General features: G+C 34.8%; 2 protein-coding genes and 1 long non-coding RNA gene across 3 annotated transcripts; 2 read left to right on the top strand and 1 right to left on the bottom strand.

Moving 5' to 3' along the window:
* Positions 1–20,658: 20,658 nt before the first annotated feature.
* On the bottom strand, positions 20,659–31,689 carry LOC120079386 (uncharacterized). The gene is made up of 3 exons (XR_005482230.2): positions 31,549–31,689; positions 21,677–22,453; positions 20,659–21,160 (listed from the first exon to the last, which is right to left on the bottom strand). It is a non-coding gene; the product is annotated as an uncharacterized LOC120079386 (long non-coding RNA).
* LOC120079385 (uncharacterized) lies at positions 29,237–32,226 on the top strand. The gene is made up of 2 exons (XM_039033549.2): positions 29,237–29,709; positions 29,903–32,226. Exon 2 carries the CDS (start codon positions 30,007–30,009, stop codon positions 32,032–32,034), a length of 2,028 nt encoding a protein of 675 aa, XP_038889477.1. The 5' UTR covers positions 29,237–29,709; positions 29,903–30,006; the 3' UTR covers positions 32,035–32,226.
* Positions 32,227–45,599: 13,373 nt separating this feature from the next.
* LOC120079019 (putative GDP-L-fucose synthase 2) lies at positions 45,600–46,944 on the top strand. The gene is made up of 2 exons (XM_039033196.2): positions 45,600–45,759; positions 45,858–46,944. Exons 1-2 carry the CDS (start codon positions 45,738–45,740, stop codon positions 46,811–46,813), a joined length of 978 nt encoding a protein of 325 aa, XP_038889124.1. The 5' UTR covers positions 45,600–45,737; the 3' UTR covers positions 46,814–46,944.
* Positions 46,945–56,018: the final 9,074 nt, after the last annotated feature.

The raw sequence follows: 56,018 nt of genomic DNA, 5'->3' as shown, positions 1-56,018 counted from the left end.
GCTCCTCCGTTAAGAGTGAAGACGGACCCTGATGTGGACTTGCGAGAGTCCTTATCAGTTTGAAAGTTAGAATCCATGTATCCTGTAAGGATTAAATCCCTAGAACCATACACGAGCATGTAGTTCCTCATTCTTCGAAGATACTTGAGGATGTTCTTCACTACGGTCTAGTGACCCCGGCCTAGGTTAGACTGATACCTACTGACTATGGCCACAACGTAGCAGATGTCTGGACGAGTACAGAGCATTGCATACATCAAACTGTCAACGACAGACACTTATGGGACTCATAACTATAATAAGTTGTAATGGACAGGAGGATGCGAATCGATTTTAACATGGCAACAGGTGAGAAAGTCTCCTCATAGTCGACTCCCTCTACTTGGGTATAACCCTTTGCCACAAGTCGAGCCTTGAAGGTCTGTACCTTCCCATCAATACCCTGTTTATGCTTGTAGATTCATTTACAACCTATAGGGTGAACCCCATCAGGCTAATCTACAGGATCCCATACTGAATTGAAGTACATCGACTCCATCTTGAGATCCATGGCCTTGACCCATTCATCCCAATTAACATCCTCCATTGCCTTCTTATAGGACAACGGATCCTCAACATCGCCACCATAGCAAGGATTTTCGTGAAACCCAGATAGTGAACGGGTGGGTTCGGAACTCTCCCACTATGTTGAGGTTCCTTCAACTCTTGAGGTGGAACTGACCTACTGGATGAACTCCCATCAACAACTCTTATTGATGTAGCAGGCTCTTCAGTAACTCTTGTTGAAATTTCAGTAGTTTCATTGGAAAGCTCATGTAACACGACTTTGCTTCGTGGATTGTGCTCCTTTATATGATCCTCCTCCAGGAAAGTAGCATTTATTGAAACAAACACCCTGTTTTTCGTTGGATCATAAAAATAACCCCCTCGTGTACTGTTGGGTAGGAAAATTATTATTAGGGACAAATGAGGTTGTACATGCAATCATGCATTAGACGTGGCTTATGCGTTTGCACACATGCATCTGAGGTCATGCATCGGAATGAAGATACGTTAATCTAGTATGCAATGACCACACATTCCTATCACAAGTTTTCTTACGCTCGCGCCAAGTGTAACACGAACGCAAGTTTCTCGGGTAATTCGAGGTCGAACATAGGGACTTGTCACTCAATAATGCTTGTGAAGCAATGCGTTTGAGGTGATGAATAAAATAAAATGAAGAAAGTTTATTGGATTTACGCACTACTCCTACTCCTAACTATACAGATTGAGCAATAGAAGACTTGTGATGAGAATAGATAGATACACAAAAACCATTAACGCATAGTAATGTTTATTATCTTAAATCACCAAAGTAATCCCTACTCATTGCACTAATGCATCGCACACCTCTCGGTGGTCAGTCGCATGACTTATCTCTATAGTGTATGGTTGCATCGAGCATAAGATTGTGCCTATCTCTAGGAACAATGCGAACTTTCTTTAATGCGTTCCATCTCTTACCTTCTCAGGTAGTTAGACGCGACTATTTAACTTATAGACAAGTAATGCAACATCCTATAGACAAGCGTTGCTACAGCTTTTCACCAAACAAAGATGATTAACTCACTATACTCTCACAACGCACACCTCTCGGTGGGTTGCTACATGCGTCCTATCTTTAGGCTACACGATTAAGCATATGATCACCTTTGATAAATAAACACTGAAGATAAACAATGATAAAGATAAAGATGATGAAAAAGAGGACAATGAAGGAATCAAGAATTGCATTGATCACAAAATGTCTTAATATCTTAAGCTAAAATGTAATACAATACAGAGATTAGAAGGGAAATGAAGGACTCTGCATCAAGGCTGCCGGTGGTGCCATGGATAAATGGTGGAGATGTCTCTCGAGCTCTATCTCCGGTGAAAGCTCCGGTCGTCACTCGGTCTGGTTTGTGGAGATGTAAAATTCTCAATGAAAATCTTGTTCAAGCTCTCATCTGTGATCACAAACCTCTGCCTTGAGGCAGAAGTTCGGATGTCTTGAAATGAAGGTCCAAAGGCTATTTATAGAGTTTAAATGCTGACAGCTATCATGATTGAATTTTGGCTCACTGATGCTTTTGTCGCGGTATGGGCAATGTCACATCGCCATATCTTATTGATACTCTTAAGGTATGCGTCTGAGCTTGATTCAGCTGAAGCATCAACGCGTTCTACCCATCTTGCGATCGTCCTTCTGTTATGGTTGTCACTCCGTACCTGCAATTTCCAATTAATCACCGCAATTTCCATGCGATGGACGCATTTGATCACTGCAACTTCCATGCGATGGGTGCATTCGATCACCGCAACTTCCATGCGATGGACGCATGCGATCCAACTTTCAGCGTATGCGTTTGTCCTTGCGATCGCTTAGTTTCAGTGCATGCGATTGTCTGCGATTGCTTATTTCAAACGCATGCGTTTGATTCATGTGATAGTTACAAAAATAGACACTTTGGCTTGGAGTAATGCATAATATTGGGGTCAGTGAGGATTTAGGTGCTAATCGACGCAAAACAAAAATATTCACAAATTCTATGTATTATCACTGCGTTTTCTACTTGTTAACCCTCATAATTCTAAATAAAAGACTTATAATAACTGACATTTCTGCCAGTTACCATGTACCTTTGGGGTAGTCTACAATGAGGCATAATCTCGATCGTTGTTTCAACTTCTAGGGATTAGCCTCAAGCACATGTGCAGGGTAACCCCAAATGTGGAAATGACGTAAATTAGCTTTACGCCCATTCCACAACTCTAAAGGTGTTCTTGCAACGCTCTTGAAAGGAACACAGTTGAGTATGTACACCGCAGTCTCTACTGCGAAACCCCAAAATGAGTTCGGTAAGGAAGCGTAACTCATTGTCGAACGAACCATGTCTAACAAGGTCCTATTTTTCCTCTCCGCTACACCATTCTACTGAGGTGTACTTGACACTGAGAGTTAGGAAACGATTCCATGTTCTATCAAATAGTCCTGGAATGTGGAGTCCAAAAACTCTCCACCTCGATCTGATCGAAGTTTTTTAATCCGTCTATCTAATGCATTTTCAACTTCAGCCTTGAACTCTTTGAACTTTTCAAAATATTCAGACTTCCGTTGCAAAAGATAAACATACCCGTACCTGGAGTAATCATCAGTAAAACTAATAAAATACTCATAGCCACCCAAGGCTTGTACATTCATAACTCAAGAGGCGCTTTGACTCTAAAACCTTTTCCAGTAAAAAATCGTTTAGTTATCTTACCTTCAAGGCAAGATTCACACATAGATAAAGAATTTTCTTCTAACTTACTTAGAAGTCCATTCTTCACCAATCTCTCAATCCTATTGAGATTGATGTGCCTTAAACGTATATGCTAAAGTTGGGCATTTTCTTTTGGACAAATTTGTTGACGTTTTGATTGAGTTACGACAGTTCTAACATTTCAGTATTATAAAGGGAATTCATGGCTAACGGTCTTAGCACATATAAATTTGATTCCAGATTAGCAGTGCAAATAAAGACACCATCTTTATGAATAAACGCTTTACTCAATTCGAAAGAAATAGTGTATTTACATTCTAGTAAGCACTTTACAGAAATAAGGCTTCTTTTTAATTCAGGAATAATATATGCATCAATCAAATTTAGAAACCTATTCTGTAAATCAATTGGATCCCTCCCACTGCCACAGTTGAGACGACGTGTTCGGTGCCTACTCGCATCGTCATGTCACCAGCCTCCAACTATCGCCAGGATCTAATCCCCTGAAAAGAAGAACAAACATGGTTAGTGGTGTCTGAATCAATTATCCAGGCAGAATCGTCATTCTCCACTAAGCAAGTTTCAAGTACAAGTAAATCATATTTACCTTTATCTGCCTTGGCCTTAGCCTTGGCTGCTTTCTCATCCTTCAGATACCGAGGACAGTTCCTCTTCCAATATCCATCTTGGTTGCAATGGAAAAACTTTCCTTTAGTAACTGATGGACGCCTCCTCGGGGCGACAGGCAGTGGGTTAGCAGGTTCCTTTCATTTTCCCTTACCACCCTTCTTCTTCTTCCCCTTTGCAGAGTTAGAAAAGGAAGGTGTAGACTTTGTTTCTGAGGTCGAACCTCTATGGAACTTCCTGGAGGATGAAGCAACATTTGCCTCACCCTTCTACCTCTCCTTAATTTTCAGTAAAGATTGGTATGTCTACAACTCGTTGAAGAGAGTTGTAAGGTTATATTTCACTTTGTTAAGAATCACATTGCTAACAAAGTGCAAGAAGCTCTCCGGCAAAGAATGAAGGATTATGCTAACTGACTGCCCTCATCGATGGTAGACCCATTCAACTCCGCCACATTGAAGTGGATCATCATGTTTAGCACATGTTCACGAACAGAGATGTCTTCTTGCATTTTAGAGCTTCATCCATAAGCTATTCAGACGATTGTCCAAACATTCACCGTAGGGACTCCATGATCTCACGAGCTGAGACCATGGGCTCATGCTTCTTGGCCAAGATGTCAAAAAGACTTGGCAAGATATAGGCTCAGGCCTTCTCATTCGCCCTTATCCATCGCTCGTATGTCTTCCGAACATTTCGAGCGGCATTTGAAGATGGAATAGGAGGACAAGCTTCCGTGAGAGCGAACATGAGATCCTCGATGATTAGGATCGTCGTGATCATATGTTTCCATGTTGAAAAATTATCGCCAGTCAATTTTTCAGGCTTAACAATGATAATGTGGTTGTACCCATTTGAAAAAGTTGCTGAAAATACGAGCAAAACTTGATTAGTTTTGCTAAACCACTTTTAAACCAATTTGTTTTTGCAAAATAGTTTCAAGTACCTTAAGCTATAGACTTCTATTTTGCAATGATGCTCCAGTGAGTCAGAACAAACACCACTGGTGGGGTGATCAATTGTCCCTTCACTGGGATGAGATATTCTCATCCATTAGGCAGAATCAACTCTTGGAACTGAACCTAACAACCACCATTTTTCGGTCCAGAATCGTTAACATTTAACTATGCACAGTAACTTTATTCAACCTAACGAAGGAGATCGAGGGCTATGCTGTCGCACTTCCCACTCCCACTTACTATGAACATTCTCTCCATCTACCTTGATATTGACCTACCCAAACACCATCCGTTGGGGGGACACGCCAAAGGTGCCGCGGGGCCGAGGATAGATCTCACGGTGTAGACTTAAGGAGAATAGTGAAAGGTTTAAGTGAAGCATCTCATGCCCCAAGTACCTTCCATTGAATGTTCTACCTAGGGATGACAATTCGGCTACTAATTTTAGTCTAAGTGGTCTTTTTAAAGTTCGCTCATAAACAACGTTTGTTTATGAAATATAAACAAGTTCAAGTAGTCACATTTAAACACTTTAATGGACTGGCCTTAACTTGCATGCATGCATCAAATCTATCTAATTCACCTTTTCAGGTAAGTTCCCAGGTAGGAGTGTTACGTTTCCGTCAACTTAAATACCCTAGCCTAGTCAGAATTGCCTTAGACAAAAGGTCTCTTATAGATAGATTTGCTACACTTTAACCTTTTATTAGCCAATTTAATCCTATTAAACTGATTAAAAGATTAAAGTCTTAGGGTTGGTAATCATATTAGAACCGTGATCTTAGGTCTATGTGATCTAAGTTTTAAACATTTTAAAACATGAATTAAACCTAAGTTATCATGCATGTCTATCTTATTTGTTTTAGTTCTAATTTCTCTTTAATGTTTTTTTAAAAATAAACAACTAGCGCACAACTAGGCGTTTATAACATTTATAAAATAACCTATGTGTCATGCTTCATGCAATTTTCGGTCATTACTATATAACTTTTATATAACTCGTAATAACCTAGGAAACATGCTATCATTCACTCTTATACTATAACAATTATAATATAAAGATGATGCACGTCTATGCTTTTTATGCATGCATAAATATAACTCTTATATTATACGATGCATGAGCATGCTCTAACATAATTAAATCATGTTTCTCAAATTATAATAATTACAATAAAGAGATGATGCATGATCAATGCATAATCTAAGGTGGGATTTACTATATGTGTATACCATATGATATATAAGACATACATCGCATGTATTAAACAAATAGATTAATGGACCAGGATGAGCCTTTAAATCGAAATGAACCAGAATGAATAAACCTATCTATTACATTTATCATTGAGCAAACCGGTTCACAGGCAAACCGGGTCTTGAACCGCCAGGAGGTCTTCATCGTGTTGCAATCTTTATTAGGTAGATGATTGTTCAATGCATACTAGACCATAGGAACTTTAGCAAATCATCACGTAGACGAAGAAGTGGCTGCGAAGCCTGATCATCCATGCGATCGTATAGCGCAATGATAGGTAAACGATTTACCTTGAGTTACTAAGCGATCGTTTAGTCAGTTACTAAGCGATGAAGCTTGCTAACCTAAATGATCGTCTAACGTGTTTAAATGATACGCAAGCGCATGATCATTTAACTTAGTGTGCAACTTGGTAAACGATTTACCTTGCGTTGCTAAGCGATCGCTTAGTCAGTTACTAAGCGATGAAGCTTGCTGACCTAAATGATCATCTAGCTTGTGCGCGCTTTAAACTATGCTCAGCGATCGCATACCCGATCGTCTACCTGATACGACCAACGCTTGATCGTATACGCCATCGTTCAACTAATGCATTCAACCATGATCGCTTACACCTTCATCTTCACGATGCGATGGACAACGATCGCGTATAACCGCTTTTGCACGATGGGATCAACCCTTGATCGTCTCCTTCCTCGAAGAGCCGAAACCTTTACCCAGAACTTCGACGAACGACTCAAGACTCAAACACTTTGAATACAACCTCGATGACGATTATATATGCCAAAAAACACAGGGGCCTTTACATACAACCACAAATGTAAAACAAATTTAAACAAAACAAGGCAATTCATCCCGAAAACATCCATTAATCCGGCACATCCACAGTAGAATTAACATTTAAAACACGTAGAAATGCACCCACCACGATTGTAAACGTTAATTCGTTGCAACACATGAAATCGGAGTATCAGCAAACCTGGCTCTGATACCAATTGTAGGAACTCAAAACCGAGAATTCCATGAGTGGGTTTAGAACGCTCTGATTTTCATAGTGACCGGAATATAAACGATATACATTCTAAATAACAGTTATGCATAATACAATCTAACAACAACATGCAGTATACAATAAAGCATAGAGTAGAGGTTCATTACCAGAGGAAGACAATCTTCGAATATATGAACCCACGGTAGCAGAAGAATTCCACCGATCTACCGGCACCCTGGTGAATCTCTCGTCTGAAACTGCACGATCCAAAAGTACACGATCAAAAGACGAGGACAACACCACCAATATGGAGACTCGGGTATCCTCGGCGTCAAAAACCCAGAGAGTGGGCTCTGGTGAGTTTGGAAGAAGACAGAGGAAAAGAAATCGTGTAGACGACAAGCGTACACGAGAAGAACTTCGCTATCGTATAGCGGGGACGCTTATCGTATAGCAAAACTACACGATCGTTTAGGAAAAACTGGACGATTGTTTAGGAAACTAATGTACGATCGTTTAAGGGATGCGTGAGTTAGACGATCGTTTAGACGACTGAGAAGCTATTGTATAGGCTCTCGACGATTAGTCTTTCTCATTTTCTTTTAGGTGCAGGATTCTTTTGCACGACTTAATTCTATCCACACAAATTGAAAATAATTTTCAACTTGTATCCCACCGGTTACGTAACCTTCGGTGCCCACGATCCCATTTCCTAAACGTGAGAATTGGTTAATTAAAATCAATTAATCAATTCATTTATTTAATAAATATAATCATATTATATTTATATCCTATAGTTTGATATCATATGTCTACTATAGTATTTTTTCTATATTTGATATAAATCATATTTATATCTAATTTCCTCTAAAATAATGTATCTCATACATTTAGCCAATTATATCATATATAATTAGCCATTCCAATTATATCACATATAATTGTACTTCCCCTTGTCATTTTGAACATTTCAAATTAACCTAAACACTGGTTCTCGACTTTATCCAAGCTATCTAGGTGACCTAATAGACCTGTGGCTCGAAGCTCCAACGGTACGTGAATAGTTGACTAAACTCTTTAGCCACGAGATTCACCATCCGTTAACTGTCAGTGATTCCACTAAAGACCAACAGTTGAACTATTCTTACCACAGATATATTTATGTGTCCATTGGATATAACCAATCATGAGTACAATGACCCTTCACAGATGCTCGTAAGTACAGTTAGGCCAATTTACCGTTTTTCCCCTGTAGTTACATCTCACTCCTTAAGTACTATGATTCCTCTAATGAACAATACAACATAGTCCAACTACGTGTGAACACCTCTCGGGCCAAGAGAAGGTGTGTGGTGCCACATTGTTCAAGCCCCGGAATCAGCCCTTAAGGGAGCTATCTATCTACTTACCCCTGCCTCGGGGAAGGAGTGAATTTCATCTTATGTAGCCGAGTTCCTAACTCCCAAATCCGACAAATCCCCAAAATGGTAGGTTTGAATCGGCGACTTGGCCACTTGAACCCATACAAATCAAAGGACCGCCCACATTGCAGGAGTTTCCAACTCACTCAGGATTGAGGTCATGTTACCTATGGTCATCCTAGTAAAGTGAAGTCTTTTTCATGAACGGTGTTATATAATGAAACATTAACACTTCGTGGTCAGGTCTTATACAAACTCTTTATATAGGACGCCCACGCTCATATATCCCCAACATGAATGATTAGGATCAGATCATCTGTGGCAAGCCACGACACTTGTGACCATTCCACAAAGCGGGCTGTATCCATAACGTTACCAGGATAAGGTTTCCCTCATATATCCATATACTAAAGACCATTTTGGTTATCACTCAAGAGATGATCCACTTGTATGTCATTACATACATGTTTGAGTCACATATAGATAACTAGAGATTTTACGTTTATTGGTTTGTGGTAAAGCAACTTAAATAACTAAATGAGCAAAACAACAAGATGTGAAGTAAATATCATATATTAACAATCACAGGTGTTCGTATGTACTATTTACAAACTACAGGACACGAGACTTTAGGGCATCAACCCCAACAGTTTGTTCTTCCTTTCAGGGAATTTGTTCCTGGCGGCAGCTTGAAATTGGGGCGATGATGATATGGGTTGGAATTGGGCATGCCGTCTCGACAAAGACAGTGGGAGGACTTCATTTAATTTTATAGAAAACATATTTATTGTTAGACAATGTGTATGTAGTTAATGTGTATGTAGTTCCTGATTTGAAAAGGAACTTGATTTCTATAAAATGTTTACTTGAAAAAAACTATTCTTTAACTTTTAATGTAAATAAAGTGTTTATTTATAAGAATGATGCATTTATTTTTTCAGAAAATCTCGAAGATAACTTTTATGTGCTAAGGCCATTAGTATATATGGTCCTTCTTAATACTAAAATATTCAGAATTATTGTAACTCAAAATAAAAAACAAAAAGTTTCTCCTAAAGAAAATGCCCGTCTTTGGCACCTATGATTGAGAGATTGGTTAAGAATAGACTTCTAAGTAAGTTAGAAGAAAATTCTTTGCCAGCATGTAAGTCATGCCTTGAAGGCAAAATGGTTAAGAGACCATTTATTGAAAAATGTCATAGAGCCAAAGAACCCTTAGAACTTATACATTCGAACCTCTATGGTCGTATGAATGTTAAGACAAGAGGAGGGTTTAAATATTTCAACACTTTTACAGATTATTATTCGAGGTACAGGTATGTTTACCTAATGCAATATAAGTCTGAAGCCCTTGAAAAGTTCAAGGAGTACAAGACTGAAGTTGAAAATCTTTGATCTGATTGAGGTGGAAAGTATATGGATTTGAAATTTTAGGACTATTTGATAGAATATGGTATTGTATCCCAACTCTCAGTACTTAGTACACCTCAACAGAATGGTGTATCTGTCAACCCTATACTCTATTTTTCCTACAAAAATGAGTAACAAGCATGTTAAGTAAAATTCTGAAAGGAGGCAAAGAAAGTAGGAAGATGGAGGAAGAAAATTCTAAGTATTAGAAATACTTAGTTGGGTGAGTTTTAGATAATATAACAAGTAAAAATTGGCTAAGTATGGAAGCAAAGTGTAGGCATGCGTTGATAGAGAAGTGTGGACGCATGAGGTTGTGTGTGTAGCAACCAAGGCTTGTAGAGGCTAAGTGTTGAAGGCAAGGATAAGCTATGCATTGATAAGGCATGCGGCAACCTATGTCTTGAGAGGTTAGAAAAGCATGCGGTATCCTCAAATTGTGCAGACATAGGCGCTAGGCGCTGACGATGCATGCGCGGGTTGATTGTGTAGTAAATAAGCAGTGCTACATGATAAGGTATACGATCGTGTAGCTAAGGTGCAGCGCTACATGATGGGGTATGCGATCGTATAGTAAGCGAGTGGCACTACACGATGAGGTAGGCGATCATGTAGGCGGGCGGACGATCGTATAGCAAATGGGGTAGGCAATTGTGTGGAACGTTGAAGCGCTAAACGATAGCGCTATGCGTTGGATGATAGTGCTATGCAATGATGAGCTAGGAGATAGCGATGGTACACTAGACGATAACTGAGTTTCGCTGGATGATGGGCGTCAGCGCTACACGATGAGCAAGAGCCGTGCGACAGAATGGTGCTATGTGGCAACACTATGCGATGGTGCTATGTGGCAACACTATACGATGGTGTTATACGGCAATGCTACGTGATGGTATGCGGCGATGCTATGCGGTGGTGTATGCAACAAAGCTAATCTAGGTGATAAGCTATGCGATGGTGCTATGTGGCGACTTTGCTAAACGATGAACTATGCGGCGATGAGACAAACTATGGTGGATGCATGGTGAAACATCTTGCGTTACTAAAACTTAACACATGGTTGATATGATAAGACAACTATGCATGGGCTAGGACATACGTTGGCTTAGAAGTATCTAACCAAAGGAGGGATGCAATAGCCTCTAAGTGAGCTATGCGTTAGCCAGATTGGGCGATGCATTGAAGAGGTATGCGGCCATGTAGTTGCAAGCGTTGGCTTAGGAGCTGACCCTTGCGTCGATAACCAAGAGGAAAGGATCATCTTAGTTATTGATCAGCTAAGCCAGCTGTCATACTCAGGTTTGATATTATCCCTTAAGGATGAGGTGGTAGCTTGATGTTAAAAGAGAACATGCAACTGCTAGTTTAAAAGGGGGAGCTCAACTTCAAAGAGAGGTTTGGAGAAATTTACTCGACCAAATGGAGTAATTTTAGAGCCATTCAAACCTTGAGTTTGTCTAGTTGTTGAGTTTGAAATGCTAGAAGGAGATTCTAGTAGAATCGAGTTGGAGAATAAAGAATCCGACTGAAGGTCGAATTCTCGGGTAAGTTTGGGCCAGCCTTGATGATCTGAGGATTCCGTCTCAACCACGAGGAATTCTAAGCTAAAATTTTAAGTTAAGCTTGGTAAGACATTTTAGGGAATGTTTGTAGAAGGAAATTTCTGGAGAAAAGGCCTGGAAAATTAGTTATTAAAATTGTAATTTAAATCTGGAATCTTGAGCAAGCAGGCAACTGCTTGGGTTGAACAAGCAAGCAACTTTAAGGGCTTGACGATGATGTTGAGCGCATGCGTTGGAGGTTGAATTGAAGCAAGGACATGTTGAGGAGCATTAGACTATGTAACGCATATTGAAGCTGTAAGCGCAAGGTTGCGTTGTAATTTATGGGCACAACCAGACAAACGCATGGGGCATGCGTTGATGTGCCACAAGATGAGCGCATGAGCTGAACAATGGGCGCAACCAGATGAACGCATGGAGCATGCGTTGATGTGCCACATGATGGGTGCATGAGAGGAACGATGGGTGCAACCAGACGAACGCATGAGGCATGCGTTGATGTGCCACAAGATGGGCGCATAAGCTAAACGATGGGCGCAAAGGTTTCTATGCAATGGGCAATAGGCGTGATCTGAAGGCTTGGTCGCATAGGAGGCTTGAACGCCTAACGCAAGGCATGGATGCATGGTAATGAAGTTGCTGCCTAGTCAAGTTAAAGCCTAAGAATTTGGCTAAGTGTTCAACACACAGTAAGCATATACATGAAGAGGATTGCCAAAGACTGTGAGTGACTCTAAATGCTTTAAATGCTTAAGTAAATTGCTAATGCTTATGAATGTTTAGCCATGCATGTTTATTGAAAGCTATTTATGACAACTATTCTCAAATAGTTACTAAGCAACACATCTCACATTAATGTTATACTTATGCTATGCTTTTCAATGACGATGAGGATGCGTTAGTATAGAATGTTTAGAAGGTACTGAAGCCTAGTCTTAGAATTTAAATAGCTCGATACTGAAGTACACAGAGAAGGTATCCAAGCAGCTCGATATTGAAGTACACGGAGAAGGATTTGAGCAGTAGTACCTAATGTATGATGGTACTTAAACTAGAATCACATGAATGTAAGTAAATTTGTTATTGGTAGTGTTGAGATCAGTCCACACTGGCTATAGATTGATGTTGAGGCATTGAGTAAAGGTTCTCTCTTAACTAAGGATGCAAATTATGTTTTTGGAAGTGAAAAAAAGGGTTCCTTCCCAGTTAAGTAGTAATACTATAAGGAATGATAAAGAGTGAGCAAAAGGGCCACTCTAGACTAATAGACTAAGACATAGTCTAGCAAAGTAAGAAAAGTGCTATGTGATGTTGATGATGACATAAATAATAGTTGCCAAATCTATGTTTTCAGTTTAAGCTTTCAGTTTTAATATCAAATTTATGTATGAAAGTTATGCTTTAAATATTAGTCATTCACTGGACTTCTAGCTCATGTTTTCAAATGTTTTTCTTTCAGGTAGTGGTCAGTTCCCAAAAGATTTATCTACTGCTACTCTGCCACTCAAAGAAATAGATTGAAGGAATCTTAATTGAAGACCTGTATTAGTTAGTACACATGTTTGTCAGATAGTGACTAGTATTCTATTTGGGCGTCACTAAGTTGTAATATTCATGTATGAACAATGCTATGAAACCCTGTAATGTAAATGTGTTAAGTTTTGAGTTAATTTGTTCGTATATTGATGAAATGTATGTATTCAGGGTTTGAGTAAAATTCAACAGGTTAAATAGGCAATAAGTGCTAGCAAAAGGGTTGGTAACTGCTACAGTTACCACTCCATCTAGATTAAGAGGGTAATCTGGGGCGGGGTGTGACAGTATCAGAAAGGAAAAATCGAACCTTGTTGGACATGGTTTGGTTTATGATGAGTTATTCTCATTTGCCTAATTTATTTTGGAGTTATGCAGTACAGACTGAAGCTTATATTTTGAACTATGTTTGATCCAAGAGTGTTTTTGAAATACCTTTGGAATCATGGAATGACCGTAAACATAGTTTATGCCATTTAAGGATTTTGGATTACCTAGCACACGTGCTAAAGGGAGGTTAATCTTAAGAAATTGGAACCTCGTTCAAAATTATGCCTATTTGTAAGATACCCCAAAAGGAACGAGAGGCGGTCACTTCTACGTTCCTACAAAACTACTGAACCTTCAATAAGAATTTTTGAAGAGCCAAGTACAAGTTGGTTCATCTAGTAGGTCACATCCACCTAAACCATTGAGGGAATCTTAAAGTAGTGGGAGGGTAGCGAACCCGTCTATTCGTTATATGGGTTTAACATAAATCTTGATCGTGATGACAATGTTGAGGATCCATTATCCTATAAACAGACAATGGAGGATGTGGACAAAGATGAATAGATCAAAGCTATGGATCTTGAAATGGAGTCTATTTACTTCAGTTCAGTCTGAAATCTTGAAGATAAACATGATGGGGTAAAATCTATAGGTTGTAAATGGATCTACAAGAGGAAAATAAGTGCAAATGGTAAGGTGAAAACCTTCAAGGCTAGACTAGTGGCAAAAGGTTATACCCAGGTTGAGGGAGTTGACTATGAGGAGACTTTCTCACGTGTTGCTGTGTTAAAGTCTATCTGGATACTCCTATCTATTGCTACATATTATGGCTATGAAATTTGGCAAATGAACGTCAAGACTGCCTTTTAGAATGGCAATCTTGAGGAAACCATCTATATGTAACAACCAGAGGGATTCATAACCCAAGGTCAAGAGTAAAATGTTTGCAAGATTAATTGGTCCATTTATGGATTGAAGCAAACTTCTCGATCTTGGAATATAAGGTTTGATACTACAATCAAATCTTATGGCTTTGATTTAAATGTTGATGTTTGTAAGAGTGTATCAACATACAGCAGAAGCAACAAAGATCAATAAGCATTCAAATTCATTAATTTTGACAAAAATTAAAGCATGCTCATCTCATACCTTTGTAGAACTCTTCAAGATCTTGATCAACAACAACTGTCTTCTCCAAAACACACCATGAACCACCTCAAGATCTTCCCCACTATCCTCTTGAAGCTTTAAAACGAGTTGTGGGACTCAAGAATAGCTTGAAGCAATGGAAAAACAAGGAGAAACTCACTACACCAGCTTGTTTGAAGAACTTTTTCTTTAACCTGAAATTTTTAGTAAAATCTCTTTGAATGCATGTCTCAAATTCACTCCAATCTTCTTTATTTATTGTAGGTAAATATGCAAAGAAGATCACTACCTGAGTTGCAGTTCATGCTTGGAGTAAATGTGTAGAAGGGAAGTGGTGTTTGTGTGAGCAAGTAGAAGATATGGAAAAACCGTTTTTTCCATTTTGTGCATTTTTGTAACTTTTCAATTTTTCCCAAAATCAAATGATTTTCAAAAACTGAAAGTTTTATTAATTTTAACTTTTCAATTTTTCCCAAAATCACATGATTTTCAAAAACTGAAAGTTTTATTAATTTTATAAAATTAATTACACAAATTAATTTTCTAATAAAATTAATAAATAATTATTTAAATAAACATTTAAATAATTCTAATTAATTTAATATCAAATATTAAATTAATTTTTACACAAATTCATCTTCATATATTTAAATCACATTTAAATATAAATTCTCCTATTTCGTTTAATTCTAATTTGAACGTTTCAAATTAACTTATCAAGCTACTCTAAAGCTTATCCATTTATGAGCTAGTAGGGGGACCTTGCCGACCTACAGATCATGGGCTCCAACGATCCGAGATTAATCGGCTAAACTCATTAGACCGAATTAACCCTCATTCGTTAACTAATGGGTCACTCCACTATAGCCCATAGTTGAACTCCCCTCAGTGTAGATATATTATGTCCATTTTATATAACCATAATCAGTAAGTCGATCTTTCACAGGTTGTTCGTAATCACAGTTGGGTCAAGATAACCGTTTTACCCCTGTGAATACATCTTGTTCCTTAAGTTCCCACTGACCCTCTAATGAACAATTTTGATTCATAATACCTATGGATCAAATCCTTTCTCTATCATGAGAAGGTGGTGGCCTGATTGTTCAAGACTTGGAATTAGTACTTAGAACAACCTATCTGCTAACCCTAAATCGTAAGAGTGAATTCCATCTTGTAGGGGGTATGTCCCCAGCTATTCATCTGGTCTTATCCCCAAAATGGGAAGCTTATTGAGTAGTGCTGTTGGACTACTCTAACCATTTTCAGATCAAAGGATAATCCCAAACAAACAGGAGTTCATAGCTAGCTCAGGATTAAGATCGAGTTAACCTAGGTTACTTAATAAATGAAATAGTCAGTTTTAATAGTAAACAGTCGTTATAAAGAAAAGTGACTATTTTCATGGCCATGTTTATATGCAAACTTAGTAAATAGGATGTCCCCACTCACATCTCAACATGAATGATCTGTGGATCACATCGTTTGTAGCACTTTACAACTTCTTGTAACAACTACAAAGTGGGCCGCATTCAATAGTGTTACTAGGATGAGATACCCAATTTCATCCATATACTTATTAGACCATTTAGGCTATATACTATTAACTTGATCCTGTTTAGGTAACTACATAAAATTACAGTATTCAGACTATAATAGAATACAAAACCAACAACTTATTATTATTGATAAATAGAATGTTTAACACGAGCTGCGAGTTCTAGGAAACTTCCAACAATCTCCCACTTGGACTAAAACTCCAGTGAGAACAAATTTATACAATATAATGTTGAGAAACATAAAGGGAAAATACAATAAACTAGAGCATCTCTAATGACCGTGTCCCAAATTGGACTAGAACCTGCTGACGATTCCAACTACAAAGCATATGTCAGGGCGTGTACACAATGTTGCATACATCAAACTCCCAACTGCAGATGTATATAGATTTCTTGTCATTTCCTCAACATCTTGATGTGTCTTAGGATACTGTTCCTTCAACAAATGAATTCCATGTCTAAAAGGTAACAAACATTTCTTTGAATTTTGCATATTATATCTTGACAACATCTTGTCAATATAAGATGCCAGAGATAATGCTAATATTCTATTCTTTTAATTTCGAAAGATCTGCATTCCTAGAACATACTGAGCATCACCCAAATCTTTCATTTGGAACTATGTTGCTAACCATCTCTTTACGTCAGCAAGGAAACTTGTCTCATTTCCAATAAGCAAGATATCATCAACATAAAGAACTAAAAACGCTACAGGTTTGTTGACTATCTTCTTGTATACACAAGGTTCGTCAACATTTTGTTCAAAGCCATAAGATTTTATCGCAATGTCAAACCTTATATTCCAAGATTTAAATGCTTGTTTTAATCCATAAATGAATTGATTAAGCTTACAAACTTTATGTTCCTGTCTTTTTTCGATAAACCCTTCTAGTCGAGACATAAAAATACTTTTATCAAAATAGCCATTCAAAAAAGCTGTCTTGACATCCATTTGCCATATCTCATAGTCATAATATGTGGCAATGGAAAGAAACATTCTTATTGATTTTATCATGGTAACAGGAGAAAAGTTTCTTCATAATTAACTTCTTCTCTTTGGGTAAAACCTTTTGCCATGAGTCTAGCTTTATAGGTTTGCACCTTGCCAGTTGGTCTCGTTTCCTCTTGTAAATCCATTTGCAACCTATAGGTGTAACCCCATGCGGTTGATCTACAAGTTTCCAGACAAAGTTGAAGTACATAGACTCCATTTCATCCTGTCAACATCCTTCATTGCCTTCTTAAAGGTTAATGGATCCTTTAAACCATCATCATGTATGATGTTTTGAGTTTCTGTTAAACCATATAACGTTCAGGTTGTTGAATAACCCTCCTACTACGTCGAGGCATCCTCAACTCTTGGGATTGACGTGATGGGACAACAAAAATTGTTGATGGACCAGCTTGATCAATAACTCTTGTTGATGTTTCTGCAGCATCTTTAGTTAGTTCTTCCAATATTAGTTTACTACGAGGTAGATGAATTTTTATATGATCCTCTTCCAAGAACGTAGCATTTGTCGATACAAATACTTTATCCGGATCATAAAACAATCCTCCTTTTGTTTCCCTGGGGTATCTTATAAATAGGCATAATTTCGAACGTGTTTCCAATTTCTTAGGATTCTGTACCAACACATGTGCTGGACAACCCTGGATATGGAAATGACGTAAACTAGTTTTGCGTCTTTTCTATAATTCATACGGTGTTTCCGAAACACTTTTTGATGGAACAACGTTTAGAATAAATATTGTAGTTTGTATTGCATACCCCCAAAAGGATTGAGGTAAATGAGCATAACTCATCATAGACCGAACCATGTCCAACAAGGTTCGATTTCTCCTTTTTGCAACACCTTTTTGTTATGGTGTTCTAGGTGCTGTGAGTTAGGAATTTCATGATCTACTAGATAGTTCTGGAATTATAAATCCATATACTCGCCATCTCGATCAGATCGAGTGTTTTGATTCTCCTATTCCGTTTAATATAAATCTATTTACACAAATCCATGTCCATATATTTAAATCATATTTAAATATAAATTCTCCTATTTCGTTAAATTCTAATTTGAACATTTTAAATTAATTTATCAAGCTACTCTAAAGCTTGTCCATTTATGAGCTAGTAGGGGGACCTTGCGGACCTACAGATCATGGGCTCCAACGATCCGAGATTAATCGGCTAAACTCATTAGATCGAATTAACCCTCATTCGTTAACTAATGGGTCACTCCACTATAGCCCATAGTTGAACTCCCCTCAGTGTAGATATATTATGTCCAATTTATATAACCATAATTAGTAAGTCGATCCTTCACAGGTTGTTCGTAATCACAGCTAGGTCAAGATAACCGTTTTACCCTTGTGAATACATCTTGTTCCTTAAGTTCCCACTGACCCTCTAATGAACAATTTTGATTCATAATACCTATGAATCAAATTCTTTCTCTATCATGAGAAGTCAGAGGCTCGATTGTTCAAGACCTGGAATTAGTACTTAGAACAACCTATCTGCTAACCCTAAATCGGTAGGAGTGAATTCCATCTTGTAGGGGTATGTCCCCAGCTATTCATCCAGTCTTATCCCCAAAATGGGGGGATTATTGAGCAGTGCTGTTGGACTACTCTCACCGTTTGCAGATCAAAGGATAATCCCAAACAAACAAGAGTTCATAGCTAGCTCAGAATTAAGATCAAGTTAGCCTAGGTTACTTAATAAATGAAATAGTCAGTTTTAACAGTAAACGGTCGTTATAAAGAAAAGTGACTATTTTCATGGTCCTGTCTATATGCAAACACAGTGCATATGATGCCCTCACTCACATGTCTCAACATGAATGATCTGTGGATCACATCATTTGTAACACTTTACAACTTCTTGTAACAACTACAAAGTGGGCCACATCCAATAGTGTTACTAGGATGAGATACCCAATTTCATCTATATACTTATTAGACCATTTAGGCTAAATATTGTTAACTTGATCTTGTTTATGTCACTACATAAAGTTACAGTATTCAGACTATAGTCATGGATATGTTTATTGGATTTTCATAATAGAATGCAAAATCAACAACTTATTCTTATTGATAAATAGAATGTTTAACACAAACTGCGAGTTCTAGGACACTCCCAACAGTGTTTACAAGAAAATCATAAACAATTCAGTAGCTTTGTTAGTATTGTACGTAGACGATGTCCTACTCATTGGGCATGATGTAGGTCTACTAACTGATATAAAACAGTGGCTGGCAGCCCAATTCCAAATGAAAGATTTGGGAGAGGCGACCGTTTTTTCTGGGAATTCAGATCTTTAGAGATCGTAAGAACGAATCGCTAGCCTTGTCTTAGGCATCGTATATTGACAAGATGCTTGTCAAATATTCGATGAGAACTCCAATAAAGGTTTACTACATTTCAAGAATGTAGTTATCTTCTTATAAGGAATAATGTCCTAAGATACCTCAAGAAGTTGAGGAGATGAGACGGACCCCCTACTCATCAGTTATTGGTAGCCTAATGCATTTAATGTTATGTACTAGACGTGACATTTACTATGCGGTGTGGATAGTTAGTAGATATCAGTCTAATCCTAGATTAGATCATTGGACAATCGTTAAAACCATCCTTAAGTATCTTAGGAGAACGAGGGACTATGTGCTTATGTATAGGTCTAAGGATTTGATCCTCATAGGATACACTAACTATGATTTTGAAACTGATAGGGATTTTAAGAAATCCACTTCAGGATCAGTGTTCACTTTTAATGGAGGAGCTGTAGCCTGGAGGAGCACCAAGCAAGGGTGCATCATTGACTCCACCATGGAGGCAGAATATATAGCGGCTTATGAAGCTGGCAAGGAGGCTGTGTGGCTCAGGAATTAAATATATGATATTTAATTAATTGATATTAATTAATTAGAATAATTAAGATGTATTTAATTTAATTCAATAAATGGGATTTAATTTAATTAAATGTTAATGTTAACTCCTTAGCAGTTAACAAGAGGAGTGAATGTGAAGTTGAGGTAGTTATCTCCCTCACATGATTGATTCATGGATTGATCTTTGAGATTTTGAAAAACACAGAAAAAGTAACTTCTTCTGGAAAAACCTACTCATCTTCCTCTTTATAGAACAAAAGTTTTCTCCTTTCTCAAATTCTTTTCCTTTACCAAAATCAAAGATCCCACACATCCTCGATTCTTATTCCGGAGAATAGCAAGGAATGCTCGATGGTGGTGTTCCGGTATGTGGAGTTCGAAGGAGAATTCAGAGAAGATAAGTTCATAGCTATTCATGAGTTGTAGAGAAGAATTGCTTAACGATGGTCTTCAAGGGTTAAGTCTTCTAATCTCTTTATCCTCTATATAACATGCTTACGAGTTTTTGTTTATCCTGTATTTTGCATGTTTCTCCGTTTTTCCTTGAATTCCAAAGCATGCATAATTGTGAACTAGATTAATCTTAATAACCTAAATTCACACATTTGCACTTTTTAGTTGTGGTTGCCCTAATAAATTAAGCACATAAGCATGTTATATTTCTAGTATTCATTGAATAAAAGAAAGTTGACAAAAAAAATTTAAATCCAATGCATAGAAATTATATCACATTCAAGAATCAATTTCAGCAAGAGTTTGTTACAGAATTCAAGAAATTACATGATAAATTATTAAAGATTCAGCCTCATACCAAGAAGATTAAGAATCTTCCTAAACTAAACTAGAATACTTACCTTAATGTTGCATCTTCTTCAAGATTTGACCAAGGAATAGCATGGATGCATCAAAGGTAAGGAAGGAATGAAAGAAAAAGTGCAAAAAGCTAAGAAAAATTGAGAGAAAATCGAGTTGTGTTTTGGTCTTCCCTGTAAAAGTGCAAAATTTTGCTTTTATATCACAGGTGTAGCGTTGCAGCATTGATGATAGCATTGCAACGCTCTTACACAATTTAGACCTTGAGCGTTACAACTCTGATGCTATGCTTGGTTGCGATGAGGTGGTGGATTCGTTGGAACTCTGTCAATCTACGTAGTGTTGCAACGTTGAGGGTAGTGTTGCGATGCTGCCCTTTTTTCTTGCCTCCTGCCTTCAAGCGTCGCGCGTCAGCGTTAAGCAAGGGTCATGACACTGCCTGCATTACCAGATGCGCTCTATTGAGTGTCATTAGTTTTCGCCATTTCTTCAATTTTATTGATTCTAAACTCCATTTTGACACTAATTTGACTCATTTTTCACCTAAGTGACTCCTTTGTAAATAAACGTTTTATGCATAAGAATTATACAAAATGGATAGAGTTAAGGATATAAAACTAGCTCTTTTTGAGAGCTATCAACATGCTTATAGAATCATGAAACTATATAATATAACATTTATATTTAATATGATATGATTAATGTTTATCCTAAGGTATGATTTTAATCTATATGACATACAATATGTAACATATATTATTTAACCATACATCAAATGATAAATTAAATAAATAACAAAAAATAGACCGAATTTTGGCACCCTAAAATCTAATTAAATTAATATAATCAGATTATATTAATTTAATTAGTTAAAATATAAAAACTACATGATAATTCGAAAAAAAAAAACTAGCCAAAAACTGCTTGGAGCCTCAAACCCACGACTGCCAACTACCTGGAATGCGTGTGTGCAACCTCAGAGCACCACGACGCTATTGGAGAATGGCGCGATGTTTATGCCGTAGTGTAACGCTACGCTTCCTCCAGAATCGCGACGCTCGATAGCAGTGTTGTGACGTTGTCGCCAAGCGCCACAACGTTGGGTTCCGTGTTCCGTTGAGTAAATCTTAGCGTTGCAATACTCTTCTTTACACTCTAGCACAAAATGCATTTTTCTGCTTCGTTCTTGTCCTGTTTTTGCTTCGTTTTCCACCGATCTTCTTAGCGACTCTAACTCCTCAATCGACATAGGATTACAGACTTGATAGCATAAAATAAATTGCAAAAAACAACAGTCTCTTACAACATTGATCAACATTAAAGTAGTAAATCTAAGTGTCGAAACTTGAAATTATCCATTTTTGCAAACCAACATTCATGATGCCGAACACCCACCTTTTGTCTGATTTTCTTTTCAAAATTGAAAAACAAATGCATGATTTGACTATGATACCAATTGAAGGAATAGGATTTCTCGTGGAAGGGTGTGAATGTCGTGCAATTATTTCAATTTCGAAACAATGAAAATGCAGAGAAATTCATACAAAATCACAGAGGATAAACATTGTTAAATAATTATACGCATACTTTCTAATTAAGAGGAAAGGAAGAAGAAATTACATACCCTTGAATAATTTCCCTCTTAATCCTTTTCAAAAGTCACAAAAACCATGAACTCTTTTGCACATACACTGGAAATCAGCCCAACGAGTACCACCACTCAGAACCTTTGCTATTCTCAAGACAAGAGAACAAGGTAAAGGCATTAGAATTGAGAGAGAGTGGGAGAGTTTTTTTTTTTTTTTTTTTTTTTTTGGAGAGAGTTCTTCTTCTATAAAAAAAATTTCACGTATCACACACTGTTTAAGTCTATTCACAAAAGACTTATCAAAGAGGAGGGAAAGAGAAGTTCCATAACTCCCTCTGTATGTGCAAGAAATAACTCCCTGTAGGGGATGTTATTTTATAGTTAGATTAATAACATCATTATCAAAATTGTATTAATAATATTTATAATATAAGATATGATTGATTAATTAACCATTGATTAATAAACCATATATTATGCATCCTAATTATATTAAAATGCAACTTTCTCTTATAACCTATAGTTTTAATATGAATCTTATCAACATTAAATTTAACCTATACTATTTATATGAATCTTATTCAAATAAATATATTTGAATCTTATTCATATATTTATCTCCCACATAGTATATAGTTTTAATTATAAATCATATTTATAATTAACTACATACAATGATGTATCAACATACATTATACTTTATATTAATCATATTAATATAATATACACTTTAATTACCTAAATAATTTGAACAATTCAAATTATTTAAAAAATAATTATCTATTGTTTTATCTAGGAGTGTACATGAGTTGGGTTGGGTCTGATTGAGGGTGTTTTTTGGACCAACCCGAAAATTTGAGTTGGTTGAATTGGCTACCCAAAATAAAGTTTCCAACCTGACCCAACCCAACTCTTAAAAATCGAGTTTGGTTGGGTTAGGTTGTCGGGTTATAACTTATTTTTTATTTTTAATAAAAAAAATATGTAAATTTATACAACATATGAGTAATAACTAAAATTCCATAAAATTCAAATGCTAAATACCAGATATCTATGATATTTATTACAAACTTTAAACAAAGACAAATATCATAAACGTTTTAAAAGAAAAATATTATAAATTCACAAATTAATCCATACAAATAAAACTTTAAACAAAGAAAAATAATATATATATACATATACAAATACATATATACATATATAATTCGAGTTAGGTTTGGTCAACCCAATTTTTTTCTTTTTAGTCAACCCACAACCATACCAAACCTAATAAAAATAGAAAAATACAACCTAACCCAACTCTTATATTTTGGTTAGGTAGTACGGGTTGTTCGGGTTGTCAGGTTATTTGAATACCCCTAGTTTTATCATTAGTGAGCTAGCAAGGGGACTTCATGGACCTACAGATTAGAAACTTCAATAATGCGAGATTAATTAATTAAACTCTTTAATTTAATTAATCAACATTCATTAACCGTCAGCCACTTCACTAAAGTTGCACTGTTCGCATTGTAGATATATTTCTGTGTCCATGGATATAACCAATCAATCGTAAGCTGACCATTCACAAAGTGCTCGTAACTACAGTTGGGATAAATTATCATTTTATACCTATAGTTATATTTAACTTCTTAAGTACTACTAATCTCTCTAATAAACAATTAGTTATAGTTCAACTATAAACTAAATTCTTCTCTAGCCAATGAGAGGGTGAGGCGCCTCATTGTTTAAGACTCGGAATCAGCTTTTAAGAGAGAAATTCATCTACTTATCCTCAAGACGGGAAAGAGTGAATTTCATATTGTGTAGCTGTGTTCCCAAGCCCCCACTTAGACAAATCCCCAAAATGGTAGACATATTGAGTCGATTAATCTAGCCACTCTCACCATAAAGATCAAAGGATTACCCTTATGGGCATGAGTTCACAACTCACTTGGAATTAATGTCAAGTTACCTATGGTCATCTTAGTGAAATATAAGTATTTTCAAGCAATGCCGTTATAAAGAAAGACTAACCATTTCGTGGTTCGATCTTATACAAACTATTTGTATAGGATACCCTCACTCACATGTCTCTACATGAACAAATTAAGATCGAATTGTTTGTAACACTTAACAACCATTGTAACAATTACAACATGAGTCGCATCTGTAGTGTCATAAGGACAAGATACCCAACCTTATCCATATACCACAGACTATTTATATTATTACTTAAACATGATCCACTTGTATGTCAGTCACATACATGTTTAGGTTACATTAAATAACCTCGGATCTTGTTAATTGGATTGAGTTAAATAATTCTAGATGTCAAATAAATAATTTGTTACTTTATTAAATAAATGAATTTCGTTTATACATTATAAACTATGAGATTTAGAGCACAATCTCCAATAATTGACATGCACTCTTTCACTTGGGATCAAGATTAGAGAAGAAGAAGCTATAGATAACTAGTGTGAACTCACAATTAACCTCGGTGAATAATGAATTTTCATGATTGACACTCGTATATTTTTTGTTTAGTTTTTGTATAGTCAAGTACGTATAAATATGTTCACATAATTTTGAATGGATTTTCAATTTTCATAAGTATAGAATAATATAGAACCACTAAATTACAAAATATTGTTTTCTTAAATTAAAGTATTGAACATGTAATTACAAAAAAAAAAAAAAACAAAAAGTTTCAACGTGGTTTTTCTTTGTAGCTTTAGTATATATATAAAAAAAATGAAGTAAAAAGAAAAAGAATCAAATTATTTTCTTAAATTAAAGTACTAAAATAATGTGATTACAAAAAAAAAAAATAATAATAATAATCAAATTTGACTTTTCTTTTTTTAAAAAAAAAAAAAATTAGTATAGTTATAAACAATGAAACAAAAAAATTGTAATCAAAATCATTTCTTAAATTAAAGTATAAAAGATCTAATTAAAAAAATTAAAAAATAGTAGAAAAAAACCTAAACACGAACAAAAATAACTTTCACGGCAAATCCCGACTAATAAAGCCCAAACTAAAATAGTTTATATCTCAAACACAAATTATTATAACATATACTATTTTAGTCTACACCCGAAATAAAAATTATTATAACTTATGTTAAAATAGATAACACCCCGAACATAGAGACTATTATAATTCACAGACTATAATAACTAGCTCAATGCCCCAAACAACCCTTATTTGTTAATTCAAATATTGTCTATAAAAGTTTTAATTGTCATGATTTGTTAAGAAATAATTGAATATTTGTCAATACCAACATTCCATGGATGTTTGTATAATCTCTATAAAATTAGGACTTCGACGTTTAATTTGTAGGGTAGGATATGAAATATTCATATCAATTCTTATTTGAATGATTATTTTACGCCCAAGTTGACGAGGATTCCATTTTTAATTTTCTATTTTTTAAACTTATGCTCGTTCCTCTCGATTCTCAATTATGATTTTTATCTTTTTTAAAAAATACTTAAATTTTTAATCAAATTCTAAAACACAAAAACAAGTTGAAAACTATTTTTAAACCCTAACAATTTGAATTTTGGTTTATAGTTTTTGAAAATTAACCCTAAAACACTTTTTCCACCTTAAACTTTTTTGCTTAGTTATATACTTCCTACTAATATTTTCAAAAACCAAGACATACTTCCTAACAATATTTTAAAAAATCAAGACAAAATTTGAAAACTAAACAAAAAAAGTTTTTTAAAAGTTGTTTTTATTTTTTGAAATTTGGTTAAGAATTCAACTCTTTTACTCAATAAAGATAAAAACCATAGTGGAAAATTGAGAGAAAATACATTTAATTTTCAAAAACAAAAAAACCAAATAATTCTAAACAGAGTCTAGTTTTCAAAACTTGACTGTTTGAACAATAGTAAAAAGTGGTTATAGAAATATAGAAACTTAGGAGTGAAAAATAGTGTTTATAAGTTTAACTTTAAAAAACCAAACTTTAAAAACTAAGGTCTCATTTGGTAATCATTTTATTTTATTTTTTTTCTATTTTTAAAAATTACATTTGTTTTCCCACAAGTTTTTGGTTAGCTTCTCACGTTTTAAAAACACCTATTTGAATTCTAGACCATATTCAAAACAAAATCAAGTTGTTAAAAACTACTTTTTCTTTTTTTTAGTTTTCATTTTTAAAATTCAGCTTTATTTTTCAAAAGTATTTTTTAAAAAATAGGTAATAGAACGAGAAAGCTATAAGTAGAAATAGTTTTTATAGACTTAATTTTGAAAAATAGAAAACCCAAAACAAAATGGTTATCAAACAAGTCCTTTTTTTTTTTTTTTTTATAACGTTTCTATTTCTTGTGTTATTGTTTTTTATTCTCATCTGTTCATAGACTTAATTTTGAAAAATATAAAAACCGCTTCCAAAATTGGGTCTATATTATTAAAAAGACAATTGCAATTGGTAATATTTTTAGGAATAATAACCAAGTGTAAAACATCATTTTAAAAAAATTGCAATTATAGCCAAGTCTATCAACGATAAACTTTTATCGTTGATAGACTCTTACCAGTGATATGGTCTATCACTGATAGGCTCCAATAATATAGTCTATCACTGATAGACTATTTAAATTTGGTCATATTTATAATTTTTTTTACATTATGTTATATCTGCTAAACTTTGGTTCTAATGTCTCTATTTGCAACTATCCCTTATTAAAAATTATTAAAAATAAAACTCAACGTTTACTTGATAACATTCTCATTTTCTATTTCTTATTATTCATTTATTATGGGGCATACTTGATAACCAATCTCATTTACTATTTCCAAATTTCGAATAACATTTTTAAAGTCGAAATTGAATTTCAGAAATCGCTAAAAGTATAACAACTTATATCAATATTTCCCTCATTTCTATTGGGATAAAACTTTGACGTACACCCTAGAGTCAATTTTATACCTCTCGTATAATCTCTTGAATACAACGCCTCATTATTATTAATATAGCAAAACAAACAAAAAAATCTTTTTTAGTACAAAAAAAGGTAAAAGATTCAAAATCACAAACTTCTTAATGGTTAATACATTCTATATATCATTTGAGTTTAGATAATTGTCAATTTTATTATTACAATTTTTCAAAAAAATATATTATTATAGAAAACATGTTTGCACGTGTTTTGTTTTCCGTTGAGAAATATTCTCTTTAATCTCACAGAAGATAGGAATACATTCTTTTACCATTCTTTTCATTTAATTATACCTTCTTTTGGTTTTTTTAAAATAAAAATACAATAAAATACTAGACTTCATACCACGAAATAATGTATTGCAAGAAAGGGCCTACAGAAATAATAAATAATAATAAAAGTTTCAAATAAAGGAGCTCATTGAAAAAGACAAAAACACCCACAAGAAAGGAAAGAATTGATGGATTAGATTAAAAAATTTTGAAGTTTGAACTTAGTACCTACACTTTTAACTTTTCATTATAATAATTGCAAATAGATTAAATTATATGTTTATAAAGTTAGAATTTAGTACCAAGGCTTTTAAATTTTCATCATAATAATTGCGTCTTTCTTTTTCTTTAATTTCCTAATTCAGAAATTTCTCTCCCTAATTATTTACCTTTTTCCCATCATCGAAAATCCGCGGAGTTTCAAAAATAGAAAAAAAAAATTATTTACACAAAATAACAAAATTTTAATCTTCTTTCATAGAAGTTGATAGTTATCAGTAAAAAATATTTTTTTATTTATGAAAATTTTCTTTAAAAAACATTTTAAATACTAAAATAAGTAATTTATAATAGAAAAAGTTGCACAAATCACAGTCAAGTTTGTTACAAAATGAGTATGATTGATTGATATTAAGTCATTAATTAATTAAATTGTATTTTTAATTTTCATCTTTCAAGTTTTTTTTTTAATTATTTTAATTATTTTCATACTTTTCATGATCAAAATACAAGAAACAATAATTAAAGGAAAACACATCAAAGGGTAAACATGGTTATACAAAGAAAATAAAATCACTCTAATTCAAGCTAATATCCTGACTAGAATAATTAGAAAAAACCTTAGAAAAAGAAGACCTAGAAGAAGCAAGAAGACGAGCCAAATCAAGACAAGCATACCAAGAGAGAGATTTATCATGAAAAACCTTCCGATTACGTTCAAACCAAATATTAGACAGAAGAGCTATAAGGAGAGCATTACGTTCAAACCACCGTTCAAGTATAAAAATCTCACCTACAAAGAGAGTATGAGAAAACTCACGTCACATTGAGTTTCAAAATTTTCTTCGATAATAATATCATGGGTTCTAAAAAGTGAAGTCGTATAAAACAAACAAAGATATTAAATGTCCACTAAAAAATCCATGGTAAAACCCGTGAAACTAACAAACTTTTAATGAATATTTATAAGCTTAAATTTCAAGATTCATATGCTAAATGAAGTAGATTTCACTCGACTTAACCGAAAATTATACAACTACCATAAGAATTAATGTTCAAATGCTCCTAGTGAGCTGTTAAATAATCTCAGTAATATCCAGAGATTCCAAAATTCAAAACCTAACCTTTGCAACTGGCAAAAACAAACAAACTTAGAAAGGAATTTCTCTCATCTGAAAGGGGAAGAAACTCAAAGAAATAGTAGAATAAGTAGAAAGAGATCACAAACTATTAAAGATATACTCAACAAACTTCCAAATTAAGGTTGACTTAATTTAATATATAATCTCAATAATGAAATTGTTTACTTTAGAAATTAAACACAATTACAATTGGTAGCATTTTTAAAAATAATAACCAAGTGTATAACATCATTTAAAAAAATTGTAAATATAGACAAGTCTATATAGACTCTTACCAATGATATGGTCTATCATTTGGTCATATTTACAATTTTTTTGAAATTATGTTATATCTATTAATACTTTGGGTCTAATATCTATATTTGCAACTGTCCCATCTGTTTATTTATAGATGTTATTATATGTCTGCATGGCAACTACTATAAACGGTGTTGAATGTTTAGGTGCAAAGATAATAACATTATAATGTTTCTATTTCCCAAGGCTAGCTCCCATGTGGGTTTTACCTGTGGCCTATGCTGTGCTTAGACTACCATAAGGTGCCAAAAGTTATCTCCAAGGTAAGCAATTCTTATTCTTCTGAAAGGAATAAGCGGTGAAGATGCTAATTTCTTACAAGATACATGAAGCTTAAAGGTCAGAAGTTTTGCTTGCAGTTTAAGCCTATGTCGGAGAAGATTGCTGCTCCTTTCTTCTTATATATGTGATGTAGCTTTTTAAATTCCTTAGCTTCTTCCAACTGTTTTGTTACTATTCATTTTTCTGGTTTTGGTGATTCACCTTTCTTCTTTCTGAAGCCTCCAAGCTCTCTCCTAAGGTATGACTTTCTTCTTTCTTATCATTCAAATGTTTTCCCATGTCCAGTATTTTTAAAAAACCAGCCTTGGAGCTTCACAAGAGGTGTGTGCGTCTTTTCAAAGCAACGCCTTGAGCCTAAGCGTTTAGTTCAACTTCTTGTATGTATATATCGATATATATATATTGATTTTCTGTTGGGGGTGTGGATGCAGGAAGGAAGGAGATGATTCAGAGATAAGAATGGAAATGTGTTGTATGTTGTAGAAGTTTACAAGTATTGTTCACTTCTTTGTATTATAAAGAGAGAGACGGCACTATGTTTTCTGAATTATTTGAGCTTATTGTACCGGGACATATCAGTTTCATATGGAGTTACTGGGGCATTGAGTTGCTAGTATTGGCAAACTTTGTGTTCCAAGTAATCCTAACCTTCAATGGAAGTCGTAGAAGGCACACACCAGGAAATAAGCTGAGCTTAACAGTATGGTTTTCGTACTTGTTAGCTGCTAAAATAGCAACCGTTGTTCTGGGAAAGCTCACGACAATAGAGATCGGCCGTGAAAAGCGCAACACGCACACCCAAGTCCAGGCGTTGTTGGCACCACTGATGTTCATGCAGATAGGAAATCCAGATACAATCACAGCCTACTCGATTGAAGACAACCAATTAGGAGTGCGGCAAGTTTTCAGTATGGTGATCCAAGTGGCGATTATGTTTTACATTCTTATAAGGTCATGGACGAATTCCAAGACATCGTTTCTTTACATACCCATGTCTGTGGCTGGAATAATCAAGTACGGAGAGACTTCATGGGCTCTAAAATCAGCACTCAATGGCAACTTCGGCTTCACAATTGCTGATTTCTTCAAATATCACGAAGTAGCTGATTTATTTAAAAAATTGCCACAGGGAGAGAATGAACTTCCAGAGGCAAACTTGATCTTAAGAGCTTACTACAGATTTTGCTGCCTGAAACCTCATCTTGAGAATTGGCTTTACTATCCTCCAACCGATTGTGATCAAGAAAAGCTATACATTGATGATTGTAAGTATGAAGATGTGTTCAGAATTACAGATTCTGAACTGGGTTTCATGTATGATGCCCTCTACACTAAGGCACCTGTTGTATACACTCGTAAAGGTTTAATTCTTCGTTTCATAAGTTTGCTTAGTGTGATTGCTACACTATGTGGATTTTCTGTATTGTTCAAGGATGCATTTGTGTATAATATTAGTATTGGGTTCATCCATTTTGTGTTGATAGCAGCTCTGATAATTGAGATTTATCAGATCTTGAGACTGCCATTCACAGATTGGGCTATAGTCCAGATGGTCAGGCACCATGAAGCTTTTCCTATCCTTGGGGGTTTCCTGCGGTCTCTAGCCCCTCAGTCAGCAACTTGGAGAAGGTGGTCTAACACATTGGGGCAGTTCAATCTCTTAGATTTCTGCTTGCAAACCAAGCATCGGAACTACAGCAGAATCAAAATTCTCAGGTACTGGGGGATGGATATGAAACTCAGAAAGCAATTGAGTTTGGATCGAATTGACATCCCTCCAGAAGTGAAAGAACTTGTGGTCACAGAACTGAGAGAGATAGAGAAGATCAAAGGACAAGAAGAATTTGATCAAAGAGGCCAATGGACAATCGATAGGTACAAAAAGAAACTGAATTTCAACAATGAAAACAAATTGATCAAAGCAATGGAAACCACTGTATCAAAGAGACCTTTCGATAAGTGCATCTTCATATGGCACATCACAACAAATATTTTCTATAACATCGAATGTTATCGTGATGCTAGTGTAGGTAACAAAACGGAAGCTATCATGAGTCTATCAGATTATATGATGTACCTTTTGGTGACTCGTTCCCATGTTCTATCAACAACAACTGCAGATATTATATTTGATCATTCATGCGTGAAGCTCGGGAAGTTCACAAGAACTGGACGTCTAAAGAAAGAGGATGTCTGCAATGATATTTTGAACTTACAGAAAGAAAGTATCCTTCATGCAAGAGAGCCACATGAACCAATTGAATCAGAAGCAGAGAAAGTAGTTGTAGGGAATTGGCATCTGATGAAGGATGTAAAAGAGCTTGCAGATAGCTTATTGACTCTGAGCAATGAAGACAAATGGAAGCTACTTGGCAGCATGTGGTTTGAGATGATGGGATATGCTGCAAGTAAATGTGAAATGGAATATCATTCAGAACACATCAGACAAGGTGGTGAACTGATCACTCATGTTTGGCTTTTGATAGCACATAATGTCACCAAATACAGTTCATATGAATACCATGTGGGTGGTCAAGATGAAGAGACTCCACCTGCTTCCTGATTACTTTTTCAACTTCTTTTTCCTTTGAGAAATGATATTTGATTGCTTGTAACGAAGTTTTATGCATTATCATTGTTTTTTGGTCCAATGATTTATTTTGTAAAAAGCATAATGCATGTCAAGTCCCCTATCTACAATGCTACATGGCATTTTTTTAATTATGAAAATTATAATTCATGGGTTTCATTCAAATGGGTTAAACATATATACACAATTACCAAATCTGACTTATTTGCTTCTGGAATGTTATTTTGGAAGCTTTTAGTCCTAATTCTACATCCCATCTTCTTGCTTCTTTATTAGTGAGACATCCTTTGGGTGGTTCTAAAAGAATAATTCGGTTGACTATTGTGCAAGAGTTCTCTTAAATTTTTTGGTGTGAACGTAATGGACGTTTATTCAAGGATTCCTACTCTCCTTTTGAGTCGTTCATGGATTTAGTTCTATCTAATCTGTTTCTTTGGTGTAAATCTAAGCATCCATTTACTTATTATAGTTTATATTTTTTCTTTCCAAATGGGAAGTTTTCTTGTAATCACCTCTAGGTGTTGGAATTTCTACTTATTTCGTCTATCGATGAAATGTATCTTATTCTAAAAGAAATGATTTGGAAGGATCGTTATCCAAAGATTGGGTAGCTTAGTTTTGGTGCTATTGATATGGCAGATAGGTTGCAACCGCGAATGCCGTATATTCACTTGTCCCCTTTTTGGTGTTTTATGTGCAACTCTAGTGATGAGATTTCTAGTCATTTTTTTATGCATTGTCCTTTTGCTTTCCTATTTTGGCTTGTGATTATGGATATTTTTGGTTGGTATTTACTCTTTGCTACTCCCTAACAATGTTTTTTTATTTGCTTGCAACTGTCATGGTGGGACATCCGTTTCATGATTCACATTTCAATGAAATCGTTTCTTTGTAAGAAAAAAATAAATGCTAACAATAAATTTAAAAAGAAAGCACAAGTTTACGGTCAAAGATCTTCGGCAGAATATACATAAACAAACGTGGCTATAACTACTCGAGTATCATGTAAAAACGAGAAAGAAGGCGACAGATTTCACCAAACAAGTATGCTTTTCCAATGGATGGATATCAATGCTAAGAACTATACTAGAACCAATTCAGCACATCTAACTTATCCATTGTTTGAGACCTTCTCAGTACTTTCGTCAGATTATACACTAAGATTATGTACATCTCAGTATTAATCTCAGGCAAAATAATACCGAGATTCTATATATTTGAACTTTCTCGGTGAAATCCTGGACGTAATTAACACCGAAGTTCATATATTTGAGCTTTCTTCGTGGAATCGGACAGGATTAACACCGAGATTCTATATATATCTCAAATCTTACCCAAATTTAAAAATGTTGAATCAATTTGAAAAATCTATTTCGATAGTTGGAAAACTCATTTGGAAATTTGAAAATTCATATAAATTTGAAAACATAAATTATGCTAAAAAATTGAAAAATTACTTAATAATTTGATATAATATTTAATAAATATAATCAAATTTGGAAAAAAAATTGAAAATAATATAAGATTTGGTATAAGATTCGAGAAGATTACATTAAAAAATTTAGCAAATATCGGTATGTAATCAGGCTAGAAGTACAAAACCCAAAACAATCGGTAAGTTAGAAAAAATGATTTTTTAATTAATTCTCGGTGGTCGATCTCTCTAGATGAACCAAGAATTTTTTTTTACAAGTTTTAGAAAATCATGCTAATTTTGTAAGGTGAAAACCTAAACGTGCTATTTTTTACAATTTTTCGATTTCAACCCAGATTCCATTACTGTCATCTATATCAATCAAAATAAAAATCACTATTTTACGAGTATTTTTGTAATATCTAATTAACCTTAGGTTTAAACACAAAATAATAAAATATAAAAATATAAAAAAATAAATAACCCTAGGTTTGTTTTACAATTTTTTGCATATTATGAGATTTTTAACATCATAGACAGGTGAATTATTATTAAATATAAATATATTATTTATACTTAATAAATTTTAAGTAACATACTTACCATTAATATTTTTATACTATTTTAACTATTTAATATACAAATTTATTGTTACTTATTAATAATATAATTAATTTATAGTTATTTTAAATTATTTTAAATAATTAGATTAATATTTAATATAAAAATATTAACGTATTTTTATTTTTAAGGGATTAAATAATGTTAAATTTAATTTATGACTATTTTACTTGTTCATTTACATTTAATTAAGTGACAATCTAATTTTGTTATATATAAATAAATTGATAAATTAAATATATACATTAATTATTATGATTATCCAAACATGGATATTTATTATCTTAAACATTTAAAATCCAAACATTTAAATTTTACATATTTAATATTCATACAAAACAAAAGAAAAAGAAAAACATTTTTAAGACTAATTAAAACCCAATTAAAAACATATCAAAACTACGATGAAGTATTTTCCAAACTTTTGATATTCTTGGACTTTAAATTGCTAAAACTTTTCATTTACTCATTTATATTCGTAAATATAGGTTGTTATAGATTAGAAACTGTTATGGGTGATTTTGTGATTAAAGGATATAATTGACATCTAGCACAAATATGAATAACAAAGTCAGTAATAACTTAGGACCAAAATAGACATAGAAAAAGAGGTTGGCTAGCCCAAGCCAACGTGCTCATCCTCAGCCTTGGCCGAAGCCAAGCTTTATCAATTGCCTTATGGGACATGCTTTACGCATGCCCCAATCCAAGAGATCATTTTATGCCTAAAGCATAGCCTAAGAAAGATGCTTGGCCTCAGCCAAGGCCAAGGCTAGCACTAGCCAAACATGGAACCAGACATGCCCTTTGGCCTGATAGGATATCTAATTATCATTAGGCGACTTTAAAACCCTAGGGAACAATCTAGGTCAATTTTCTCTATGAATACATCATTATAACTTCATGTGAGGTTACTTGAGTCCAACTTTCAAATTCCTTAGCATCCACACTCTTTCACTATTTGACTTCAGTAGGCGTCCACAAGTTGCTAAAGGAAAGTGTTTCCATTGTAACCAAGATGGACACTAAAAAAGGAACTGTCCTCGGTATCTGAAAGAGAAGAAAGCAGCCAAGGTTACGGCCAAGGCGGATAAAGGTAAATGTGATATACTTTTTTTTGAAATTTGTTTAGTAGAGAATAATGGTTCAACATGGATAATTGATTCAAGCGCCACTAACCATGTTTGTTCTTCTTTTCAGGGGATTAGATCTTGGCGACAGTTGGAGGCTGGTGAAATGACGATACGAGTAGGCACCGGGCACGTCGTCTCAACTATGACAGTGGGAGGACTCCAATTAGCTTTACAGAATAGGTTTCTTTTTTAATTAATATATATATTGTTCCTAAACTAAAAAGGAACCTTATTTCTGTAAAGTGTTTATTGCAAAGTAAATATACTATCTCTTTTAATGTGAATAAAGCATTTATTCATAAAGATGGTGTTTTTATTTGCACAGAAAATCTGGAATCGAATTTAAATGTGCTAAGGCTGTTAGCCATTAATTCCCTCCATAATACGGAATTGTTTAAAACTGGCGTAACTCAATCAAAACGTCGAAGAATTTCTCCAAAAGAAAATGCCCAACTTTGACATCTTTGTTTAGGGCACATCAATCTCAATAAGATTGAGAGATTGGTGAAGAATGGACTTCTAAGTGAGTAAGAAGAAAATTCATTACCAGTGTGCGAATCTTTCATTGAGGGTAAGGTGACTAAACGACCTTTTACTGGAAAATGTTATAGAGCTAAGGAGCCTCTTGAGTTAGTACATTCTGACCTTTGTGGTCCTATGAATGTGCAAGTCCGAGGTGGCTATGAGTATTTTATCAATTTTACTGATGATTAATCCAGGTACGGGTATGTTTATCTTATGCAACGGAAGTCTGAATCTTTTGAAAAGTTCAAAGAGTACAAGGCTGAAGTTGAAAACGCATTAAATAGACGGATTAAAACACTTCGATCAGATCAAGGTAGAGAGTTTTTGGACTCGGTATTCTAAGACTATTTGATAGAACATGGAATCATTTCCCAACTCTCAGTGTCGGGTACACCTCAGCAGAATGGTGTAGCAGAAAGGAGAAATAGAACTTTGTTAGACATGGTTCACTTGATTATGAGTTACACTTCCTTACCGGACTCGTTTTGGGGTTTCACAGTGGAGACTGCGGTATACATACTCAACTGTATTCTCTCCAAGAGTGTTGCAAGAACACCTCTGGAGTTGTGGAACAGGCGTCAAGCTAGTTTACGTCACTTCCGCATTTGGGGTTGCCCTGCACATATGCTTGAGGCTAATCTCAAGAAGTTGGAACCACGGTCGAGGTTATGCCTCTTTGTAAATTACCCCAAAGGTACACGAGGGGGTTATTTTTATGATCCGACGGAAAATAGGGTGTTTGTTTCAATAAACACTACTTTCCTTGAGGAGGATCATATAAGAGAGCACAGTTCACGAAGTAAAGTCGTGTTACGTGAGCTTTCCAATGAAACTACTGAAACTTCAACAAGAGTTGTTGAAGAGCCTGCTACATCAACAAGAGTTGTTGATGGGAGTTCATCTAGTAGGTCGGTTCCACCTCAAGAGTTGAGGGAACCTTGACGTAGTGGGAGGGTTGCAAACCCACCCGATCGCTATCTGGGTTTCACAGAAATCTTTGCTATGATAGCAGATGGCAACGTTGAAGATCCATTGTCTTATAAGAAGGCAATGGAAGATGTTGACCGGGATGGCGACGTTGATGAACCTCGTGTTTACAAGAAGATCATCAATGCTTCAGTAGTCTTCTTCGTGTTGTGTGTAGACGTTATCCTACTCATTGGGAATGATGTAGGTCTACTGAATACAGTTAAGAACTGGCTAGCGACTCAATTCCAAATGCAAGATTCGGGTGAGGTCGGTTTGTTCTAGGTATACACTCCACTAAAGACCCATAGTTGCACTATTCTCACTATAGATGTATTTCTGTGTCCACGGATATAGACTAATACCAGTAAGTTAATCCTTCACGAATGTTCATAACTCCAACTGGGTCAAATTACCATTTTACTCTTGGGTTACCTTTGAATCCTTAAGTACTAATACTCCTCTAATGAACAACATGTTTATGGTCCAACCAATAAATAGAATCCCTTATCGAGTCAATGAGAGGGTGGGGTCTTTTGTTCAAGTCCTGGAGATACCACTTAAGGGAACACTCATCTACTTCCCCTTAAAGAGGAAAAGAGTGAATTCCATTTTGTATTATTATGTTCTCAGCTCCCCACTCGGTCTTGTCCCCCCAAATGGTAGGTTTATTGGGTCGACGATCTGGTCACCCTCACTCATACAAATCAAAGGACAATCCCTCATGAACAGGAGTTCATAATATACTTAGGATTAAGACTAAATCACCTAGGTCATCCTATTGAAATAGAAACCTAACTAGTCAATGGTGTTACATCTAGCGTTTACTATTTCGCAGTCCAGTCTTATGCAAACTCATTACATAGGATACCCCCACTCGCGTGTCACCTACATAAACGCATTGGATCATTACGTTTATATCGAATACAAAGTGGGTTCTATCTATAATGTTACTAGGATAAAGTACCTGACCTTATCCCTATACTATAAACCCCTTAGGTTGTGTCTTGAACATTGATCTCTGTTTGTCTCCACATACAGTTCAAGACCCATAAGAGAGCCTTTTATGTTTATTGGATTTCGGGTTATTAAGTCATAGACAACAATACAAACAATAACATTTCTTGAATTAACATCCATAACTCTTTGTTGATGATGGTCAATTAATAACATTTACTATCTACGAGTTTTAGGACATAAAACCTAACATCAAAGCTATGAATCTCAAAATGGAGTCTATGTACTTCAATACAGTCTAAGATCTTGTAGATCAACCTGATGGGGTAAAACCTATAGGTTATAAATGGATCTATAAGAGAAAAAGGGGTGCAGGTGGGAATGTGCAAACTTTTAAGGCTAGACTAGTGGCAAAGAGTTATACCTAGGTTGAGGGAGTTGACTATGAGAAGACTTTCTCACCTGTTGCCATGTCAAAGTCTATCTGGATACTCCTGTTCATTGTCGCATATTATGACTATGAGATTTGGTAAATGGACGTCAAGACTGCTTTTCTAAATGACATTCTTGAAGAGACCATCTTTGCAACAACCAGAAGGATTCATAATCCAAGGTCAAGAGCAAAAGGTTTGCAAGCTCAATCGATCCATTTATGGACTGAAACAAGTTTCTCGATCTTGGAATATAAGGTTTGATACTACGATCAAATTTTATAACTTTGATCAAAATGTTGATGAATCTTGTATATACAAGAAAATCATTGATAGTTCAGTAGCTTTCTTAGTATTATATGTAAAAGATATCCTACTCATTGGGAATGATGTAGGTTTACTGATTGATATAAATCAATGGTTGGTGGCCCAATTCCAAATGAAATATTTGGGAAAGACACAGTTTATTCTGGGCATACAGATCTTTAGAGATTGTAAGAACAAATCATTGATCTTGTCTCAGGCATCATACATTGATAAAATGCTTGTCAAGTATTCGATGCAAAACTCCAAAAGAGGTTTGGTATTTTTTAGGCATGAAGTTGTCTTTTCTAAGGAACAATGTCTTAGGACACCTTAAGAAGTTGAGAAGATGAGATAGATCCCTTATGCATCAGTTGTTGGCAGAATGATGTATGGGATGTTATGTACTAGACCTAACATCTGCTATTTAGTGGGGATAGTTAGTAGATATCAGTCTAATTCAAGATTAGATCACTGGATAGTCGTTAAACCTATCGTCAAGTATCTTAAGAGAATGAGGGACTGCATACTAGTGTATGGGTCTAAGGATTTGCTCCTTACAAAATACATTGCTCTGATTTTTAGACTGATAGGGAATCTAGGAAATTCACTTAAGGATTAGTTTTTATTCTTAATGAAAGAGTTGTAGTCTAAAGAAGCACCAAGCAGAGGTGCATTGCTGACTTCATTATGGCAGAATATGTAACGACTTGTGGAACTGCCAAGGAGGCTGTTTGGCTCATGAAATGACCTAGAAGTTGTCCCAAACATGTTAAGACCCATCACCCTTTATTGTAATAATAGTGGTATTATGGCTAATTCGAGAGATTGTGCATCGAGGGGACATAATCATCACCAAGATCCCCTCAAAGTACAATATTGTTGATCTATTTACAAAGGCCCTCACGACTAAGATGTTTAAAGGTCACATGGAGAGTTGGGCTACAAGATAGACTGCATTTAGTATAGGGCAAGTGAGAGATATTACTGGGTGCATATTGTATACCCTAGTTTCCTGTTTTTTGTGTACTACATACTGGTTTGTACTTTTATCATGTACACTTCACTAGCTTTATGACAAGTGGGAGATTGTTGGGGTTGATGCCCTAAATCTCGTGGTTTGTAATTTGTAATTGTATTGTATAAACACTTTATTTGTCTAATAAAATAAGAGGTATTTTCTTCGACATTTAGTTGCATTAACCCACAAAAACCAATAAACTAAGATCCAGAGTTATCTTTTATAACTTAAACATATATCTAGAGACATATAGGTGGATCACGTTTAAGTGATAACCTAAACGGTCTGTAGTAAATAGATAAGATTGGGTACCTTATCTTAGTAGCACTACGAATACGACCCATTTTGTAGTTGTTATAATTATTGTAAAATGCTATAAATGATCTGATCCTGATCATTCATATAGAGATATACAAGTGGTGGTATTCTATACAAAGAGTTTATATAAGTCTAGACTACGAATGAATAATCTCTCTATACAACACCTTATTAGCAGAGATCACATTTCATCAGGATGACCATAGGTGACTTAACCTAAATCTTGAGTGAGTTGTGACCTCCTCCTTATGAAGGCAGTTCTTTGATTTGTATGGGTGAGAGTGACCAATTTCACAAACTCAATATGCCTATCATTTTGGGGATTCGTCTAATTGGGGAGGAACACAACTTCACAATAAGGAATCAATTCCTTCCCTACTATTAGGGTAAGTAGAGAAATTACTCCCTTAAAGGCTGATTCCAAGGCTTGAGCAATGTGTTGTCACACCCTCTCCTAGCCGAAGAGAAGTTTTGGTTATAGTTGGACTATAACTTATTGTTCATTAGAGGGATTTTTGGTACTTAAGGAGTTAGATGCAACTATTGGGGCAAAACGATAATTTTGATCCAGTGTACTTACGAGAAATTTGTGAAGGACCAATGCTCTATTGATTGGTTATATCCAATGGACATAGAAATATGTCTGTAGTGCATAAAGTGCAACTGTCAGTCTTTAGTGGAGTGGCCGATAGTTAATGAAAGTTGGTTAATTTAATTAAAGAGTTTAATCAATTAATCAAGTATCATTGGAATTTCAATCTATAGGTCCATAAGGTTCCTTCGTAAGCTCAATTGAGATTAATGAGAATCAAATTAATCTTAAATTAATTTGAATTGCTCAAATTGATAAAGGGATTAATTATATAAGATATAACTAATATGAAATTAAATGAGATATAATTAATATAATGTATATGATATATTGTAATATAAATTTTTATTTGAGATAAAAATAAATATTTAAATATGGTTCAAATATTAATATGAATGTGATTCATATATAAAACTATATGTTAAGTGAGAAAATATTAAACTATAGGTTATATTATGTGTGACATAATATAAACTATAGGTTGTATATTATATTAGATATAACATATGGTTTTATATATATATATATATATATATATATATATATATATATATATATATATTAAACTAAATTAAAGGCTTTTAATTTAATAATTCAATTATTAGGGAGGGAGTTATTTGATAACTTCCCTCTCATTATTTTCTCATTTTAATGTATGGAAGTTGGAGTGCAAAAGAGATGAAATATGGATCATTTTCTTCTTGCATTTAAAATGACACAAATTATAACACAAAAAAGGCGGTGTATTATTTTGGTTCTTTACATTCTCTAATCTTCATCCATTTCCAAATTAATCTTGAAGGCAATAAACTCTCAACGATTCTCAACTCCAAGAATAACGAGGTTTCCACATGGTGGCATTCGATTGATTGGGAATTTGTTATTGTGATTTCGTGATCGAAATTTTGTTGTGTTCGAGATTCGAAGAGGAATCGTGAAGAGTTTAGTCTTTAAGGATATGTGATCCTCAGATTTCTTCTTCCTTTTTAAATTCTATGCAAAAACATGCTTATTAGATTTGTGTATCTTGTTTCCGTCATCTATATTTTTCTGTATAATCTGTAAAATTAGAATTGAGACATAATCACTTTTGCAACGGGTATTCGCGTATCCTTTCAACATTACCATAAAACAAACATAATAATCTAAATGTCCACTCCGTGGGAATCTTGGATGCTCACAAACAAACGACCTTTAAGTCTTTTCTTCTTAGTTTGTTATTCTTTCCTCCTCAATTCTCCTTTCAAAAGTTCTATATTTAGTATTTGAAAAAATAAACTCATTGGGAGAAGATCGTGTGTTTCTAAGAGAGGGTAACAATGTAATTCCTGCCAAAAATATCATAGCTCAAATGACATTTAGTATGTATTATAATCTCTAGGTCAGAGGTTGGATCCCGCAGTCCTATATTATCAATAATAATAATAATAATGATGTAGTTCCTCACCTTACACCCCTAAGCCAAAAAAAAAGCTATTTCATACTAGAGAAGATGGCAATTTGATTTTCTTTTTATTTTATCATGTCTTTTAAGTATAACATAGAAAATAAAAGTACATATGGTAATGTGTAATAGCTCACATGGAACTAAACTACTTTAATCTCTATGAAAATATTTTTCTAAAATAGTATGTACTAGCTTGATTGTAAGCATCACTGCAAAATAAAAATGCTTCGATAAAATTACATAGGTGCTTTTTATTTTCTATGCTTCGATAAAAAAAAAATTAGAAATTTTTAAAAGAATAATTATAAAAATATATACAACCTTAACTTTAATTATAATTAAATATTTTTAAATTTTAAATGGAAAAATCCATGTGCAATGCATATGTATAAATATAGTATACTAAGAAGCACAAATATAGATAGGGATACATGATACAGATACAATACGATACGGTAATACGTTAATTACTAAAAAATTAAGATACGGATACGTTGAAGATACATTATATATGTATGTATGTATGTAATTTCTAATTAATTACTATAATACTTATTTTAAGTTAGATTTAAATAGTGAGAGAGAAAGGAAGAATGAAGATTTAATTACGTTTTGGGTTTTTTTTTTTCCATTTTTTTTAATGTTTTTGTCATTTTTAATTTATTTTGTTTTGATTGCTCAATTTGAGTGGACTTTTATGTTTGGAAGTGATTTTAAAATAGTTGAAATCATTTTTGTTATTTTCAAAATCACCGTGAAACATGTTTAATCCTTCAAAATTAATTTTGACGATATGAAAATTGCATTTAAAAGTGTAAAATTGAAAACTAAATTAATTTGGAGTAATTAAAAGTGTGTTTTCCAGTGATTTTAAAAATGAAAAAAGTGATTTTTGATGATTTTAAAATCACTCATAAACATAAACATGCACTAAAATAAAATGGGTTGTGGGTTGAATTTTTAAGCGGTTGGACTTAAATTTGGGGGAAAAAAATTGATTCACGTATCACTTTCACGTATTTGATAATGGATACACGTATCTAAAAATTAAAAATAAAAAAAATTAGATACTTCAAATCACGTATCAGATACGTATTTATATCTGATATCGATTTTCTGCACAATTAAAAATATCTATGCTTCTTAGATAGTATATAAAAGTACGAGGAATAAAATTTTTTGGACAATTTTGTCTAAAACCTAAATAACCTTACAATATTCCCTCTCCCTAAAATTCCACGTTGCTCTCTCTTTCTCCACCCTTCAAAAGTTCCAACTCTCATCCTCTCAATTTCTCTCTAATTACTTCTCACACTAACCATTTCCTCTCTCTCCACCCTTCCAAAATTCCACTTTTCTCTTAGAAAGTGGACTCTAAAAAAAATATATATTCTCTCATTATTAACCACTTTTGATAGTCTTAAATTATTAAAGTTTATACGTTATCGAGGTAGTTTGCACGTTATCGAGGTACTTCATATTTTCCTCTCATTTCCTCCCTCAAAATCTAACGTAACAATTTTATATCTAAAACACAAATTTTTTAACTCTAATTAAACAGTTCTGTTCCCTAAACACATACTTTTAAACTTCGACATATGAATTCAAATGTATACACAAGAAATATGAATAATTGTGAATAATTTTTTTTGAAAAAATACCTACAAATTTCAAAAAATCAAATAAGTTATTAAACTAGATCTTAATTTTTAAAGCTTATGCAATCTTTTACAGATTACCCCCATCATATAACATCTTCAATAAGTTATATATGGTTTTTAATTGCTTAAAAAAATAACTGTTTATTCTCTTTCAAGATCACTGAATAGTATTTACAATTTTAATTCTAATTCAACAAGTATTTTTATTTTTTAAAAAATAATCTCAAATAGGTTGAAAATTTAGATCTCTATGTTTTTTAGTACAATGTGGATGGAGAAATTTGAACCAAAGATCTCCTGATCGTTAACACATACATATTGTTGGGGTTGATACCTTAAATCTCGTGGGTTTTGTAATTTGTAAATTCATTGTATATAAATTATTTATTTAACAAAATAATATTTATTTAAATAGATAAATTGCTTTCTTAATAAATGATTTCGGGTCTTGTACAAGGATATCTCACTCTCTCACTGGCCTAAGAAAGATTAGTTTATAGTTGGACTATAAACTGTTTGTTCATTAGAGGGATCAATGGTATTTAAGGAAAGGGTAAAATGTAATTTGACCTAGTTGTAGTTACAAGTAGTTCGTGAAGGGTCAACTTACCGTTAATTGGTTATATCTATGGACACATAAATTTATCATAACCTACAGTTAATGAATGTTGATTAATTTAATGAAAGAGTTTAATTAATTAATTTTATATCATTAGAGCTTCTAATTTGTAGATTCAGAAGGTCCCTTGCTAGCCCACTAAAGATAAAATAATGAATAATTGTTTTTGAAATAATTTAAATTGTTCAAATTATTTACGGGAATTAATATTATTAATTATATTAATGTGATTAATATAAAGTATAATGTATATCGATATATTATAGTATAGTTAATTATAAATATGATTTATAATTAAAACTTTATAATATGTGAGATATAAATATTTAAATAAGATTCAAATATTAATTATATGAATGAGATTCATGTAAATACTATAGGTTAAAATTAACATGAATATGATTAACATTAAAACTATAGGTTATAAGAGAGAGTTGTATTTTAATTTGATTAAAATACATATAATATAGTTAATTAATTAATGATTAATTAGTTATTTTTAATTAGATTGATAGACAGAAAGACATGAAATACAAGAGGAATTTCGTGAAGAGTGAAGACTATCCCACAAACTAATAGGGGTCTTTTCAACGTGTTTTGTCCTCACTCATATACTTTCTAAAAAAATTCCGTTGGTATAGATAATAACTTTAAATTCTTTTAAGCATTTCTTAATCATAGTTAGTTTTCATATCGTCAAGATCTCTCTTATTTGAATGTGATCTCATTTCATTCATGTACGCCTTCTAAACTCGAGACATTACACCTATGATTTTGCAAATAAAATCAAAATAGTTTATATTGTTTTACCCTTATTTTAAGTATCCATATATTCACATGTTCTTCTTCTCCTCTTCAACATCTTTGTATTCACGCATTCTTCGATCTCTAATAGCAACAAACTTTGTCCTATTTTGCAATTATCTTCGAAGACATCGCCAACCATTTGATCAATGGAGCAATTGCCTTGTTCTCATTCTTGCAACATAAGAGGGAGAAGAGCATCTGCCATTCAAGTCGATGGAGTATGGTACCCCATGTCATAAATTGAATCCCTTTTATAAATTTACTATGAAGAAATGACCCAACGAGTGTAGTTAATAAGTCTGAAAGTTAGTAAATTTATGTTTGAATGTAGGATTGTAAGATGAAACTCCTCGATAAATATAAAAAGTAAATAAAAAGGAGAAGATGAAGTTACTCAATAAATGTGAAAATTAGAGATAGAGGAAAAAATAGAATTACTTGATAATTGTGCAAACTCCAATAATATTTATTATTGAAGTCGAATTATTTATACCTACTCAAATGACCCCTAAGGTTTCTAAAACTAATTTTGCTATCTTTGCAAACGGTTTGAAGTTGTGCTATTTTTGTCTTATTATTATTATTATTTGTTTGAGTACAATTCAAGGTTTAAATGTGTAATTAAATTAAAATAAATAAAAACTTAACATACAATCAAAGGTGAAAAATGTAATTTTAAGATTTTAATACAATCTCCAATAAATGTTAAAGTCAACGGTCAGGATTGCATCTCACGCAATCAGATGATAACTCCTCCAATAAAAACGACATTGAATCCGCGACTCTATCTTTTATTATACGCCCTCACACATTCTTCCTCCTCTGGCCGGTTGCCGACGATTCTCTCTTCCACCTCCGACGATGGGCGGCGCCGCCGACAACGGTAATCTCTCTCGCCAGTCGATGGCGGTTCGCGTTTCTTAGATCAGAATCACTGTAAAGTCCTTTCTGAAATTTCTCTTTTCTCTTTGCATTTTGCAGCTTCATCGAGATCCTCGTTCCTCTTCGATAAATCGGCGAAGATCTTCGTCGCCGGTCACCGTGGCCTTGTCGGTTCCGCCATTGTTCGCAAGCTCCAGCAGCTTGGATTCACGAATCTCCTTCTTCGTTCTCACACGGAGCTTGACCTAACTCGCCAATCTGATGTCGAAGCGTTCTTCGCTAATGAAAAACCTCGATTCGTTATCCTCGCTGCCGCTAAAGTTGGCGGCATTCACGCCAACAACACCTATCCAGCGGATTTCATCGCCATTAACCTTCAAATCCAGACTAATGTCATCGATTCAGCCTATCGCTATGGCGTCGAGAAGCTACTATTCCTCGGTTCGTCATGCATTTATCCGAAATTCGCTCCACAGCCGATTCCGGAAGATGCATTACTGACCGGTCCTCTGGAGCCGACAAACGAGTGGTACGCAGTGGCGAAGATCGCTGGAATCAAAATGTGTCAAGCGTATCGAATTCAATACAATTGGAATGCGATTTCAGGAATGCCGACTAATCTATACGGTCCAAACGACAATTTCCACCCGGAGAATTCACACGTATTGCCGGCGTTGATGAGGAGGTTTCACGAGGCGAAGGTTAATGGAGCAAAAGAAGTGGTGGTTTGGGGAAGTGGAAGCCCTCTGAGGGAGTTTCTTCACGTCGACGATTTGGCCGACGCCGTCGTGTTCCTCATGGAAGAATACAGCGATTTGGGGCATTTGAATGTTGGAAGTGGGAAGGAAGTGAGCATCAAGGAGCTGGCTGAGTTGGTGAAAGAAGTGGTGGGATTTGAAGGAGATCTTGTTTGGGACAAATCAAAGCCTGATGGAACTCCAAGGAAATTGATGGACAGTTCTAAGCTTGCTGAATTGGGATGGAATCCAAAGATTTCTCTCAAGGATGGCCTTGTGGATACATACAAATGGTATGTTCAAAATGTGCAGCAATGAAAAAAGAAACGTAAAAACAGGTTAGTCCACCATTTTTAATCACCTGTTCGATCCTTTTGTTGTGATTGTAGTTTATGAATCTGTATTACTGAATCAAATTTGCAAGATATGAAGCTTTTGTTGTTTCTTGATATTATATGATTTCATATGCCTATAGAGTTTGCTGTCAATTTGCCAGTTCTGTTGATCTTACTACTAGTAGATTGAACCAGTTTGTATTTATGCAATTCAGAATAAATTTTGCATATTGGAGAACTTTTTTTTCCCTCCTCTAAACAGCTTTCATCAAGAAAAGAATGAAAGAATACAAAAATGTACAGAAAACCCTGCTCTAGAAACCCCTAAAGAAATGAGCACGAACTAAGTAAAATGTTTCCTGATGAACGATAAAAACGCCTTTGAAATCAAAGTCTAATGAGAAACATGAAAAACATGAAACTTCACCGAGGATCCCTTCCACACTTGTGAATACTCTATTATTTCTCTCTTTCCAAATATTTCATAACATAACACACGCCCAACAAGCCACAAGAACCGACCTATCCTGTTAACAGGCAGGTCGAGGAGGAACTTTCCGATCATGTCTCTGGTACCCCTCTTATTGGAGAACCTTGTCTTTCTTACACTTTGTTTTGTGAGGCTTAGGGAGTTTGAAAATCTGTAGTGAGTGAGAATTTTGATCCTTAATGGAAGAAAATGCTCCATTCTTATTTGTATCAATTTGAGATACCTCTCCTGGCGAGTTCATAGTAGGCAGTTTAGAAGGAAAATAGAGACAATTTCCTCTTTGAGGTAGCTGAGTTTATTGAATTTGACCAACAAAGCTTTTTGATATGTTTTCTTTTTAATCTGGGGAAAATTTGAGGTCATAACATTCTTAGAAACATGTAGTCAGTGACTAATTCCACTATAGAGCTACGTGTTCTATTTATCCGCTACTAATCATGTCAAGAAAGGAAGAAAGATCACTCCTTACTGCTTCCATACGCTAGTCTCAGGATTGTTGTTTTATCCTACCGAGCAAAGATTATGAAAGTTGAATCTCTAGAGATCGGAAATTGAATCCTACCATTTATTGTCGTAAGTATAGAGATATAGAGGATGAGAGGTGCCACAAGTTTTTCATCCCAATAAAGATTTCAGATTAATTTGTTTTCATTTTTGCCAATTTTATTAGGATATTTCATCACAATTTAAAAATAAATGGAGAGAAGAGTTCAACTTACTTAGAGTTTTTTTTTTATATTATTATTATTATTATTATAATTACTTTGTGTTGAATTTAAGGAAAAAAAATTTAGAATTTAATCATTCAATTAGTAAAAACCGAAAACCTAAATCATTAGCTCTGCAAAAATCCATTAACGCATGTTTAATAGTGATTTTGGAATTACTAAAATTTATTTTATCATTCTAAAAAAATAATTTAATATTTAATTTTACACTTTTATATACAATTTTTATACTATAAAAGTTGATTATGAATAATTAAAAGCATGTTATAGAATGCTTTTGAAAATGACAAATTATTTTAATCATTTTAGAATCACTACCAAGTATGTTTCTTAATCTAAGGAGGTATTTGACCACGAAAAAAATCTAGTTTATTATTTATGTTGGCGCTCAGATCTCGTCTTCATTGAATTTTACTATGGGTGCTCGGTGGCCTTGACTTTCAGTCACTTCTCCCTAGTCTGGTCTTGAGATTCTCTGGCTTGGCATGGTTAAGAAATCTTTGTATTAGTGTGATGTTAAACCTACTGCACTCTAATGCTTAAGTTAGTACAATAAGTGAGTGATTGATTAAGCTATATACGAAAGTAAGGGTGAGTCTTTTCTTTAAAGATTACTTACCTCTTTTGAGATGGTCGAATGAGGCTATTTATAAGTTAGTCCTCTATGACAGCAACGGTATCAAGGAAAGATCAAAATGAAATTAGTAGGATTTTATTAACTTTATTATTATTTTTCTTTTTTCATTGCTCATGCTATCCAATATTTGTTTGTACATCACAAATTGAACATTTGATTATGCACATAATTTAGACTTGTGGTGCTTAACATTCAAACATGGATAATACAGATTTAGACATTTTAATTATAATCTACAACAGATTTATGTTTCATAAGGAAATAAATAAAACAATAAAACACTCAATTGGAAAGAAAATACAACAAATTATCCCATGAAAGGGAAAAGTGAGGATATATATCATGTTTTTGTCCCTTGATATTTTAGGTCACGTTCAATTACGATTTTTCTTTTCTTTTCTTTAGAATTTTTTTTACGGTGGATTTCGCATAATTTAAAATAAACATTTGAGTTTTTAACCAACTCCTAAAAACAAAATAAGCTTTTAAATATTTTCAAGCTTCTTAGATTTAGGATCAATTCATAAACTTAATTTTTAAAAATTACAAATTGAATAGTTGTTAAATTGAGATTTTAATGTTTTGATTTAGATCGAAGCAATTTGGTTCAATATTTTTAAATGAAATTTGAGTTAGGCTTAGGCTTAAAGGATCTCATATCGTAGAATTCCATGAGCACGTTCGGATCGCTCCGATCTCACCGTGACCGAAATATATATTATGCATTCAATACAAACAATTATGCAAACAAAACTTAATTATTGGCATGCTAAGACAAAGATATAACAAGGAAGAGAGTTCCATACTAGTTGAAGCCAGTCTTCACACTTCGGAACTCCAACGCAACGGAAAACCTCCAAGTGATCTACCAACGCCTAGCGAAAATGTCGATTTCAGTAGCACGAATAACGTGAACTCACGACCACAATGGGGACGACGCCACCACTAAAGAGCCTCGGGTATTCTTGGAGTGAAAACCCAAAGGGTGGGCTTTAGTGAATTTGGTAGAGGAAGGAGGAACACAAATCATGTAGGCAATAAGCAAATGGGAGGGAAAACGACGCTATCGCATAGCATAAGTGCTTATCGTTTAGGAGGAGCTACACGATCGTGTAGGATTTACTGAACGATCGTTTAGGAAAAGGTACACGATCATTTAGTAAAATCGGCACACTATACGATCGTTTAGAGAAGTTATCCAATCGTGTAGGAAACAGTGTGCGATCGTTTAGGCATGCGAAGGGCAATCGTTTTGGCGGAGAGTGCTATCGTATAGGCTCTCGATTTTCTTAAGCGATCGTTTACAATTCTCTAATGTGCGCTCTCTCTTTTGCTTTTTTGATGATTTCTCTTCGGGGCTTTCGATTGGACGATGGGGAAATTCAAAATGAAAACATTTTTCATTTTAACTCATCGGTTACAATAACCAACGCTGCTCACTAACCCACGTCTGAACGTGAATTTTGGCTTAATTATCATATAATTAACCAATTAATTAATTAATAAATATAATCATATTACATTTATATCCTATAGTTTGATATCACATATCTACTATAGTATTTTCTTCTCTACTTGATATAAATCATATTTATATCTAATTTTTTTCAAAATAATGTATCTCATACATTTAGCCAATTATATCACATATTAACCAATTCAATTATATCATATATAATCAAACTTTCTTTTGTCAATTTGAACATTTCAAATTAACCCAAATACTGGTTCTCAACTTTATCCAAGCTACCCAGGCCACCTAATAGACATGTTGCTTGAAGCTCCAACTGTACGTGAATAGCTGACTAAACTCTTTAGTCACGAGATCTACCATCCGTTAACTGTCAGACATTCCACTAAAGACCAACAACTGAACTCTTCTTACCACAAATATATTTATGTGTTCATCGGAATAACCAATCATGAGTACGATGACCCTTCACAAATGCTCGTAAGTACAGTTGGGCCAAATTACCGTTATGCCCCTGTAGTTACATCTCACTCCTTAAGTACCATTGATTCCTCTAATGAACAATACAACATAGTCCAACTATGTGTGAACACCTCTCGAGCCAAGAGAAGGTGTGTGGCGTCACATCGTTCAAGCTCTGGAATCAACCCTTAAGGGAGCCATCTATCTACTTACCTCTACCTCAGGGAATGGGTGAATTTCATCTTGTGTAACTGAGTTCCCAACTCCCAAACCAGACAAATCCCTAAAATGGTAGGTTTGAATCGGCGAACTGGCCACTCGCACCCATATAAATCAAAGGACCGCCCTCAATGGCAGGAGTTCTCAACTCACTCAGGATTGAGGTCATGTTATCTATGGTCATCATAGTAAAATGAAGTCTTTGTCATGAAAGGTGTTATATAACGAGACGTTAACTATTCGTGGTTAGGTCTTATACAAACCCTTTGTATAAGAAGTCCCCGTTCATATGTCCCCAACATGAACGATCAAGATCAGACCATCTGTGACAAGTCACAATACTTGTGACCATTCCATAAAACGGACCGCATCCGTAGCGTTACTAGGATAAGATTTCCCTCATGTATCCATATAATACTGACTATTTTGGTTATCATTCAAGACATGATTCACTTGTATGTCACCACATATATGCTTGAGTCACATACAGATAACCAGAGATTTTATGTTTATTGGTTTCTAGTAAAGCAAATAAAACAAGTAACCAAGCAAAATACTAAAATGTGAAGTAAATATCATATATTAACAACACAAGCGTTCGTACAAACTGTTTACGAACTATAAGACACGAGACTTTAGGACATCAACCCCAACAATCTCTCACTTGTCTTAAAGCGAAGTGGGGTGTACAAATAACTTAGTACAAAACAATAACCTAGGGCATAAAAGCCCAGTACAAGAAAATCTTCCACTTGCCCTAGTCCAACCGTGGGCTATCCTGTAGTCCCATGCTCCGTAGGTGACCCTCAAACTAGTTTTACGCCCGTTCCACAACTCCAGAGGTGTTCTTGCAACACTCTTAGAAGGAATACAGTTGAGTATGTACATCGCAATCTCCACTGTAAAACCCCAAAACGATTCCGGTAAGGAAGCGTAACTCATCATCGAGCGAACCATGTCTAACAAGGTCCTATTTCTCATCTCTGCTACACCATTCTACTGAGATGTACCTAACGCTGAGAGTTGGGAAATGATTCCATGTTCTATCAAATAGTCCTAGAATGTCGAGTCCAAAAACTCTCCACCTCGATTTGATCAAAGTGTTTTAAACCGTCTATCTAATGTGTTTTCAACTTCAGACTTGAACTCTTTGAACTTTTCAAATGAATCAGACTTCCGTTGCATAAGATAAACATACCCGTACCTGGAGTAATCATCAGTAAAACTGATAAAATACTCATAGCCACCTCGGGCTCGCACATTCATAGGACCACAAAGGTCAGAATGTACTAACTCAAGAGGCTCCTTGGCTCTATAATCTTTTCTAGTAAAAGGTCATTTAGTCATCTTACCCTTAAGACAAGATTCATACACTGGTAATGAATTTTCTTCTAACTCACTTGGAAGTCCATTCTTCACCAAGCTCTCAATCCTATTGAGATTGATGTGCCCTAAACGAAAATGCCAAAGTTGGGCATTTTCTTTTGGAGAAATTCGTCGACGTTTTGATTGAGTTACGACAGTTCTGAACAATTCAATATTATGGAGGGAATTAATGGCTAACGGCCTTAGCACATATAAATTCGATTCCAGATTTGCTGTGCAAATAAAAACACCATCTTTATGAATAGACGCTTTATTCACATTAAAAGAGATAGTATATTTACATTGCAATAAACACTTTACAGAAATAAGATTCCTTTTTAGTTCAGGAATAATATATACATCATGTAAAACAAGAAACCTATTCTGTAAAGTTAACTGGAGCCTCCCACTGCCACAGCTGAGACGACATGCTCGGTGCCTACACGCATCGTCATCTCAACGGCCTCCAGCTGTCGCCAAGATCTAATCCCCTGAAAAGAAGAACAAACATGATTAGTTGCGCCTGAATCAATTATCCAGGCAGAATCGTCATTCTCCACTAAACAAGTTTCAAGCACAAGTAAATCACATTTACCTTTATCGGCCTTGGCCTTAGCCTTAGTTTCTTTCTTCTCTTTCAGATACCGAAGACAGTTCCTCTTCCAGTGTCCATCTTGGTTGCAATGGAAACACTTTCCTTTAGCAACTTGTGGACTCTTATTTGGGGTGACAAACGGTGGTTTAGCAAGTGCCTTCCCTTTTCCCTTACCACCCTTCTTCTTCTTCTCATTTGTAGAGTTAGAAGCAGAAAGTGCAGACTTTGTTCCTGAGGTTGAACCTCTATGGAATATCCTGGAGGATGAAGCAACATTTGCCTCACCCTTCTGCCTTTCCTTACTTTTCAGTAAAGGTTGGTATGTCTGCAACTTGTTGAGGAGAGTTGTAAGGTTATACTTCACTTCGTTAAGAATCGCATTACTAACAAAGTGCAAGAAGCTCTCCGGCAAAGAATGCAGGATTATGCTAACCTGGCTTCCCTCATCGATGGTAGACCCATTCAACTCTGCCACATTAAAGTGGACCATCATGTTTAGCACATGTTCACGAAGAGAGGTGTCTTCTTCCATTTTGGAGTTGAATATGTATTTAAGAGCCTCATGCATAAGATGTTCAGACAGTTGTCTAAACATCCCCGCAGGACTCCATGATCCACTCGCTGAGACCATAGGCTCATGTTTCTTGTCCAAGACTTCAGAAAGACTTGCCAAGGTGTAGGCTCGGGCCTTCTCATTCGCCCTTGTCCATCACTCGTATGCCTTCCGAACATTTCGAGCGGCATTAGGAGCTGGAATAGGAGGACAAGCCTCTGTGAGAGCGAACATGAGATCCTTGATGATCAGGATCGTCATGATCATGTGTTTCCATATTGTGAAATTATCGTCAGTAAGTTTTTTGGCGCTTAATAAAGCCAACGTGGCTGTTGCCATTTTGAAATGTTACTGAAAATATGAACAAAACTTTATTAGAATTTGCTAAACCACTTTTAAACCAATCAGTTTTGCAAAACAGTTTCTAGTACCCTAAGTTATAGACTTCTATTTTGCAATGATGCCCCAATGAGGCACGACAAATGCCACCGGTGGGGTGATCAATTGCTCCTTCGCTGGGATAAGACATTCTCAACCATTAGGCAGAACCAACTCTTGGAACTGAACCTAACAGCCCCCATTTTTCGGTCCAAAATCATTAACCTTTAACTATTCCGATTCTGCATAAGTATAACCACTCGTTTTCGGTGCCAGAGTCTTACCTTAATGAGCCCACTGTAAGGAAGAAGCAGATTAGAACAAGAGACTAAGTTACCTTATCCTCTTACAGGAGATCAAATAAAGAAACGCGCATCCTTTATGGGGACACTCCCAGGGTGCCTCGCGGCGATGCGCTGTAACTTTATTCAACCTAACGAGGGAGACCAAGGGATATGTCGTCGCACTTCCCGCTCCCACTTACTATGAACACTATCTCCATCTCCTTTGATATGGACCTACCCAAACACCATCCGTTGGGGGGACATGCCAAAGGTGTCGCGAGGCCGAGGGTAGATCTCACGGTGTGGACTATTTAAGAGAAACGTGAAAGGTTTAAGTGAAGCATCTTATGCCCCAAGTACCTTCCACTGAATGTTCTACCTAAGGATTCATTAACTTAGACAATCCGGCTACTGATTTTAGTCTAAGTCGTCTTTTTAAACTCTGCTCATAAACAACGTTTGTCTATGAAATATGAACAAGTTCAATAGTCACATTTAAAACTTTAATGGATTGTCCTTAACTTGCATGCATGCATCAAATCTATCTAATTCACCTTTCCAGGTAAGTTCCTAGGTAAGGGTGTTACGTTTCCGTCAACTTAAATACCCCAACTTAGACAGAACCCGTCTTGACAAAAGGTCCCTTATAGATAGATTTGCTACACTTTAACCTTTTATTAGCCAATTTAATCCTATTAAACTGATTAAAAGATTAAAGCCTTAGGGTTGCTAATCGTATTAGAACCATGATCTTAGGTCTATGTGATCTAAGTTTTAAACACTTTAAAACCATGAATTAAACCTAAGTGAGCATGCATGTCTTTCTTATTTCTTTTAGTTCTAATTTCTCTTTAACTTTAAAAAGAAACAACTAAAACCATTGCGCACAACAAGGTGTTTATAACATTTATAAAGTAACCTATGTGTCATGCTTCATGCAATATCCGGTCATTATTATATATAACTTTTATATAACGTGTAACAACCAAGCAAACATGCTATCATTCACCCTTATACTATAACAATTATAATATAAAGATGATGCATGTCAATGTTTTTTTGTATGCATGCATAAATATAACTCTTATATCATATGATGCATGAGCGTGCTCTTACATAATTAAAATCATGTTTCTCTAAATTATAATAATTACAATAAAAAGATGATACATGACCATTGCATAACCTAAGGTGGGATTTACTATATGTGCATACTATATGACATATAAAAACATACATTGCATGTAATAAATAAAGGATTAATGGACCGGGATGAGCCTTTATAAAAATCGGAATGAAAAGAACCCTATCTATTACATTTTTCATCGAGCAAACCAGTTCACAGGTGAACTGGGTCTTGAACCACCAGGAGGTTTTCATCGTGTAGTAAACTCCAGTAGGTAGACGATCATTCAGCACGCACTATACGATAGGAGCATAAGTAAACGAAGACGACGACAAGGCTGCGAAGCCTGATCGTGTAGCGCGACGACAGGTAAACGATTTACCTTACGTTACTAAGCGATCATTTAGTCAGTTACTAAGCGATGAAGCTTGCTGACCTAAACGATCGTCTAGCATGCGCACTTTAAACGATACGCGAGCATCTCATCGTATACACGATGCGTGCAACTAGGTAAACGATTTACCTTGCGGTACTAAGCGATCGTTTAGTCAATTACTAAGCGATGAAGCTTACTAACCTAAACAATCATCTAGCATACGCGCACGTTAAACGATACACAACGATCGCATATCCGATCGTTAACACGATACGATCAACTCTTGATCACATACCCCATCGTTTAACTGATGCGTTCAACAGCGATCGCGTACTCCATCTTTACGATGCGATCAACAGTGATCGCGTAGAACATCTTCTGCACGATGTGATCAACCCTAGATCGCCTCCTTCTTCAAAGAACCACAACACTTGCCCAGATCGCTTACCATTCTTATGCAACACTTGCACAGATTTGCTTTTTCGACGAACGACTCAAAACTTC

This window comes from Benincasa hispida, chromosome 6 (assembly GCF_027475165.1).
Source record: "Benincasa hispida cultivar pf3 chromosome 6, pf3_genome.v1.1, whole genome shotgun sequence".
NCBI classification, from domain to species: Eukaryota; Viridiplantae; Streptophyta; class Magnoliopsida; order Cucurbitales; family Cucurbitaceae; genus Benincasa; species Benincasa hispida.
Note: the sequence above shows the minus strand (reverse complement) of the source record. Positions and strands in the feature narration are given on the sequence as shown.

Coding starts and splice junctions, on each gene's coding strand:
- LOC120079385 (XM_039033549.2), top strand. CDS start 30,007: ATGTTTTCTGAATTATTTGAGCTTATTGTACCGGGACATATCAGTTTC.
- LOC120079019 (XM_039033196.2), top strand. CDS start 45,738: ATGGGCGGCGCCGCCGACAACG. Junction 45,760..45,857: donor GGGCGGCGCCGCCGACAACG/GTAATCTCTCTC, acceptor TGCATTTTGCAG/CTTCATCGAGATCCTCGTTC.